General features: G+C 45.2%; 2 protein-coding genes across 3 annotated transcripts; both read left to right on the top strand.

Annotated features, from left to right (window-relative positions):
* Window positions 1–20,639: 20,639 nt before the first annotated feature.
* Atp6v1g1 (ATPase H+ transporting V1 subunit G1) lies at window positions 20,640–28,213 on the top strand. The gene is made up of 3 exons (XM_020186806.2): window positions 20,640–20,818; window positions 24,546–24,646; window positions 27,421–28,213. Exons 1-3 carry the CDS (start codon window positions 20,737–20,739, stop codon window positions 27,592–27,594), a joined length of 357 nt encoding a protein of 118 aa, XP_020042395.1. The 5' UTR covers window positions 20,640–20,736; the 3' UTR covers window positions 27,595–28,213.
* A 7,015-nt stretch (window positions 28,214–35,228) lies between these two features.
* Window positions 35,229–68,480, top strand: Tmem268 (transmembrane protein 268). 2 transcript variants are annotated; one of them, XM_074051174.1, is made up of 9 exons: window positions 35,229–35,314; window positions 39,163–39,353; window positions 41,642–41,751; window positions 43,250–43,357; window positions 44,895–45,044; window positions 49,004–49,114; window positions 50,009–50,089; window positions 50,937–51,116; window positions 53,913–68,480. In XM_074051174.1, the coding sequence occupies exons 2-9, from the start codon at window positions 39,245–39,247 to the stop codon at window positions 54,090–54,092; spliced, it is 1,029 nt and encodes a 342-aa protein (XP_073907275.1). In that variant the 5' UTR covers window positions 35,229–35,314; window positions 39,163–39,244; the 3' UTR covers window positions 54,093–68,480. The 2 variants fall into 2 exon arrangements, with proteins under 2 accessions (XP_073907275.1, XP_073907276.1); XM_074051175.1 differs by lacking the exon at window positions 35,229–35,314 and adding an exon at window positions 35,466–35,627.
* The last annotated feature ends 522 nt before the right edge of the window (window positions 68,481–69,002 follow it).

Raw genomic sequence — 69,002 nt, 5'->3', positions numbered from 1 at the left:
AACTCCCAAGCAGCCAGGACAGGGCAGTCTGTCCCCAATCAGTCATCACAACATGTCTGGGTACCATGATTGAGAGTGAGCTTAAAGGCTGACCCTAAGTAAGAATCCATCCAGTAACCTGTTCCACCCTGTCCAGCTTAGAAGCAGATTCTCGCCCTCATTTGAATGATAGTTCATTATTATGCACCTGGAGAAAGATTTGAAGCTACTGAATTGGGTGTCATTAAATCTTTCACTTCATTAGAAGGGCAACCAGAATAGATGTTTCATCTCCTTTGCTTAAACAACCAATGACATGTCCAAGTGCTAAGGTATTAAGACTAGTCTATGTGCTGAGGTGGAAATTTCCATAGGTCATCAGGGTAAGGTCAATCTACTTCATAGTCTACGTTTGTTCCTTGCATTGTGTTTTAGTTTTTCCATCAGTAAAGTAGGGGTGATCATGGTTGCCCAATAAGAGATAAGATGAGATCCTGTAAGTAGCTTTTTGGCATGAAGAAGATGCTCAATAAGTACTTTCCTATTTGGGAAGCCAAAATTCACCTCCCAAGTTGATCTTTCAAATAACTCCCAAGTTTTCCAAATGGGACAATAGATAATGAACTTGTTGACTCTGTATAAATCATGAGCAACTTTATTCTCTAGAAATGTTTCCATAGGCTTGTGACCAACAATCAGAAGGGTTTCTGCTCTTGTCCCTAACTTAGTGGTAAGATACCATCAATTCCTGTGACTACAATGTTCATCTGTTCCTAGAGGCAGAGAGATCAATCAAAAAATAATGAGAAATTAATGAGAGCTGTACATGAAGATGTGTGTGTACTACTGACTAACTCCTTGGAATAAAAATTCTAGAAATAGAATAATTGGTTAGCAGAGACTGCACATTTTAAAGGCTTTGTTCTAGAACATACTGTGCAATGGAACACAAGAAGTCACCAGCTGTGTGAGATTTCCCCTTTCCCCAAGTGTCCCTTTCCCCCAAAACCACATTAAAACCAAGCATTGCCATTTTCTTTATTTTTGCTAATATGAAACCTGATATTTGTAATGTCTAAGTTTTCATACTTTGTTGAATATTTTTCCTTGTATTTATGGGCAATTTGAGAGTTGCTTTTGTTGATGTGTTTAGTCTATTATTATATCTTTGCTCATGGTTTTATAAAAGATCTTTGTGGTGCTGCTGGACATGGTGGTACACGGATGTAACCCCAGCACTTGGGATGTTGAGGCAGGAAGATCAAGAGTTTGAGTCCAGCCTGGGCTATGTAGTAAGTTCAAGGTTAACCTGGGCTACAAAACGAAACAACAAAAAGTTTTGATGGTTTAACTGTATTAACACCTGTTTGGGAGTATTTTGTTGCTGTAGTATTTGACTTTTGAGGTTTATCCATCCAATAAATATGGCTTATAAAATATGGCTTATGATTGTAAACCATATGCCAGCCTCTGTGCCAGGTATTAACATCAGAAGAGAAAAAAGCCCAAGTCTCTGCCTTTTACAAGATCCTGGTCTAACAGGGAACAGATACAAAAACCAGTATCATCTACAGGTTGAGTACCTCTATTCTAAAATCCAAAATCTGCAATGCTCTGAAATCCAAAACTTTTTGAGCCCTAACACAACAGTACTTATCACATAGCATGAGTTAATGGGAGCAATCCCTAGTACTCAGGAGGCTGAGGCGGGAGGATCATAAGTTTGAGGCCAGCTTGGACTGCATCGGGACACCTCATCTCAAAAGGACAAAAAAAAAAAAAAGCAAAAAGGAAAATCATCTTATAGGAGGTGTGGCAAGTTATCCGTTCATTCATATATTCTTTTTGCTGCTTTAGTGCTCCAATACACAGTTGAGTAGTGACAGAGACCATATGGTTCACGAAGCCTAAAATACTTACTATCTGGTCCTTTACAGAAAAAAATTGCCAACCTTTCTCTAGCATGTTAGAAAGAGGTCCACAGAGAAGAAAAAAAAAGAAACAAAAACAAAAAACTTGGTCAAACAAAAATATCAGGATTCTCTAATCCCAGGTCTGTGCTATTTACATTATTCTACTAAGATCTACTAAACACTTATTGTATAGTAGTCTTGGAGCTACAAGTTTAAAGATGGTAGCAGTTACAGCTCTCTTTGAGGGTATAGAACCAGCAGAAAAGACAGGCAGACAAAGAAACAGCCATCTAGAAAAACCTATCATAGAGGCGAGCACAGCACACTCGCTGTGGGGTGGGAAGAGCTCCTGCGTGCCTTCCCAGCATCTGGATCCTTCTTCCTATAGATTTTCCTATAGACAGCCATCTTCATGTCAGCTTACGGTTGGGGTGATGTGGACCTCACCATTTGGCCCTAGGCCTGGCCACTGTGCTCCGTTCAGAGATGCACACGAGATTCCACTCTCAGATGCTTGCTGGATCTTCTAGGACAATGAGGAATTCTGTCCCTGGAGCAGCTAAGCTGGTTGACCTTCATCTTGGAGCCACTGGTGGTCACCACTGGGAGTACATAGGCAAGACAAAAACACACACCCCCTTAGAAACAAGTAGGAGACAGTCCTACAACACTGATACTGATCTGGCCCCTACAAGATCCCAGAAAAATTCTTACTTTCCTTGAGCCACCAGGAGTTGGGACTCTCATTCCTGCTAAACAACTCCAGCTAATATCCTTATATTCCTAGGCAACCAGTCACCAGCCCCTTTCTGAACCCTTGTCTCCCCCACCCCATTTCCTTGCCTGCCTCTAGCATCTGCATACTCTATCTAGGAATGCAAATTTGGAAACCAGTATTGCTAACTGCATGTTCGGAGAAGCCAGCCATGTTTGATAATGAATCTGTGCACAGTGTGAGCCATTCCGCACTCATTCAAAAACCCATTCAATGTTTTTCCCCATCGATAGTAAGTAGATTGCTGTTGGTATTGTGTCTGTCACCCGCTAAATGATGGTGATATTTCCACTCAGGCTCTTGATAGACTTGTAGCTCTGGAAATGATGCTTCTCCGAGGAGACTGATAACAGATGTCATGAGCTGAATGCACTCAGAACATCTGGAAGCAGGAGATCTGCTACCCTAGGAGAGCCTGCTGGAGTCAGAACCCCATTGCTTGTAGAGACTCTTGGTTTAAGAAAGCTTTTTTTTCTTTTTAAATCAAGGCCTGCCTCTGAAATTGGCATCTCAGTGTGGGTGGGGGAGGGGAAGCTGGGAAAAGGGAACTTAGCAGCACACTGGGTTGGCTCAGATATTGAATCTCCAACACCTGCTGCTTTCGAATTTTCTGGGGAGTTTTCTGGAAGTCCAATTCCAGTCTCCGTCCCCTGCAAGTTATCCATTCCCCAGTAGGCCTGGGGAATGCAATCCTCACTTACCAAGCTCTCCAGTTCTGAAGGTCAGCCACATTGCAGAATCATCACCATGAAATGCCCAGAGGCCAAAGTCCTTTTTCCTCTTCAGGAAGTTGTTCTGAACTTCTCCTCCCAGCCTCTTATGGTCCCTCAATGGAATCCTCCCTTGCTGTGGCCCATGTGGAGTCATCTTGGTTGGGAAACATTTTGTAAAGCTACCTAACTGGTGCAATCCTGTTGCCTTCCATTAAGGAAACCAACTGAGGACCATGGAGGCCAAATGAGTGTCCCAAGATCCCATGGTGTGCCAAGGGCTTAGCAACCAGGATACAACTCTGGAAGGCTGGATGGTGGAAGTTCTCTTGGGCTTGGGGTCTCACACCCTCTGAATCACAGGAGTGGGTGCTTTCCTGCAACTAGCTTACTCAGCCTCCTACCCCTAATGGATAGATGTTCTGTTAGCAGTCTTTTCTCTATCCTGGGATGTAGGAAGTTAGTGCCCCTCCCACATGCTATCATCTCTCAGCTATGCAGGGGCTGCTTGGAGTTTTAACATTGAATGGGTAGCTTGCTGGCTCTAGCATTTATAAATAAGTGTTCTTCCCCACCACCACCCGGCTGAGGTGACTGTTCTCTCTCCCCTGCCTACCTCAGGGCTTCATATACTTACTCGACCACTGACTCAGGCCTAGCTCTGTTCAGTCCAGTGTGTTGGCAAGAGTGAGTGATGGAGCCCGCACACCATTACTCAGGGGAATATGGTGATGAGTCACTACAAGAGGCTCCTTCTGCAGTCTGGCCACTGCGCTTCAGGCTGTGCCAGAAGACAGAGAATAATAATATCCTTTGGACTTCTCTCTTAAAAATAGAACAAGTGGAGTCTGCGGCTATGGGAGGAGAAGTCCTGAGAATCAGGTGTCCTGGGTCTCAGCCCAGCTGGAACGCAATTCACTGTAGGATGCTGGCTCCTGCGTTCACATCAGTCATTAGAGAGTTGGCCATGTGTGGAGGGGTTCCCAAATCTACTGGGGTTGCAGAACCTTTCAGAATGTGATATAAAACAAGGACACAACCTACTCAAAATTTATATACACATGGATGAAAATGTTCCCCACAGTTTTGGGGTTAATGAAACCTCCTGATAAGTCATGGGCCCCTAACAAAGAACTCCTGATTTAGAGGCTTTATTTGTTTAATAAGTCTATGAAATATTTTTCTTTCAAATTCCGCACTTTCCCCTCCATAAAACCAAACTTTTTTGTTGTTTTCATGTATTCATTAATCACTTATCAAATGCTATCTAGTTCTTGTGAAAGGTATAGCATTCCTGGAAGGGAAAAATGGAGGGGCCTCCACTTGGGGTGTTTGTAAGAAAGGCTCAGGCATCGGAGATGCAGATGATCAGCAAGGGGAGATAGACGGTCAAGGCTGTCCAACTTCAGAGTCCAATAGCTATTACTCACCGCTTCAGTCCTTGCTCTAGATTGTAGGGCACAGGTTTGGGATGTAGCTCAGTGGTAAAGTGCATGTTTAACATGTGGGAAGTCCTGAGTTCGATTCCCAGCATAATGCACACGTGTGCACGCGCACACACACACACACACACGCACACACACGATGGAAAATAATAAAACATAGTAGCATAGTCATTTACATGTTAAATATTTAAGAAATATATAAACACCACAATAAATATGGCACCTTATCTTGCAAAGGAACTGAATCTGCTTCAGGGTTGATGTGAGTGGGTGAAGTTGTGGAAGGAAGGTCATCTGAAATCACAAGGAGTGCTGTCACATCAGATGTACCTCAGAACACATGTGGAGAACGGAAGCCAATAGAAGTGTATTCATGTGTGCCCTTCCTGTGTTCCTACTGATGATGTTGAATTTTACTTAAGTCCTAGGATCCTGAAAGATAGCAATGGCTACCGAAACCCCCTCACCCTTCTCTGTTCCAGAAACCACTTACTGCAAAGAGCCAGGCCTCCCACGTGACAGATGAGACTTATAGATGCTCCTCTCTGTTAACCCCCACACAAGGCCAGGCACAGACCCTCCAAATTCTCTTCTTCGCTTCATAAATGATAAAGTGAGTTCCCCCCTCCCCAGTCAATCAGAACCAAAGCCTTGTTCATCAAATTCGGCTCAAGCCCCTCTTTTCCCAGGCTCCTGAACTTGGCCCACTCTCAACTTGAAGCAGTGTACACCTCCTTAAGGTGCCTCCTGAGAGGAGGCTGGAAAGCTCTGATCCACTCTGTCCCTCACACCAACCTTTCATCCTGCTTCCACACTCACTTCTTTCTAGTCTTGTTTTCCTTCTGTCTGTGGAGGAACAACTGTTTTTGCTAACCCTCCAGGTGCTTTTGAATCTGACTGTTGAAGCATTTGCCCTTTTGCAATCGTCTTTCTCTCCTCTACCCCATCCCACTTTGCAAAAATTGCGGGATAATTGCCAGGCTCTCAGTTATATACTAGATTATTTTGTTTGTTTTGGTTTGGGGGGTTTTGTTTTTTGTGACAGGGTCTCAGGATACAGCCCAGTCTGTCCTTGAAATCAGGATCCTCCTGCCTCAGCCTCTGAGTGCTGGGATTACAGATGTGCTAGTTCTTTTAAATTTATGGAAAAATATGTCAGATGAGTTTTTTTGTGGTGGTAGGGTTTGAACTCAGGGCCTTCACCTTGAGCCACTCCGCCAGCTCTTTTTTGTGATTGGTTTTTTCAAGATAGGGTCTCACAGAACTATTTGCCTGGGCTGGCTTTGAACCTGGATCCTCCTGATCTCTGTCTCCTGCGTAGCTAGGACTACAGGTGTGAGCCACTGGTGTTCTGCTTTTTAAAGATGAATTTTTTTGTTTGGCGGCACTGGGATTTGAACTCAGGGCCTCAGACTTGCTAGGCAGGCACTCTTACAGCTTGAGCCACTCCTCCAGCCCTTCAGGTGAGATTTGATGATATTCACGAAGCCTTCTACATTTCCACATTTTCAATCCTTGTCCAAGGCGTCCAGGAAAGCCCTCCTTCACAAGGCTCCTTCACCTAAGAATGGACTGCACAGTCATACGAATCACAGAAACACAAGATGAGAAGAGATTTAAAATCACTCAACCCAACACCTCCATGTTACAAAAAAGCAGTGTCACTGATCATGAAATCTTTTGAGAAAGATGTTCAGCCAGATTCAAATCTGATGCCCTCATGCCCAGTTCAGGACCTAGTACACCCAAGGGACTCAGGGTGAGCCTGCTGCACAGAATCAAAGTATATTACAAACATGCAGGGAGGTGGAACGAAGGACAGTGAGGCAGAAGAACTTGCTTGGTGGCCTCTTGAAAGGCACCAACTGGCCAGAGACAGTTCTTCCTTCTAAAGCTGACCAGAGTGGGGGGTGTGGGGGGAGGGGGCATAGCTCAGTGGTAGAGTATTTTCCTAGTATGCATGAGACCCTGGATTGTTCCCTAGCGCCACAAAAACAAACAAACAGAAAGCCAATCAATTACCCCCATTGTTCCACCCTCTAGATGTTTTCTAAACCATCAAAAATACAGAGGCAGCTTTGTGCTCAGGGAAGACTGATTGAGCCTTCTTCCCTTTTTCTGTTTGGTTGTTTTTGCCTGTATCACAGTTAGTGATGCAGATTATAGATGGCCAGACTACACACTCTAAATTGTGACTCCTTTGGGTTTTTTAAAATCTATCTGAGACCCAGACAGCACTGAGAAGTGCAAATATCTCAGCTTCATTAGGGGAAATTTATAGCTTGCTTAAGGTTGCCATGGTGACCAACAGTCAGGAACTATTTGTAGATGCTAGTACCTGTAGAAGACCTCAGGTGAGAGATGGAGTTGACATAACAGACTACGTATGTCCTGGGTTGCTTAGCACATGCTGCTTTATTTAATCCCAGGAGTTCTCATGAGGTGGCTAGAATACCGTTTAGAACCAAGGAAACTGAGGTTCAGAGGCTCCTAGCCATTTGTTGAGGACCACACAAAACTGATCTTGACTAAGGTCTGTCTGATCCTGATGCCTCTGTGAGTTGGACATTGTAAGATAGTGAGGAAGCTTAGGCTGACCCAGGTGGTAGGAGTACATAGCTAGGTGTCGTTGTACACATCTGTAATCCCAGCATTTGGGAGGTTGAAGCAGGAATTTTGTGAGTCATGACTGTAGTTAGCCTGGGTTAACTAGCTAGACTCTGTCTCATACAAAACAAAACAAAACCCTGCATGGTCACATATGCCTCCCCAGGGAAGTAGGGGTGGATCAGGAGAACACCAGTCTCCTACAAGATGTACCACCCTAGGGTCCAGCTCATCATTTACTCTTTGTCTAACCCATCACCATGCACAGAGTGTAGTCCTAGCCAGCCACAGGTGACCAGAACACCAAGGGTCACTTTTGTTCCAGCAGCTGAACCTGGTAGTAAGTATGGGTTCTCTTAGAAGCAGACTGGAAAGGAAGTATTTGAGCACAAGTTTTTATTTGGAAGATGCAGACAGAGAGGAAGGAGAGGGCAGATGTGACACAAGGAAGGAAATTACACTAGGGTTGTCACCATTTATCTAGTCTCATTCTCTATGGTTTCAGTTATCCATGGTCAACTGAGGTCTGAAAATATTAAATGGAAAGTTCCAAAAAGAAACAACTCATACATTTTAATTGCATGATGAATTCTCACATTGTCTCATTCCAGAATTAAGCAGATAGTACCTTGACCCTGGGTCACAGGGCTTACGTCATTCACCTCACTTCATCCTTCACATAGGCATTGTGTCATCTCACATCATCATGAGAAAAGGGTGAATATAGTAGAAGGAGATATTTTGAGAGACAGGGAGAGACAAAGACCACATTCACGTAATGTTTATTATAGTATTTTGTTATAATTGTTTGTCATTAATTTCTGTTAATCTCTTATTTTGCCTAATTTATAAATAGAACTTTATCATAGGTATGTATAAGAAACAAGGCAGAATACATATATAGGACTCACACTATTTGAGATTTCAGGTATCCATTAGGGGGCTTAAATGTATCTCCCACAGAGAAGACAGGTCTCCTGTATTGGGCCAGCTACCATAGCAGGCTACTGTAGTTTAATCTCCTGAGGGAAACACAGCACAAAACACATGCCTTGGAATTATCTCACCCCAAAGTGGAGGGAATGGAGATATTAATACACCAACCCCCTAGAGTCACTGGCTGAGGGCTACTCTCTGGGGATATTAAGCTTTGATCACTTTCATATTGCCCTAGATCTGGGAAGAGACACCTTCCTCAGTTCTGGGAAGAAACAGCCTTCTGGATGATGGATGCAGACACTGGCAGGTGGCAAAGAGCTGGAGCCCACTACAGGTCCCCTGGGTGGGGCAATGACAGCTCTTCTACCCCAGAATTGCAGGGTCCCATGAGCAAGGGTATGGTAACCTGTGTATAAGGATCTTCTTCATGAGTGGCTGCTTGAAGTAGTGGCAAACCCTGAGTATGATCTCGATTCTTCTGATATTTCAAAACAGAAAACCTTCTCTATTCACACTAGTCTTTGCTATCAAATGTATGTGGAATTCTTCTTCACATCAAGCAATTCTCCAACACTTTGGACACCAATGGGGTGTCTCATAATTCAGTGATGAGACTCAGTACCTGGGGTAAGTGGAGACTCCATAGGTGACAAGCTCTGTCCTATAATCCTGTCCCCTAATCCGATGCCAATAGCCAGTAGTGGGCCCCCAGGTTACCCCCACTCTTACCTGACATGGCTAATACTGTGCTTTGATTGAGTGTCCCCATAAGGTCCATGCATGAAGGCTTGGTTCTCAGGATGGCACTATTGACTGGTGTGTTGGAACCTCTGGGAGGTGGGACCTTGTGGGAGGTTCTTAGGTGACTGGGGGTTTGGCAGTGAGACCCAAGTCTTTTCCTCTTCCTCTCTTCTATTTCCTGGCTCATGATGTAAGCTATGTGGTCTGCCACCAATTTTCACAATGATATGCCACCTCACCGGAGACCCAAAGCAAAGACGCTATCTGATCTTGAACTGGAACCTCCAGAGCTGAGCTAAACAAACCTTTTCCCTTTCTGATTGTCTCCAGTATTTCACTGTAGTGACATGAGCTGACTAATACAGCTACTGATTGGGGATTCCGTGACTTCCTCAGGTTCAATAGTTTGCTGTGATAACTCACAGAACTCAGGGAAATACTTGCTTACATTTACCGGTGTATTGTAAAGGAAATGATAAGGGATTCAGATACACAGGCAGATGATGACGCATATAGGCAAGGTTTGGAAAGGTCCTGAGGGCATGAGTTCCTGCCCTTGAGGGGTGTGGAGCAGCACCTACATGTGAATGAGTTCACCAACTCAGAAGCTCTACAAACTCCAAATGTGAGGGATTTTTATGGAGGTTTGTACATGCAGGCACAATGGATTAACTCAATCTCTGGCTCCTATGCCAACCCCAAGGGATGGGAGGTGACATTTACAGTTCCAAGCTTCTATTCTGGGCTTAGTCTTTCTGATGGCCAGGCCCCATCCTGAAAACCATAGTCCCTTCACTGGGTTAGCATACAAAAGAGATACTGTAGTGTTCGTCCCAAGTTCATGTTCTGGTGTAGTCAGTGACTGAAGATGCTGGACCAAGAGTAAAGAGTTAAAGCAAGCACAAAGTTTATTGAAAAGATAGCACAGCACCCTGACAGGTGGAACTTAGTGAAAGAGCTAAGTTGAAGAACGGCTGAAGTTCAGGAGATGATAAGGGCATTAACTGGCTTAAGTCCAACTATTCTATATTTTTCATTGGTTGGCGCCTAGTCAACTTCTCATTAAATCTGATCACCTGTATGTCCCTCTGCTTATCAAACTGGACATTCTAGGAAGGTCTGGTCAACTTGTCCTATCTTGGAAGTTTGCTCAACTCATCCTGGCCTTTGGGCCCACTACCAACTTTGTGCAGCTGCATCTTGTTACTTTGGTGAGAGGCGTGTTATTTCTCTGAGAAACCTGTTGTTTCCCATGCCTCTTTAGATGTCTGCTTTTAAATTGCCTTTCTCATCCAAAACGGAATCACCTCTGTCATTGCTCCCCTTACAAAAGGGACTCATGATTTTGGAGACTGTAAGGGTCTTATATATGCTCAAGTCAGGAATCAGGATCCAAAATGAAATATTAGAATGAAAGTTGCTCCTAGGTCCTCTATCTTGGAATCAATTTACATATTTCCTATGACTTCATATGTAGACAATGGCCTCTCACTCTGTCTCAGTTCAGATCGCTATAGCAAAATACCTTAGACTGGAAAAATTTGTTTCTCACAGTTCTGGAAGCTGGGATGTCCAAGAATCAAGGTACCACCAGATTTGGTGTCAGATGAGGGTGCTCTGCTTCATAGATGGTACCTTATAAGTGCAGGAACAAGTGTCCTTGTGTGGCAGAAGAGATTGGGCCTCTATTATGGGGGCATTAATCCCATTTAGGAAGGCAGAGCCCTCATGGTAATCCCAAAGCCCCATCTTCTAATATCATCACCTTGGCACTTAGGTTTTAACATGTAAGTTTTGGAAGGATGCAAACATTCAGGTTAAAGCATAATCCTTCCACAGGTCCATATTGTTCTTCCAGCATATTCCTGTGATAATAACACTGCATTTTGTAACTGAATGCAGTGAATACTTCTCTTGGTGAGTGCAAAGTTGGTAACATAACCCGGAGATAAAGGAGGCACTGGTGGAATTCTAAATGCAATGCCTCCTTGAACAAAGACAGCAAGAGGCTTTCCCCGGGGGACTTACCCATATTCATGTAGAAAAGACTCTATATCACATGAGGTGGACATACTTCTTAGCACAGACAGTTCAAGGGCATATATCACATGTGTTTTTAAATGGCAGATGGGAATGCTTCTGGGCAGAGGAGTTAGTATTGTATTAAACAACAATTACTCTAGATCACTTAAAAAAAGTATTTGACTTGGTGATTTTGGCTGGTTCCTTGTAAGTTTCTGGAGGGCCTCATCTGAACCAACCAACCATCCAACCAACTATCATTCATCCAACCAACCAGCAAACCAACCAACCAACCAACCAAAGACTTTGAAGGAACAATAACAATCATTGAAAGTGGCAGCCCTCCTTCCAAACGTAATTGCCTTTAAAAGTACTTGCTTAGCCAGGAACCTGTGGCTTACACCTATAATCCTAGCTTCTCAAGAGGCAGAGATCAGGAGGATTGAGGTTTCAAGCCTGGGCAAATAGTTCATGAGATCCTATCTCAAAAACACCCCCCAAAAAAAGTCCTAGCGGAGTGGCTCAAGTGGTAGAGCTCCTGCCTAGCAAGTTTGAGGCCCTGACTTCAAATCCCAGTACCTCCAAAGGGAAAGTACTTCTTAGCAGTTAACATCTCATGCATTGTCTCATTGACTCCTTCATTCCTCCCTATAGGGTAGGCACTATAATTTTTAGTTTATGACTAAACTATGACTAAGATAGCAGAAATAATACTAGAATTAGAATAACTTTTTCCAAGGGATGTTGGAAGTACTCAATGAAAATTGTCCTGATGATAATTTACTTGGAAGGCAATATTATACTTCTTCTGGAAAGTTCCTTCATCCCACAATTTATTGCCTAACAAAGTGCTTTGCACAAAGAAAATGCTCAGCCAATGCTGTGTTCCACTGGATTGATTCCACCCTCACTAAATTGCACATAAGCGTCAAGGTCATATTTCCCAAACCAAGAAGTTCTGATCTATGAATTCGCTTATCTGAAAGATCTTGTCAAAGGTAAAGTGTGGGGACAATTAAGGAGATGATTCTTTTCAGGCTATTGCAATATGGAGAGTCATTCTGACAATCCAAGTATTGTGGCAAGGTGGTTTTGCCCTACAGGTTCACAGGAGGAGTAGGTGAGGGTCAGGTGGTGTGGTGTACAGTCGGACTGTTCTGCAATCAGTTGGCTGAATAGGAAATGTTAATCTGTGTGTTTGACTGGTTTCAGGAAGACAAACAATTCTAGTCTTAGCTAATGGCTAATGAGACAAGAACAGAATGTTGGAGGGTCTTTGTTTGACTTTGTCACAGACAGAAAGGCGGATGAGAACAGGTGGAAAGGTCTTCGTTTTAGGTAAGTCACTTCCAGGAACACAAAATGGTGGGGAAATTTTGGAAAAGAAAAGGTTGGAGGATTTCTTAACTATTGTTTTCCAGGAGCAGAAGGCTCAAGTCAAGTTCAACAGTGTCAGTCTCTTGAAAAAATATGAAAACTCAACTATATTTAACACATATTAAAACAAAGCAAAGCAAAGCAAAGCAAAAAGAAACAATACACACACACACACACACACACATACACACACACATGCCCCCTCCATTGGAGATGCAGCAATGGAAGGAAGGAAGGTAAAATACACATCTTTTCAAATGCATCCCTGTCATCTTCTGCTACCTTCCTGTTGCTTTTAAAATAAAGATCAAAGTCCCCTGCAAGGCCCCCAGGTCCCACCTGAGCTGGCCCCTGCCTGTCTCTCTGGCCTCATCTCAGAGCCCTCTACCCTTCTCTCAAGGCACTCCAGCTTCATTGCTCTTTCTGGAATATTCCATCTCCTCTTTTGCCTCAGGGCCCTTGCCCAAGTTGTCCTTTTTACCTCAAAAGTTCTCTACTCCTCCTGCTCTCAAACTCTGCTCCATATAGACTCATCAAGCTTGGCTGTCTATTCCCCTTCACTTTTTTAGTCTAGGTCAACAATCTTTTCCTTTAGAGCCATCAGTACCAATATAAATATACCATGTGAACCACACAGTCAATATTAAATTTTCCTACTGGTACATTAAAAAAAAAAAAAAGAGAGGCTGGAGGTATGGCTCAAGTGGTAAGAGTGTCTGCCTAGCCAGCACAAAGCCCTGAGTTCAAACTTCAGTACAGACAAAAAAAAAGAGGAAAGAGTAAAATTGATATTTTTGTTTTTCAACTTTTTCTTATTTTTAATAATGGTAAAATACACATAACAAAATTTACTATCCTGGTCATTTTGAACTGCACAGTTCAGTAACAGTAAGCACATTCACTCTGTTATAGAATGAATCTCCAGAACTTGTTCACCTTGTACGAACTGAAACTGAATAATAAATAACTTCCCATCCCTCTCTACCTCCAGCCCCTGGAAACCACCATGCTACTTCCTGTCTCTATGAGTTTGACTACTCATATAAGTGTAATCAAACAGTGTTTGTCCTTTTGTGACTGGCTATTTCACATAGCATAATGTCTTCAGGTTTTACCCATATTATAGCCCAGATCAAAATTTCCTTCCTTTTTAAGGTTGAATAATATTCTGCTGTAGGAAAATATCATTTTGTTTATTCATTCATCCACTGATGAACACTTGGGTGTTCCACTTTCAGGCTACTGTGAATAGTGTTTCTGTTTCTTGACCCAGGTCTGGGCTGTTCCCGACTTAAAAGCCAATATTGGTAGATAAGATTGTTGGGAAGGGACCAAGTTTATTCAAGGGCCAGCACCCTGAATGACAGAGGAGGCTATCATTCACAAAGTTCTAACCGGGGGAACTCAGAGGCACAAAGCTTTTATAGGGAGGAGGAGGAAGAGCAGGGGACAATGGATAGGAAGGCTACATGTGAGCGGGTTTCCAATATCCAGAGCCTGTGTCTCCTTTTCCCCTTATTCTCTATTTAGAATATCCCAATGGACCATGACCTCCTGGGGCTTGTTCCTGTATTTTCTTAAAACGGACACAGTACTTTTCTGCTTGTAAAATCTCATAGCAATTTGCATGTGTTATGGTAGTTGATACACAGAACTACAGCCTGAATGGGGGTGGACATATTCTGATGTTACCTAAAGGTTACCAGGTGTTTAGGGTTCTGTAAACCTAAAGAAAGATTATCTAGCAGTTAACATCCTAATTACTTTGGTGTAGCTTCTCTTTAGGTAAGCAAGTAGTGCTATGAGTGTAGCTGTTACAGGGTACTGGAAGCCCATGAGCCTTGACCAAGCTCACCTGGCTCTGAGCCCACTAGACACTAGTGGCAGCAGAGTTCCTGTCTACAGAGGTCCTGGGCTCATGGGCACCTCAGATATCAGCAGCCTCCCTGTGCTCAACCCCTGGGAGCTCTTCTAGAGGCAGAGCTCAGCTTCTCCCATCACGTCCAGACTTGGAGTGGGAGCGAGGGGCCTGAGTATAGCATTTAGGAGGGCGCCTCAGCTCCCCTAGTTTCTGTCTGGCCCCAACTCTCACCAGGCACTGCACCATTCCTGTGCCTCATGGAACTCCCCTCAGTCCTGGAGGCCTTCTAGAGACTCTTGGTCTCTGCCATGATGTCTATGTACCAAGATGGAAGTGGCACTTCAGATCAAGACAAATCAGCCCGGGTATTTTGAATATATAGAGGATCCGTGACTGTGATGTCAAGAAGATCCTTGGGCCCAGAGAAATGGGAGGGGAAGCCCAGTTGGTCCTCATGCTGTGACCTTGCAAATGAATTCTTTTTCTAGCCTGCTGGAGGTGGGCATTTGCTGTTTTATGGAGTCGACACCGCTGTGAATGTTCTCACCACATCATTTGGGTCACACAAAAGCATTTCTTTGGGTTTCCAGTCTAGCAGTGGAATTGCTGTTCAGTCTAGCAGTGGAATTGCTGTTCATAAGTTATTTCCTTCAGGGGAAGTTGCCTAGAGGCTTCTGAGGGTCTCTACCCAACACTCCCCCAGTCAGCATCCTGGTCAGAGATCAAGGACTGTGAAGCTTTTTAATGTTTACATGTCTGCTTTTGTGCCCCACGTGGTTTTAGTGTTCATTTCCCTGTTGATTGACAGGTTGGATATTCTCACGTGAACTGAACATCAGATGTTCTTGGGTCCTCTTTTTTTTTTAAATCCATTTCCTTCATTTGTCTGAATTTATTCTCCTGTCCTCTTGGCAATGGAAGTATCTTAGACATTTTCCCCATTTGTATTTGGTTTATGTTTATTGTTGTCTATTTTAGTGCTTTTCAAATTGCTTGTTAGAGACCTGTTTTGTTTTTCAATTACATCATTGGCAGACTTATGTTGTAAACATGGTAACATTATTACTAAAAATTAAATGACTTTTCAGGATTTAAAAAAAGGCATAGAGATAGGACGGGAAGTAACCTTAAGGAAGGGCAAAGGGAGGGGAGCAAAAGTAACTCTGCCAAGAACACTCTCCAATGGAGTGGTCACTATTACACTGCTATGCTTTCAAGTCTTTTAATTATAATACCCAGAAGTAAGACCGCTGGATCATAAGGTAATATAGGGTAATTCTGGGTTTTTTTGTATGTGTGCGGTTCTAGGAACTGAATTCAGGGCCTTGCATTTTCCAGGCAAGTACTCTATCACTTGAGCCATGCCACTAGTCCCTAATTCTGTTTTTAATTTTTTGAAAAACTGCCTTACTGTTTTTCATAGTGACTGCATCATTTATATTCCTGCCAACAAAGATGTGTTAGTTACTTTTCTCGTCACTGTGACAAAACACCTGACATAAACAACTTAAAGGAGGAAGGATTTATGTCAGAGGCTACAGTCCATGATTGCTTGGCCTCAGTGGTTGGGCAGAGCATCATGGCTACAGGCGCATGAGGGAGAATAGCTTCTTTACCTCATGGTGGATGAGAACCAGAGAGAGATCAAGAGAGGGGAGGGACAAGGCAACAAGTATAACCATCAAGGCACTACCACAGATGCACTTCCTCCAGCTAGGCCTTACCTCCTCAAGTTTCCAGAACCTCCCCAACTAGTGTCACCCATCGGGGACCAAGCATTCCCACACAAACCTGAGGGGGACATGTCATACTCAAACTTGAACACTTGCTAACACTTGTTATTTGCTATTTCTTTTCTTTTTTTTGTTAGTAGCCAAACTAATGAGTATAAAATGGCAAAATTAATTTCGTAAGGTATTTAGTCCAATATGCCCAAAGTATTATCAGATCTACCTGAAATCAATAAAAATTATTAATTAAACATTTTAGTTTTTTGTATGAAGTTTTTGAAATGTGCATGATCTTATACTTAGAGAACAAGGACTCTAAGAATAAGGCCTAGCTACACTTCAAGTGCACAACAGCTGTATATGGCTAGTGAGTCCCACACTGGACAGCCCAATGATAGCGCATTTAGCATTTACGTTTACCACACATTCAGTGGTAGGCATTTCTGATTGACTTCTATTTCTCATGGACTCCAAACTTCAAGAGGACAGGGAATGGGTCTGTTTTGCTCACATGATAGCACCTGGCTAAAAGCTGGCACATACCAGATGCTCGACACAGGCTTTTAAATAACTGAATGAGTGGAAATGTTACTGTTAATACACCTTTACTCATGACTTTGTCTAGACTTCCTTGTAGTTAATTTCTAGGAAGAATTTGCAATTCTTAGTTTCTGTGATTACTTTCCAAGCATGCCCCTCTGCTTCTGGAACAGTACAGGAGCAAATGTTTCCCAGGTCAATCCTGGATCTTTAACTGCGAAGAGACCGAAATAGCAAACAGATAGCATTGTAGTGATGCACACAGCTAGCTGTATCGGCTCATTGAAGGCCAGATATTATCTATTACTTTTTTCATTACTGTGACAAAGCATCTGAGAAAACAACTTAAAAGGAGGGAGTATTTATTGTGGATCACAATTTCAGAGTTTTTAGTCCACGGTGAGATGACTCTTGTTTCTGGCCCTTGGTAAGGCAGAATGTCATGGCAAAAGGGCTTGGCGGACCAAAGCTGTTTACCTCATGGTAGCCGGAAGCCAAAGAGAGGGACAAAATACTGTTGAAAGTCACACCCCCTACTTCATCAAGCCAGGCCCTACTCACCTGAAATTTTCAGCATCTCCTCAAATTGTACCACTCACTGAGACCAAGCCTTTAACACAGGAGCCTGTGGGGGACACTTCACATACAAACCATAGCGCTCTCGAACACTGGCAAAATTAGGTCATATAATCTTAGTCTCTTTGAAATTATTTTTAGATTAAATCAAGGGAGAAGAAGGGTTTGCTATTAATCCTAAACATTTCGATGTGGAAAATTTTAAAATTGCTAACTTAAGAGGAGGCCAGTAAGCTGTCTCTGAGGAGGCTCCCTCTGTGGGGGAGGCAGTTAATTCTTTCAGGAGTTTCTCATGGGATGAGTCAGGCCTCAACCAGGATTTTGTCACAGGACAACTGCTGGGTCTCAAGGAATCCTTGTATAAATTAGAAAAGGTGCTCCTTGTGAGGAGAATAGGTGGACCCTGGGCTGGATTTTAGTAGAACTGCCTTCTTGTAAAGTGAACAACCTGTTCACAATGTATACTAGTGCAGCAGAGGCTCTGGAAGCTGTCAGTTAGTCTGATATTAATTTCTAATAACCAAATACACTAGCTTGTTTTTGGTTATATAAATAAAGGCAAAAGGCCCATTTTTTTTTTGTTGTTGTTGTTAAGAAACCACTACCACAGGGACCAGATATTTATGTTTTTATGAGTTGTGAGCACATTCTAAGCTAATTTCATGTATTAAATGATTTAATTCTCTTTACAAACCTTATACTATTATTCACCTCATTTTTCACATATGAACAGTCAGAGCTCAGAGAGGTTAAGTAATTGCTCAATATTTCCCAGCAAGTGAAGTACTGGGCTGGGATGATGAACTAGGCCATCTACTCTTTTAGTTTCCCTGGGTTCCTGCTGAGCTTGGACCTGTGAAGGGCACCCTTGAGTGTGCACATCCTTATCTTCGCTACAGCTGGTACATTCCTAGGTCAGAGGAATGAGGCCTGGGATCCACCTTGTGCCCCTGAAATTACTCTGAGCCTTTGCTCAAGATTTCAAGGCTTCTCTCATAGGGCAATTGCTTCACCCACATTTCCTAGTTACTGTGGATGCCTCCTCAGGGAACCCAAGTTCTGACAGGAGATACCCATGTAGATTGTCAGACAACCTAAACCAGTCTGGATTTCAGAGATGGGATTGTCTGGTATTTCTCTCTTTACACAGGGAACTTTTGAAATTCTTCCAGCAAAAGAATTCTGGAATTTGTAGATATTTAGATACTCTGAGGAGATGTGCTGTTAGACGATCCCGACTGTGAAGGCTTTTGTTAAGTGTAAGAGCAGATTTGTAAATCAAACAATTCCCGACTGGCCAGATAGAAACAACAGCTTCCGTTTGCTGCCTCTTACTACAAATTAGAAACTGCAAGGTTTTCACATCCAACTTCGCCATCTCTCATTTTAAAATAAAAACTTTGATGAAATATAATTCACATACCATACTGTTCACTCTTTGAAAGTGTACAACTCAGGGTTTTTTTTTTTTTTTTTGGTATATTTGCAAGGATGTACCACCGGCACTACTATCTAATTTTGGAACATTTCTGTTAACCTAAAAAGAAAATGCCATACTGGTGAGCAGTCATTTCCCATTCCCTCCCCTCCCCAGTTCTGTTTAATCACTAATCTATTTTCTGTCTTATATAGATTTGCCTAATTTGGATATTTCACACACATCATCTGCATAGGTATTTTTTGAGACAGAGACTTACTATGCTACCTAGGTTGTTTTCGAACTTGTGGGCTCAAATGATCTTCCCGCCTCACCTTCCCAAATAGCTGGGACTGTAAGAACACACTGTACCTGGCTTGGACATTTCATAGAGAAGGAACTGTCCTGCATGTGGCCTTTTGTGCTTAGGTTTTTTTTTTTTTTTTTTTCCCCACTTAGTAATATGTTACCAAGGTTCACTCATTTTGTAACTTGTTTCACTACTTTATTCCATTTTATCACTGAATACTTTTCTATTGTATGGATAAGCCTATTTTATTGGTTCACTTATCAGTAGTTGGACATGTATGTGGTTCCAGTTTTTGGCTACTATCATCTCTTTTAGTCTCCAACTCACCCCTAGAAGTGTGTCCTCCACTAACTTTAAAATGAAGTGTTCTCTCAGAATGTCAAAATTTACAAATCCTCTCCAAGAAATCATTGTAGGTAAGAATCCCAGAGACTGGTAGAGTCCTGGTTCTCTTACCAGCTAAGAAGAGGAATTCTGAATTGCAGCCCCCTTTCTAACCTCAATCATATGAAAATATCCTGAGATACAAATTCACCCTCCTCCTTGAGATATTTCTAGCAAAATATTCTGGCATTATCTTATGTTCTCAGCATTTGATAAACTCTAGGAGGTCTCCTGGTCCTTACCCACCAAAGTCCTGCCAAAGGGCACCGCTGGTCAGAGGAGCACAGTTTGCAGCCGACTAGATTCAAGTCAATAGGGTTATGACTTCGGGCAAGTTACTTAAGCTGCTGAGCACAACAAGGGGATTGGACTATGAGCACATGATAAAAGCGAGAGCACACAAGGGAGGGGTGAGGATAGGTAAGACACCTAAAAAATTAGTGAGCATTTGTTGCCCTTAATGCAGAGAAACTAAAGCAGATACCTCAAAAGCAACTGAGGCCAATAGGAAAAGGAGACCAGGAACTAGAGAAAAGGTTAGATTAAAAAGAATTAACCTAGAAGGTAACACCCACGCACAGGAAATCAATGTGAGTCAACTCCCTGTATAGCTATCCTTATCTCAACCAGCAAAACCCCTTGTTCCTTCCTATTATTGCTTATACTCTCTCTACAACAAAATTAGAGATAAGGGCAAAATAGTTTCTGCTGGGTATTGAGGGGGGGGAGCGGGAGGGGGTGGAGTGGGTGGTAAGGGAGGGGGTGGGGGCAGGGGGGAGAAATAAACCAAGCCTTGTATGCACATATGAATAATAAAAGAAAAATGAAAAAAAAAATAAATAAAAAAAAAAAAAAAAAAAAAAACTTAAGCTGCTGGGCTTGTTTGGTCATTATAAAATGGGATTACCATCTCACAGTGCTTCGAGCTTTCTGGGAGGCTGAGCACAGTGTCTGTCACATTGCAAACAGCAACCACTGGCTCTCCTCCACACCCACTTCCTGAGACTGGAACCCAAGCGTAGATTTGGTCCTTTCTCTATGAACCTTAACGTGACTAAAAAGTGAGGAATCAGGGGAATAATCACGTGGCAGGGTAGCTACAGGACCCAACGAGTAAAGGGGCAACCACGCGGCTATCGCCACTTGGGCGTGGCAATGAGTGAAGATCGGGCGGGCACATTCTGCGCAGGCGCAAGCGAGGCACTTCGCTCTTCCCTCCTCAGCCCGCCCAGTTCCGCAGGAGTCACAGGGCTTCGAAACGGTCAGCTGACGTGACGCATCGCGGGTCACGTGACAGAGGGGCGGGGCACCGGTGCAGCGCAGGCGCAGATCGCGGGCGGCGGGTCAGCTGACCTGAGCGGCCAGAGCGCCGACTTGGGCCTCTTGCTTGGGTCCTGAGTTGCCGCAACTATGGCTAGCCAGTCACAGGGGATCCAGCAGCTGCTGCAGGCCGAGAAGCGGGCCGCCGAAAAGGTGTCCGAGGCCCGCAAGCGTGAGTTCGGGAGGGCGGCGCGAGACTGAGGAAGGCTGCTAGGCCAAGAGGCCCGAAAACCCGCCCCGTCCAGGGGATTCCTGCTGTGGCCCCTGCGTGTTTCGAAGCTGTCTGGGACTGAGGCTCTGGAAGGCTGGCGGGTCGCCTGGAAGCCTCGAGATGGGGTAGCAAATTGGAGGTGTAGCCAGTACTGGATTTGCGTCCTTTTTGGGGTCTGGGAGGAGCGTGGAAGGGGCTCCTGCAAATGGAACGCTTTTGTCTTTGTCCCTTTCCGAGGCCCCAGCTCATTGACAAGCCACCAGCCAAGGTCGTTCAGCGTCCAAACTTGGGATCTTTTCCTCTTCCTCTCTCATTCTCTAGGTTTAGTCATTCGCCAAGGCTTGTGGATCTGTTGACTTTTTTTCCGTCTCTTCCTCCAGCATCGTAATCCATGAGAACTTCCCTGATGCTGCTGTAGTAGGCTGTCGCAGCCTGATTTGTTGATTCCTTATATTAAAAAAAAAAATGGCGACTAATAAGTGCCCGTACAGCACTGGGTCCATTTTCCTTATGGTTATCCATGTTCTCCTGCCGGAAGCAGATGCTGGGTGATTGTAAGTGAGTGGAAGGCTGGAGTTGAGAGGTGCAAGGTTGCTGAGGAGTTTTAACAGGTGGGTCTAGGTAGACTGAGGCGTGGAAGAAACCAGTCCTAGTCGTCTGCAGTCCGGTCTCAGTGTAGTCAGTCATCCGCGTAAAATGAAAGCAAGACTTCCCTACCGCCTTTGTAGTCAACACACGATTCGTGCCAGCAGAATAAACCTCACGTTTCTTTTTTTTTTTTTTTTTTCCCGGTACTGGAGATTGAACCCAGGGCCTCGCTCTACCACTTCAGCCACGCCCCAGCTCTCGTCTCAGTTTCCTTAATAGGTTAGAGGAAGCTCATTTTATCGGACCTTTTGCATTCTTGCCTAAATGTCACTTTGGGGTACACTCCTCCAGCTGTTCTGAATCATTGTGATTGCTCAAAGGCATCTTCATTTCATTTTACCCACAAGCCTTTGCATACTGTTTCCTAACTTAATTTGTCCAGTTTTCCCATCTGCTGAGAAAGATGTTTCTTCTCCTGTTTTAGAGATGGGAAAATGAAGTTCAGAGAGAAGTGATTTGTCCAGACCGCAGGAAACAGCATAGGTGAAGTTTAGAGGCCTCCTTTACTGTGTAAGGGTGTTTCTCCTTAGTATTAGACTCATATATCCCATATCCAAGTAGATTTCAAACATGTCTCTCCTTGGAGTTGTAATATTCTTATTTCCTAGGAAGAGCTTTCTTTGAAGGTGTGGGGGTTGGGAAGAAATCTTTTCTTTCTGCCTGGTGACTAGAAAGTTCTGTGTTCTTTACAGAGTATTTCCAATCATGCCCTTGATGCAGTATTTCCAGAATGACTTCTCAGTCTGTCCAGTGATGACCCATCAGCAGCAGCAGTTGTATCTGTTGGGAAGGACATGAGACTATTTGGGGGAAGTGCAGGAACAAATACTTCGGCTATACATGGTTTATACCTTTTTCTACCCTGTCAAGGCAGGTGTAGGGTCTTGAATATCTCAGTTATTTGCTGAATGAATTTGTTTTTAACTCATATTTATGGCTAATATATATTTCAGGATGATCAATAGTTGGGAACAGAAGTATTCAAAAGAGCTATAATTTGAAAAAAAAGTCTTGATCTGTAATTATGGTTGGCTTTTTAAAGTTAAGTATGATGTGATAAAATGGTCAAGTCCAAATTTTTCATGAAATCATTGCTTTGAACCTTAGTATTTAAAAAAAAAGGTGTTGTAGTGGTGTTTTTAACTGGAGTTTTACAAAAACACTGGTTCACATTTATATGGCCCAAGAAAAACAAGACTTAAAAGACATGTGGGCTGGGTGCTGGTGACTCTCACCTGTAATCCTAGGTACTCATGAGGCAGAGATCAGGAGGATCACAAGCCTGGGCAAATAGCTCAAAAAAAAAGCCATCACGAAAAACAGCTGGTGGAGGCTCAAAGTTTAGGCCTCAAATTCAAAGCCTGGTATGCAAATCTTGAAAACCAAAATGATAAAGGATTATGGGAGATGAGGGTGTAGCTCAGTGGTAGACTGCTTTCCTAATATGTACATTCCCAAGTGCTGCAATACCACACACACACACACAGTTTCTTGTTCAAATATTTTTGATTTTCAGAAAAGCCTATCAAAATCTAACTTTGAAGAGATTTGCCAAAAGGCAGAGATGTTATTATTTGAAAGTCATTAATTCAGGGAGTAGTTGGAGTTGGGAGTGATGATGGTGAAATTATGTGGAACTCTACTGCATAATGTTTGGGTTGTGAATGTTGATAGGTTGTTGGTTTGGAAAAGATCTTTGGCTTTTTAATCTGGCCCAAGTAGCTGATGGCAAGGGGATAGTTTGTGAAGGATTGGGGTACAGCAATAGTACTTAACTACAGTAGTGTAGTTAAGTATAGACTTGGGGAAATAGCATTGAGGTGTTTGGAGAGACTCACGGCTTTAGACTAATGGAGTGTTAATGTCATGGGGTCATTACAGCTTCAAAATTCTGTTCTTAATCAGAGTGGAAGGTTAAATTCAATTTCATCAGCTTGGGTGGAATTGGCTCTGGACAACTGATGTACAGTGATCTGTATCAAAGCTTAGTTTTAGATATAGGATGTCTTTTGCTGTGAAATAAATACATAGGTTGATCATCTAGGGCTTCCTAAACAATTTTTATTGTGCAAAGGAATTTCACCAGAGTATTTCATGCAAACATACATTGTACTTTGATCATATTACCCCTCTATTGCACTCTCTTTGCCCTGTTCCTCTCCCCCCATTTTTAAAGAGTTTTGAGTGGGTTTCATTATGCCATTTTCATACATACACACTGCACTAAGATACTATTCACTCCATCATTCTTTTTCCTTCTCTTCCATAATTAGGTTCATATTTTTGTATACACACACACAGACTTTTTACTCCCTTTGACTATCCAAGAGATTTGGTGAGCACATTCAAAGTGAAGAGTATGGGTTGACTGGACTTGTGGTCTGTTTTCATACAGACTTTGGCAGCCTAGAGATTTTTTTCCAGTTGTGTGTAAGCTGCTGTCTTCTGGAAACCAGAACCCCTGTTTCTCCTCACCTCTAAGCTGCTTGCTCTTCTGCTCCCTGTTGAGCATTCTTCCCAGTCACTACTGGCATGGTGTTTACTTGCCAGTACTGTTTCATTAGTTATGTTTTAAGTTGACATCCCTTGGGAGCACATTAGCTTCCTTACCAAGCCCTAAGCAGATCTCTACTTGTCATCAGAGCTCTGCTTAGGAAGAGTTCCCAGATGGCTTGTGTCACCTATCTTATGTTGGTTCTTTATAGTTGAGATTAAGAGAATATTCTCTCACGTTCCACAACATTTCCATAATTTTTCTGCGCTGTAGTTATGGAAGGCGTTGTATGTGTGTGTGGTGTACAGGAGATTGAACTCAGGGTCTTGCAGGCATGTGCTGTGCTGCTGAGCTGAGCTGAGCTACAGGAAGGCACTCCTGTTTACTAATGTCCTTTTGGCCTGTAGCGGGCAGAGACCTGTACTCTTAGCTATGAATTCCCTTTTTTGTGTCCATATCTCTTGGAAGTGTGTCTTAAATCTTTTTTCTTTGTATTCTACTTGTCTTTTAACCACTCCCTGATGTAGCTCTCTCCTTTGAAAACAGGAAAGAACCGGAGGCTGAAGCAGGCTAAAGAAGAAGCCCAGGCTGAAATTGAACAGTACCGCCTGCAGAGGGAGAAAGAGTTCAAGGCCAAGGAAGCTGCGGTGGGCTCCTGTTACTTTTCACTATTGAAATGTAATGGAGGGGAGTGGTTCACAGAATATCTAGCGTGGCTCAGGGCTCCTGTTACTTTTCACTATTGAAATGTAATGGAGGGGAGTGGTTCACAGAATATCTAGCATGGCTCAGGGCTCCTGTTACTTTTCACTATTGAAATGTAATGGAGGGGAGTGGTTCACAGAATATCTAGCATGGCTCAGAGATTCTGGTTGAGTGTGGAAAACTTGGTCATTGTGTATGGTGGGGCTTGAACCCCAGGCTTCCCATGCTACCACTGAGCTACACTCCAGCCCCTGGTTGTTTTGTTGGATGCTCGGCTGATTTTCTTAGGATGGGCAGTTTTATTTTTTACTAACAACAAACCCTAGTCTTCATTTATGTAGTTCTCTAACAATCTATTAAACAGTTAATATGTGCTAGGTACTATGCTAGATGCCAGGGGACCAGCTGTGAGCAGAAATAGATCCTGCCTTCAGAATGGTCCTTGTCCTTCTGGAGCTTAATTTACAGTCTGAGAGATTCAGTAATAAATTACAAGTCATGCAGACAACTGCTGTGATAGTCATAAATACAAATAAGATGGAGCCCCCACCTCAGTGAAGTATACAGAGATATTTACCATCAGTGTGGACTATTATGATGCATAAAATAGGGGAACAAAAACAGATCAGGAACACAAAGGATGCAGGGAAAATTATAGACAGGGGAAAGATGGGAGGAGAGCATCATGAAGAAAGGAAACATCAGGTGTGGTGATATGTGTCTGTAATCCCAGCAATCCCAGCATCCTGGAGGTGGAGGCAAGAGGATCCTGAGTTTGAGGCCAACCTGGACCACATAGCAAGACCCTGTACCAAAATAAAGGAAGTGAGGGAGGGACAACAGAATACACAATTCAAACTGGTTTATAGTTTATTGACCTATATAAAAACCCAAGTGAAGGAATTGAGTTTATCTTGATCCAGGAGTTTAAATAACGTCCTCAGGACTCTTTTATCTTTCTGCTCTGCCTTTGGCTTTGTGTGTTCTTCTCAAGTTCTACATTGTGGCCTCCAGTGGTTTTCAAGCACATGCCCTTCTAGGCCCAAGTCCAGTGTTTGTAGTCATTAAGTAAACCAAAGTTGTGACCATCTTTGCTTGGTCTGATTACAGAGCTGTTTTAAAATGGGCAGCCATCTTATGTCTGTGTTTTTACCCCCTTGTGATGCAGTTGGAGACGGAGATGGAGATGGTACAGTGCTGCACTATAAAGCACAGGCGCCATATTTTTCTAGCACTGTCCCATGGTAGCCTCTGGTTTTGAGACAACTTACTGGAATTTGGCATATGATTCATATTCAGGAGACAGAGGTAGTGGTGGGTTTTCTTCCCTGTCTTGTGTTGGGGTTTTGAAAATAGAAGTTAGCAACTGAACTATTAAGAAATGCTCCAGGATATTCCTCTATTATGAAGAATAGTATAAAGAACCCAAAGTCTGAATTCAGAAGACTTGAGTTTGAATCTTTGCATGTTCCCTTACCCTTTGAGTCAAGGTTTCCTTATCTGTAAAAAGTGGAGTGGTAACCTTCCCATAGGTTGTTGTGAGGAGGAGTAAGTAAATGCACAGTGCTTTGAAAACTAGTGTGTTACACAAATATGAAAGGGATGTTGTTACTACACTCACAGTACACACACGAACATAAAATGGGGCAAGAGCAGGTTCGACGATGAAAAAGATCCATATGATGTCTTCCAGAACCTGATTGGTCAAGTTCTGATACAGTGGCTGTTAACAAAAGAGCCAGCCCAGCTGTGAAGACTGGGAGGTAAATAGAAATTCATGAACCAATGTGTTAGATAAGACATGCATACAGTAAAAAATGAGGCAATAAAAAGAATAGCAATGAAAAACTGGATTCCCTCTCACCCAGACTTGCAGTCCTCATCAGAGCCAGTCACTGTTACTTTTTTAAAAATGTATTCTGAAATTCCTTGTATGTTCCTTTTAGATTGCATCTATCTTTACTATTATTTTTTTATTTTTAATAGTACTGGGGTTGAACTCAGAGCCTGGTGCTTGCTCAGCAGATGCTCTACCATTTGAGCCACTCCACCAGACCATGATTTTTTTTTTAAGTTTGTTGTTTTGTTTTTGAGACAGGGTTTCACTGTTTAGCCCAGGCTGGCCTTAAATGCATCATCCTCTTGTCTCAGCCTCCCAAGTGCTGGGATTATAGGCATGTACCACCGCACCTGGCTTTTTAGTACCATATATTTTCCCACTTCTAAACCACAACAAAAAAAATATAAATACTAAACCACACTGACACTGTTCTGTATCTTTCCCTTTCCCTATAAACTGAGTATTTTACAGTTCATTTCATATTGCTGAACAGTATTATCTTGTATAGAAGCTTCATAGTTTGATTGACCAGTCTTTAGTGAGCTCTGTGTATGTGTTTGTGTGTTGTGTAGTGGCAGTGCTGCTGCTGCTGCTGCTGGGGATTAAACTAAGAAAATCTCCAGCCCTTTTGTTCTGCTGGGGTCCATCTCTTCCCCCAACTGTGCTCCTCCGCCCCCCCCCCCACTAGGGCAAGCAGTTCTACTTCAGCCTCCCAAGTAACTGGGATTGTGATTTGTACCAGGGTGACCTACAACTGACTGGTTGTGCTATTGATGAGCCTTGATTTCTTCACAAGTCACAAGTTGCTTGCTGAATGTTCCTGCCCAGTCAGAGCATCTTGTTGATATTCCCTGTGTCTTTGCTTCTCCACTCCAGGCACTGGGATCTCATGGCAGTTGCAGCACGGAGGTGGAGAAGGAGACCCAGGAGAAGATGACTATCCTCCAGACCTACTTCCGGCAGAATAGGGATGAAGTCCTGGATAACCTCTTGGCCTTCGTGTGTGACATCCGGCCAGAAATCCATGAAAACTACCGCATAAATGGATAGAGCAAGAGCGAAGTGCTTGTTCTGTGGGCTGGCGTGGGAGATGCCTGCATGGAGTATGGAGCACTAGCAAAGCTGCAGTTCTGGTCTTAGGAAAGGCATTAAATTATTTCTGTATGCTATAATAGGTCCCTTTACTTTTTGCAGAGTAGATTCTTTGTACAAACTTGGTTCTTACCCAAAAGTTTCCTCTTTTTACCTCATGTTTCTTAGAGATTTAATGAGATACGTTGTTTGTCTTCTTATGCTTTTTAGCTCAGGCAACATGAGTCAATGTGGATTTTTTTCTTTCTTAGATCTTATAGGAACAAAAAAAAGAAAAATAATTCTTTGAAGAAAGAAAGGGATTAAATAATTTTTTTCCCTTATACTTTCTTAAAGGTCAGGGGCTTTATCTATGAAAAAGTAGTAAATAGTTGTTTGTACCTTGTACTCAGCAGCAGCTAGCCTTAAAGTAGTTCATTCTGGCTAAGTGTTAAAATAATGAATGCTAGTATACTTATTTGGGCTGCTGTTAGCTTATCTTAATCAAAATTACTAGATGATAGTATTAAGAACTTACTGTATGTTATTTGGTGTACTGATACTCATTTTAAAAGTAAAGATTCTGTCATGCATTTGACCCCTCGGGTTCATCCTTTTTGATAATTCAAAGTCTACTTTGATCCAGATGTTTTGTAAAATTTCACTTAGGAATTCAACACATGTATCACATTTGCATCTATAATTAGAAAATGTGCAAGGTATGCCTTTTAACAGGAAGAAAATTGTTTGTGATTTCACCCTGTAACTATGTTTGAAAAGTGATAAGCAACTAAGGAGTCTTTGGTTTGCCTGTTTTCTACAGCACCTTCTATTGGGGAGCCAATTGGGCAAGTTACAAGCAGTTTTCCTTCCTGTTGGTCAGGAAATGTGCAGAATATCTACAGTAACTTCACACTATGGCCTCTATAGGATGGTGGTTGCAGGACAGTTTCTGGTGGGTAGAAACAGTTGGAAGAGATCATTAGGGGATTTCCTTGCTTGTTCTGAAATAATGTGAGACAAGTAGATGGTTTTTATTAAAAATCTTATTTATATGCCTCAAGGATGGTTTGAACTTAGGCCACTTCTGTCTACTTACTGTTCCTGTTCTGTTTTTTTTTTTAAATAGTTGAAGGCCTAACAAGTGTTTACTATCCAAGGCTTTCCCTTGTACTGTGCAAACATAGCAGGCTTGCCACTCCACTGAAACTGCTTGTTAGGCCCAACAGTGGTGTCCAGATTGAGAAATGCATGCTCTTGTACTTGACCTTCAGGACTGTGTTGACAGTGTTGATCACTCCTTCCTTGGCCCAGTTTCTTTACTTTCATTATGCAGTGCTGTGTTGCCTGCTTCTCAGTGTTTCTCACTGTTCCTCATCATTTCAAGGTTTTGTTCTTGGTCTGCTCTACATTTTCTTGGTGAGACAACCTTCATCTCATCACTTTAAATATCAGTCAAATTGAAGACCACCCATCTCCCACCCATCTCTCCTGAACTATGGTTGTCAAATTGCTTATTTGCTATTTTGACCTGTACATCTAGTAAACTTCTCTATGACATGTCCCAAATGGGATCCAGTTTAGGTAAAGCTTTATGTTTGGTATAACTAAGTGTAGCAGTTTCCCCACCTTTACACCTGGGAAAACTGCCAATACAAATTTTCTAAACTGGAGGAACATGAAGTAACACTTATGTTCATTGGGTTAGAAGTGTATGTGACTGGTGTTGGGCAGTGCTTGGTAAGCACTCTACCACTGAGCTATAGCCCTAGTCCCATACCTGTTATTTTTAACATTCTTGCTCCAGTATGTTTACCCTAATTAATAGAGTTATGTGTATGTGTCTGCCTGACAGAGCCAAGCAGCTCTGTGTTGCTTGTCATAGAAGCCAATGGAGGGGGAAGTATTTCAAAAGGTATGATCAGAGGTCAGTTGAAAGGACAAAGTAAGATATTGGAAAGAAAGGGTCTGGTGATTTGGGGAGAGGTACCTAAATGGTTTAAAGAATGAGCATAAAATAAATGGAGACAAAGATCTGTCTGTGGAGAAGAGAGAGGGAGCAGGTGGTTCAAAGGCAGTGATAACATTTAAATGCTGGAGGGTAAGGGAATAGAGAAAGTTGAGAAGGGTGTTCTGGGAAGATCTCAGGGATCTGAAGGCCTGGAGATCTTGTGGTCCTTGAGAGCAGAGATGGATTCACTCTGGTCTTGACATGTGCCAAACTGGATCCCAAACAATCAATCTTGGTTGTTCTTAGGGTACTCAGGTCCCTCCTAGGGCAGTTGAATCAATCTTGGGATTGGACCAGCACTAAGGTTTCCTAAAAGCTCCTTTGAGAATTTCTAAGGGAAAGGGCTTTCATTATGATGTACCTTGAGAAATTAGCATCTGCGTAAGACTGTTAGTCCACCAGACGTGGCTGCAAGGCAGGTGCATTGGTTCTGGTAAAGAATGGACTGGAGACACACATGCAGAGCAGTGTGGGTGAGAGAGAGAGAGAGAGAGAAGAGAGAGAGAGCCCATTTGAGCATAAAAGGAGAGAGGATGTATGCATACCTGTACTTAAATAAGCAGAGTATATATGGAAGAGAAACAATGATCATCTCAGAGAGATGGTCTGGGCTTTTATGGGAAGGCTTTTTTGGGGGGGAAGGAGGTGGTACATTTAATCCATTATGGGGCTGCTTAGCCTTGTCCCTTGTCTACCAACTAGATTCCCCTTCAGTTGTGGCAATGAAAAATGTCACCAGACATTGCCAAATGTCCCCTGGGTGCCAAAACTATCCCCAGATTAGAACTGTCCTAGAGCAGTAAGAAAAGAATTATTAAAAATACATTAAAGTACCACATATGGTACCTGGAACATTTTAGAGACTCAGCAAATAGAACAAAGATCCATTTCTTGCAAGTTTCATGTAAGTAGGGTGACTTCAGGGCAGCCTGAAGTAAATCAGATTCAGTCTACTTCTGCCTTGTGGCTGTACCAGCTCAGCTCAGTTGCTGTGATTGCAGAAGAAAAAGTTGACAACCACCAATTCCTGTGGTGGTCTTCAGTCCTAAAATGATGCATGACATTTCTTAGTCCATTGACCAGTACAGGTACATGACCTAACCTGTGAGGGAGGTAGAGAAGTAAGGGGAACCATGGGTAGGTAGTCTTGAGTAAAAAAAAAAGTTTGTGCTACAATTGCCAACAGTAACTTTCTCCCACATTTCTAAACTGATGATCTTCAAGGATACCGCCAACGTTGGCTGTTATAGGCATAGAAATAGCATTCCATTTGGTGCCATAGCTCAGACCTACTCAGGATCTCTGATGGAAGCCATAAAATAGTGTAGAGTAAGGCATTATGTAACCTGTGGGTAATTATGCAAATTTCCTGAATAGCCACTCCCACTTTATGGATTGGAGGAACTTGTGAAAGATGAAGAAACTTAGAAGCCCCACATGTAATCTCTGTAGGCATCTAGTGAGGAACGCTCATTCTGTTTCGAGCACTCCATATACAGTGGCCCTGAATAATCCCACCTCCATGGTGAGAAAGCTGAGGCTTAGAGGATGTTCAAGATTACAGCAAGGAAGTAACAAACTGAAGTCTGTTTCCTGACTCTCAAGCCTGCCCATCCCTATCATTCCTCCTTAAATTCACACTTGACCCAGGAGCTAGTCAGTGGCATTAGGCATTTTAAAAGCCAGAGGTTGAGGTTGACTCCTGGCAAACCACTGGTCAAATGCTTTAATAGATTGTGCCTAGCCTGCCTATTTGCACAGGAAGGAGGGGAAAAACAAATCTAGAACCTGCTTGTGTGGAAACTTTTTCAGTAATTTCAGAGTCACTGAAGTGGTGAGACATCAGTTGACAGGAGAAAAACGCAATGACATCTGCCAGATTGTCCCTGAAGGAGAAAAAAACGCACATCCTTTCCAACAGACAGTGTTGGTTGACTTCTGGTGCCATCAGTCTTGTTGAGTGGAAGACGATCATGTCAAGAAATACAGAATTAGTTGCAGGCCTGGCTCAGCCAGGCCCAGGTTAGAGGAATGCCATGAAGGCAGAGCATGATAGGTTTTTGCTCACAGGCTCAGGTACTCTGACTTGACTACTTGAAAATAACTTACAGTGGGAAGAGTGGCAGCATGCTAGAAACAGGTGGCAGCAGTTGCAGATAGGATCAGGAGAGAAGCTGGGTCCATGGTTCAAAGTGCATGATGGGCTGCCTGCTATCATCCCTGGTGGTTTTAAATAGGAGAAGACTGAACAGTGAAAAGGCTGATTACCTTAAACTGCCCTCTACACTCCTTCCCCCAGCCAGATGGAGTTCTTCTGGACTGGCTCCATTTTTTCCCTTTGTGCCTGTCCCTGGCATTTATTTTCTGTACATAACCATGGAAATGAGTCCCTGGGTAGATTGTTGGCCTTCCTGACAGAAATTCAGAGCAATTTTGCTGGTTTTGTCTGATTTTTCTGACAATGTTTTTCTGGCCAGGTTTCAAACTAAGTTTCTAAGAAAGTTTAGGAAGTCAGTGAATGTGTAACTGGCAAACCAGTTCTAAAAGCCAACATCTAATTTTTGATTTTAGCCTTTTCACTTACCCAGAGGTTCTGACTTCCTCCCATTACCATCTGCTGCAACATGTTAAGGTTCTGCCAGGCTGGAAAGAAGTTCGTGGTGTATTTCATCCAGGTTGCCAAATGTATTGCAGCCGGCCTTCAGACATTGGTCTGTAACCCTTGCAAACAGGACAGATGGAGCAGCTACTGAGAGGCTTTGGTTGGGATTTGTGGTTATTTGGCTTGTCGTTGAGGCCTTGAATGACTTTGTTCCTATCTTCACTACCTCAGAGGGATGTAACAAATCCTCAGAGGGTGCTGGGCACCTATGAGCATGGGAAGATACAGCCCTGGGCCTCAAAACCTTGTTTTCTTTGGGGGAGGAGAGTTGGAAAACGACCATACTTTGTGATAGGTGTGTGGCATAAGTTACACAAGGAAACCAGTAAGAATGGGGACTGACCTCCACCCGAGACAGGAAAGGGTTCCCAGCATAAGGGTCCTGTCAGCTGAGACCCAAGAATGAAGTTGTTACTGAATCTGGGTTACCGTGTAAGAGACCAGAAAGTGCTCAATATTGTCAGAGAAAGAATTCAAGGACAGACACAGAAGAGACTTTAGCAGGAATAGATGTATTAATGCAAAGCAAAAGTACAGTGAACATACACTCTCAAGATGGAGGACAGTGGGCAGGCTGGAGAGTCCCTGAAGCTCCCAAGATCTTAAACTTTAATTGGGGCCTGCAGACATGGAGGTGGCCATTTCTGGAAAATGGTTGATGTGTCATTAACTCCTCCCATGTGTTGGATTGGAGTTTTTGGCCTTGGATGGTTAGACAAGGGCTGTGCTGCTGTTTCCTCAGGCTGTGGATCAGCAAGACCCTGCTGTATGTGTGTCACGAGTTGTCCAATTAACGTCAGCAGGCCAAGATGTGATTTTTTTTTTTAAATCAATATCTAAACCATAGTTCTCAGTCATCAGGTTTCTTAACTTCCTGTCCCTATGTTAAGGTGATGAGGGGGATGGGGTTTGGGGATAGCCTTCCAGATGGGAGAGGGAGTAGCAAACCACTGAGAACTGGAAGTGAGAAAGAACATGGGGCAGAGGAGGAACTGAGAGAAGCTCTGTATTCATAGAACTTAGGGTTTTTAGGAGCTGAGTGAGGGTGGAGGGTGGCTAAGGTTGCCACAAAGGCCCTTGAGAATCCATCAAGTTATCCCTACTGAAGTCAGCTTTCCATCAGACTTGACTGGATTTTACTGCCCTTTCTCCACTCTACATGGAGTCCCCACTCCTCAAGGGCATAGTGTTAGGACTGCCACTGCAGAAGTTTCAGAGATGCAAATGCACGGTGCCTTGCCATCCAAAAATGTGCCTCACTTTACACTACGCACATCTCACCTGAGCAGGCGTTATCATCCCCCTTTCATAATTCGTAAAGGAAGGGGTTGAATCTCAGTAAATTTAGCTGTCCAACCTCACATGCAAGTAGTTAGTACAGCTTGGTTGGCCAGCTCCAAGGCCCCTGTCTTCCCTGTCTCTAGGAAACTGATGTGTTGACAGGTGAATCATGCCAGAGGATGAAGAGTGAAGGCCGACTGGCAGAGAGGGCAGGAAGACTATCTGACTTCACAGAGAGGTAGGGTTTAGAGAGGTGGGGGCCAGGTCACAACTTCTTGCAGGATCCCTTTCAGTATCCTATCAGCATTTTGTAAAGCTCCTACATTCCTTGGGTCTTTCGCTCTTTTTTTTTTTTTTAAAGCAAACTGGGCACTACATAGGGATCTTACATGTATTACTCACTCTTGCCCAGTACAATGTATAATGCCTTACACTGAACACGTACCCAATGTGGATTTGCTAATAAAATGAATTCACTTAATTTCTAGTGGCCCTCTGCCTTGGTCCCCACTTACCCCATAAATGAGGGTTTCCAATTCCTGCTCGCTGCCTCCAGGCACTTTGCCTCTGGGCTGGCTGAGCATGCTGCCAGCTGGGCCCTGTGGTCTGAAAGTCCCTCAACAATTTGGGAGTAATTATTGAAATTAAAAATGTGTGCAAGTTCACTGTAGAAATGCAGGTGTGTTGTATATACAGTAGCAGTGACCATGAATGTCCCAGCACTGCAGGAGTGGGAACCTCCTATGCATCCACCAAGAGAGAGGGGCCAGGAAAGTGAATGCTCTTTCTACGGTGTACGGAAGTTTATGAACCACTTAAAGGGAAATGAGGCAGAGTGGAGTGTTCTGCAGGAGATGAATACCCAGATACTTTGTTGAATGAAAAAGCAGGGTCCCCAAAAGAATAGTCGGCTCACCTTTGCATAAACGTATCCCCCACCCCCGTGTGTCCTAAAGGAAAATACACAAGGTTCGTGCTTTCTTGGGGGAAGGGGAACGTAAATTTCCACTGCAGACCCCTCATAGGTAATGAGTGATGATGGTGGTGGCCAGCATGCAGTGAGCAGGTGTGATGTGTCTGGTGGTTTCGAACATTTCACTCTGATGAGCTCATTAAATCTTCACACAACCCCCTGGCATAGTTATAATTAATGATTTTTGAAAAAAAAAAAAAAGACACGAGTTTAAATAATTTACCGAATACGAAATAAGCAGTGGAGAGAGAGACCTGGATTGGATGGAGCTCAGGTAATCTGATCTCCAAACAGATGCTCTTACAACACAGCGTACAGAGCGCCCAAGTCCCGGAGAGACTTCTGTTCTGAATATTGCTTCATCCACCGGGTCCCGTGATTGCATGTCCCCCGGGAGTGGACCTCACCAGGGCGCCGCTGCTTTACAGCGGGGCGGGGACGTGCCCCAGGTCCCGGCTGCCCCCGCAGAGCCCCAGACCCGATGCACGTGGCCCGCGGGGCGCGGAGGCCCTTCCGGCGTCCCGGGGGAGCCGGGCTGATGAAATGCTGCGGGCCGGGGAGAAGCGTTCCCTCCCGGTCCGAGCCGAACCCGGAGGGCGGCTCCTGCCGGTGCGGGGACGGCGGGGGCCAGCCGGGTCGGGGGCGGGCCCGGAGGGCGGTGCCACGCGCTGGAGGCGGGCGGGCGAGCGGCGCCCGGAGGCTGCGGCGCGGAGGGCTGCAGCGCTCCGGATCTTCCGCGTCCCCGGGCGGCGGCGGAGGCGGCGGTGCGGCGGTGAGTGCGGCGCGGGACCGTGCGCGCGCCCGCGGTCGCAGTGGTGTCGCGCGGTGCCGGCGCTGCGGGGCCGCCGGGCGCCTCGGCCAGGGCCTGCGTTCGCGCCGCGAGGGCCCCGGTGGCCCGGTGGGCGGCGCGACGCTGCTCCGGGGGGAGAGCTGCGCGCTGCGCGGCCGGGGATTCCGCGGCCTGGAGGGCTGGGTGATTTCTGGGGTGAAGGAGGTGCCCCCGTCCCCCATCCCTCAGGCGGCGGACCTGGACAAGACCTGGGGGCAGAGACGGGGCAGTCACAGCTGCCCAAGGCTAAGGCCAGGTACGCTATCCCCGGCCTGAAGGAGCCGGGTTTCGCTGCTGGCCCGCCCCGGGACCCGCTCTTGACCTTGGGTAGTTGACTTTCTCTTCTGGGTCTTCATTTCCACGGCTGTGAAAGGAGGAGTTTGGACATTTGACTCTCCAGGCTTTCCCACCCCCACACTTCCTGTGGTCTCCTGTCGGTTTTCCAGGTCGGCTCACCAGCCGCAATCCCACTGAGGAAAACCAGTTCCGTGAGGCGTTGTTGGGGAGGCTGGCAGAGATGGAGCCCCCCAGGGAGTTGAGCCTGTGCAAGGCTGAGGACCGGGGGGCTGGGTAAACGTGGGATCCCCAAAGGGATCTCAGAAGCCAGACTGTAACCAGGTAGGGCGGTCTCTGCAGGCTCCATCCCGCCACCCTCGTGCCTGACTCCAAGGCGCCTGGGACTGGAACTGGGTTCAGTAGGGCTGGGGGTCCTGGACACAGGGTGGGTGATGGTCAGGGTCTGCCCTTGGCCTGCACCCTGCTTGCCTCTGGTCTGAACTCATTCCTACTCTCACCTCCACTTTTGCCAAGCCAGGGCGCCTCCTCCCCTCTAGAAAGCCTGAAGGACCCTTTTCCTGTCCCAAGGTGCTCGCTTTTATGTCTTGTTTGGTCTTTGATAATTTTCTTTCTGCTTTTGTCTTTCCCTCAGATGATGATCCCCAACAGGGAGGCCTGGTCAGGGACTTCAGATTTTATTTCCAGTTTTATAGGCTGGGCTTGACCCTAGAATGTTCTCAGGGGATGTCTGTGTAGTAGAGAACGATGACAGTGATTGCTCTTTTTCCCAGTGCTGTTTGTATGAATTACATGTGCAAACGCTAAACCTCAGGGCAATCCAAAATTACCATCACTATCTCCATTTCCACTTAGACAAACAGAAGTTCAGGAACTTGCTGGAGGTCACACAGGTGGGAAGTGGTAGGACCGGACAGGTTACTTTTAGCCACCACACAGAACAGCCTGAGGTGAATGAATGAAATCTGCTAATTGGGACTTTGTGAGCAGCTGATGGGACCAACTAGAGTCTGTGATTTCTACCCCAAGACAATGCCTCATTGTGTGATTTTGCAACTAATGGGGCCATTCTGTGCAGCCTGGAAGGAGACCTCTGACCTCTGCAACTCCAGCTGGTGGTGGTCGACCCTCTTCACCCTGGGCCCCCCAGGCCTTTGTGATCTACTAGGACAGCTTTTCTGGCTGCAGGCTGGAAAGCTGACAGTTCCTGGGGGTTCTAGCTGTCTCTGGGGCCTAGCAGGTGGTCACATGAAGTAGAGAAGGGTTTCAGTGCAGGGCACAACTTTGTGGCTGTTTTTGTTGCTTTCAAGCCTCTTGTGGATACAGGGTAAGAAGGAGGAAGGAAAACATAAGATTGACGTAAATACTCTGCTGGGGCCAGGTCCTGGCTAGCTGGGGAGAAGACCTTGCCTTCCTAGCAGCGAGCATTTTAGTCTGACTAGAACTTTTTTCTAGATCACTGCTGGAAAATGAAGTGTGTTTTGACCCATTCTTTTTAAAGGTTTCAGCTTGGAGACAGCCAGACAAGGTCCAGAGGTATGAGGACATGGAAATGATGGGTGTGGAGTCAGAGCTAGACAGCTTAGGCTGGGGATGGCAGGGTCCTCAGCTAGCCACCCAGCTTCGGGCAGGTCATTTCATACCTTTGATGGTCACATTTCTCCCCTGTGAAACAGGAAAACCATACTGAAGCAAGGGACCTGCAGTGAGCAGAGCACTAGACCTTAAGCTTGCATCTCCTGTTTTATCCTCACAGCTGCCGAGGGAGGCAGGCTACCCCATTTAGAGACGGGAGCAGCAAGGTTCAGGCGGGGTGCCTTGGCAGCCAATGTCACAGTAAGCCCAGGCTTTCTGGTTCCGAAGTCTTCAGTCTTTTCATAATATTGAACTGATTTCTGGTCTTAGAGCCTAGTTCAGGGTGAGTGTGTGATAATTGTTAATTAAAAGCTTATCTGGTATATATTGTTCGTTGGGAGAGGGGATGTCCAAGGAACCTTCTAGAGGTTAAAGTCAGGGCCAGCTTCAACTCAGGGCCCCCACTTAGAAAGGTTCCCATATGTTCTGCTATTACCATCTGAGAATTCATCATAATTTCTGAATGAGAGTCCCCACATTTTCATTTTGCAGTGTGCCCCACAAATCAGATAGCTGGTCCTGTTTAAAGTATGGGGAGAAGTGGACAGTGATGAGGACGTGAGGAACAGGATCCCCCTGTGCAGAACATGGTCAGTGAAGATGTGTCCTGGGCCAGCATGGAAGCAAGCAGATGTGTGCCAACTGGATACTTCATGTCTTCCCCAGTATCATTGGCCAGGGTAGCAAAAGAAGCTTCTATAAGTAGGTCTTCACCAAGACATTTGTAGGGCTGGTTTGTCATCCCTGGGCACTTCGGCATGATTTTCAGGTTCGTGTGTATGGACTAGCCAAAGCAGGTGGCACAGAGATTCACTTTTTCAACAAGGAAATACCCACAAAGGGACCCCTGCTTTTGCTGATGCAAGTGGCTAAGGGTGACATCCACTGTGCCTCTCAGGGACCTGGCCCTGGAGGCTCTGGAAGCGTCTCCAAGATCTTTTAGAAGCAAATGCCAAGAAGGCGCAAATTACTATCTTCCCTCCTTAGAGCTATAACTATTTGACAGTGTTTCCATGTTCACATTGTTCACATTGGCTACCTGGAAGCTCAAAAGTAAATTTATAGTGTAGGCACAGCAACTGTGTCAGATCTCAAAAGAGCACTAAGAGCGATTTGTTTTCAGTAGCTAATAGTCATGGAAGGTGTCCTTTGTCCCAGATGCTGCTGTATGTCCTTTACATGTGGCATCTATCGATTCTTTGACTCTGTGGGGAAGGTTCCTTGCTTGAAGAGCTGAAACTCCAAGATTAAACCGCTTGCTCAAGTTTCTGTAACTGGGAGGGGGTGGGGCTGGCATTTCACCTAGTTAATCTCACTGTAGAGGGCATGTTCTTGAACACAGAGCTCCACTGCCTCTGCTGGGGAGCCTGATTACCTGAATAGCTGGGTATTTTTGCCTTCATGGTTGCCAATTCCTGTTCTTTTGTAATTTGTGTTTCTCATCCCCTGATTTTTTCCCCCTGTGTATTTTACAATGACTTGCGGGAAGCTGTGTGAGAGCCTGGGTATGTATGCAAGCTCCTGTAATGTAGCTGCTGACTTGTGCCTGTTTATCTGGAGCATCCTCAGTATGTGACATGTGAGATCTGGTCAGCTTCTGAGTGACATGTGGGTTCCTGGTGTGGCTGAGCTGGAAAGGACCCAAGACAGAAGGGAAGTTCTCAGCTGAGGTCTGGGGAGGTTTTAGTTCTTCCTCTTTCTTCCTCTGAGAAATTTCCTGAGCATGATGAGAAAGACTAAAGTTAGTGTAAAGACCCTGGTGGCCGTCCTTGGCCTTTGGTGACTTAGGCCTAAGAGTGCTCCAGAAAGCCTGGGGTGCTGCGGCCCAGGCCTGAAGCTCCTTTATGTGCTATTTTTCAAAGGGCAGTGAAGCTGAGCCTGCTGCTCCAGCCAGCATGAACCACAGTTCCAGGAAAGGAAGTAGAAGCCAGCTGGCTCCTTGTCATGGCCTGTGAGCCACAGATGGACCCCGGTGGGGCTGCTAGCCCACTGCCCACCTCCTCTCCTGGCTGGGGCGCTCTGCCTGGTGGGAGCCCTCCTGGGTGGGGGCAAGGTAAGAAGGTGATGACCCTTCACCCTCCCCTTCTCGCTCTGCCCCATGCTGCAGTGGGCTCATGTGGCCTGACTGGCTACAGTTAGAAAAGGACACTGAGGGTCCTTTAGATAAAGGTGGGTGACTTTGGAATTCATTTCCAGGCCACTTGCTGTCATTTCTACCCTGTTCTCTCTATGGCCACTTCCTGTTGTCACTCTCTGTTTCCCAGCTGTTCTCTCCTCCATGCTTCTCACACATCCTTTCTCTCTGTGGCATCCAGAGACATCCTTTTCAAGTGCACACCAGCCCTGTCACTTTCTGCTTTAGTGTCTCCCACTGAACTTGGCATGAAGATCTGTCATTCACCAGCTTTCAAGGCCTGTATTAATGGCTTCTGGGGTTCTTTGTGCTTTGCCATGCTGTTCTGCCTCTGGGCCTTTGTATGTGCTGCCCCTTCTGCCTGTTTTGTTTTTTCCCTGTTGCCTTTCTCCTGCTTAATTTCACCTTATCCTTCAGAACTCAGTTCAGATATCCCTTCTATAAGAAACTTGTGATGACTCAGCCTAAGTCAGGACCCTCTGTACTTATCCCAGTCTGGAATAATTATCTGATTAATAAATGCTAAGTGTTCAGCCACCCCCCCTCCCCGCTGTACTGTAAGCTCCAGGACGACAGGGCTTTGTGCTGTCTTCTTCATCTTGTATGTCAGGGTCGAGCCCAGGCCTGGCCCACATTAGATGCCCAGTAAGCATTGGGTCGAATGAACAGTGGAAGAGTGGCTGTGTATAGAAGGTGGACCCAGCACTTTGAACTGTAGGAGATCCACAGGAACGTGGCTTGGTTACTTAGAGGGTTTGAAACTTCACTGCTTAAAAGCAGATTGTTTTATTGCTGCAGTTACTAGGAAAGCAATTTATACATTTATGCATACAGCCTAGAATGAAATGGAATGAAATTTTCCTTTAAGATTTTAAAGATGTTGCTCTGCTGATTTTTGGCAAGCCATTTCTTGCTCCTCTGTAGGAAATTGCTGTGTCCTGCACATATGAGCGTGCGCACACACACACATACACACACACACGCATTCTTCTTTGGTAGCTTTTCTTAGCATAGGTGTAAAAACAAGTACTTGTCAGTGGAGGACTTGCTGCTCTCATTTTCAGGAACAGATGAGAGATCGTATTGCCAGGAATCCTGGAGCTCTTTGTTCTGAAGGCTAACAAAGACAGTGAAAGGTCTCTGAAGCTCAGGCAAACACTGTGTAGAGAGCCTGATGGGGATGTTCAGAGCCTTCATCCCGGAGCCCAGATTCCTGTGGGGATTTCATGCTGTGCTGCAAGGTGGAGGGCCCGTCTAAGACCCGCCTTGCCCACCCTATGGCTGCACCTTCCTGCTCTGCTTTCCCTCTGTCACTTGCTTTCCCTGTCAACCCTGGGCAAGTTCCTTCACTTTTCAGAGGCTCTGCTTCCTTTTCCGTGTGAATGGCACCTGTGTTTGGGGCTCATAGATGAGTCAATGAAACCTGACTGGAGCCTCAGCCCATGGCCTGGGGCATGGTAAGGGCTCAATACCTAGGACCTGAACTCAGAGCCTACCCTAGCAGATGCTCTGCCACTTGAGCCATATCCCTAGTGCTTTTACTTTTCAGTTTGTTTTTCAGACAGGGTATCGTGCTTTTTGCCAGGGTCAGCCTTGGATCTTAATCTCCTACTTCTGCCTCCCACATAACTGGATTCCAGGCATGTACCACCATGCTTGGTCCTCAGTACCTGTTCTTTTTGACTGCTTTCATTTTCTTCTGTCTAGTTTTTTTTTTTGCATATTCCTGTTTAATCTTGTAATTTTATCTTTTTATAATTTTATGAAGCTTACCTGAGGTCCTTTCTGCAACAAGGTGTGGGAGTGTAAAAACAAACAAAAATAAATCTGGGTTGTTTTATTACTACTTTTGAGTTCTGACCAGCTTGCTTTTAAGTTGCAACAATAGGGGCAGTAATTGTGTGTCTATTTTGTGCTAAGCATGTCTGTTTATAAACCGAATTATTTATAAAGTCCTTTGCAGTGACTGAGATGATCCTCTAGGTGAGGAAACAGGTACAAGTTTAAGTTTATACTCTTAGTGAGAGGCTCAGCTACAGTTTGATCCCCAAACTATCTTACTTGTCTTTCCTTCACATCCCTTTGCTTCCCATGTAGCTGGGATTACAGGCGTGAGCCACCATGCTTGGCCCTTGGGAGAGGGCAGAATACAAAGCTCTTTTTGGTGAGATGTAGAACTTAGAATTTTATGGAATCCTTGCTTGCAGAGCTGCACAATGGCCAGGTCCTCACAGTCCTCCGCATCGATAATACCTGTGCACCTATCTCCTTTGATCTGGGAGCCGCAGAAGAGCAGCTTCAGGCCTGGGGCCTTCAGGTAAGTGCTGACAGTATTGAGTCCTTGGCACTTTCTCTTCTGTCCACCCACCTATCCATCGATGCTTTCATCCTGTTACTCACTAAATAGTTATTAAACACTTACTCTGCTGGCTGTGGTCAGGTACATAGGGAAGGTGTGTGAGAGCTGACCTGTTTTCCCAGTGAGTTCATGAAGCCATGTGTTTTGGGGTGCCCACTGTGTGCAGGGGTGACCAGGATGCAGGGCAGGTGCTCAGGCTGGTCACAGAGCCCAGTGGGGAGCTGGACATGTGTTGGACAGATCAGGAGAGCAGGACGTGAGTGCCACAGAGGAGGAATGCCCCAGGTACTGAACACGTTCACAGGAGAAGATGATAAACTTGCCTACGGTGGGCCACACAGGAGCTGACCTTGGTGTAAGATCTGGAAGGCTAAAGAGGAGTGCGCTGGGCGGGCAGGAGGAAGGGCATGGTAGGGAGGAATCAAGGAATGTTCGCAGGAATGCACTGCATCCTGAAACAGGACCTTCAAGTGTCAGTGAATCTAGACACTCGCTTCATAGAGCCCTGTCTGGATTCCACTCCAGTTCCGCTGCTCACTGCTGTGTGACTTTGGGGAGGTAATTTAACCTCTCTGAACCTCAGTGTCATCACCTACAAATGATGGGGGTGGGGAATTCATCACAATGGGGAACAAGTGCTGATGATCATACCCTGAAGATTTTGGAGATTTTAGCATTCACTGCTTTAACACTGAAATGTGGCCAGGTGTGGTGGTGCAGCTGTAACCCCAGCACTCCAGAGGCTGGGGCTGGTGTTTGAGGCCAACCTGGGCTACATAGTGAGACCCTGTCTCATTTTAAAAAAAAGCATTTTCATTTAGAGTGATATTTTGTCAGCATTGAAGGAAAACTTTCCAGACGGACAGCACCAGCCCTTCTCAGCAAGCTGGCGTCATCCTTCCAGCCTTTGTACAAAGAAACACCTTTCTGAAAAAGACTGGGTTTCCTTACTGCCACACAGTGCACATGCTGTTGTGCCATGTTCCTCCATACCTTTTTTTTTTTTTTTTTGGTGGTACTAGGGTTTGAACTCAGGGCTTCATGCTTGCAAGACATGTACCCTACCACTTGAGCCACTCGGCCAGCCCCTCCATACCATTTTTAATCAGGAGGGAAACTGAGTCTCGGAGGAGTGGGGATAATTTGTGCCAGGTTACACAGCAAAGTGGTAGGGCTGCTTTGGTTCAGGGCCTATGTGTGCTGCAGTGCACTGACTCTTAGGCCGTGGGGATCCCTCTGTAGGATGCCCTGCTGGACCTCAGCTGTCATCTCCCCTGTGATTTCTACCTAGTGCCCCGAGCTCTGAGCTCTGCCCTCTGGGGCCACCCTGAATGTGCCCACTCTCCCTCCCATGGGATGATCATGTGAATTGGGAGTGACCTGTTAGCTGGCAGGGAGGAGGCGGGGAGTGGTTCTCCCCTGGCCGGTTGATCTCTTTCCCTGGGTGACTGCGCAGGTCCCTGCTGACCAGTACAGGAGCCTCGCTGAGAGCGCCCTCCTGGAGCCCCAGGTGAGGAGGTACATCATCTACAACTCCAGGCCTGTGCGGCTGGCCTTTGCTGTGGTAAGCACCCTGCTCGCCCCATGGTATTGCCGAATGCAGTGTTGTGTCCTGGGGAGGATGAGGGTTTTGGGGCTAGCTGCCCAGCTGTCTGGGGAAGAGCGATGCCACACGGACTTGTATTTGGTGTAGAAGGAAATCTGGGAGAGTCATGGCAAGGCTCCCATGTGAAGGATGAATGTCAGGGTTTAATGGTGGCCGAAGCTTGGGGCTGTGAATCTGCAGACCCACCAGGTGCTGGACTCCATATCTGCCCTTGGCCAGGACTTTTCTCCTTTCTGGAACTTGGTTTCCCTTCTGTTCACAGTAGGTCTGTTTCAGCTCTAGTCATGTATACATGTATGTAGATATATGTATACACGTGTGTCCATGTAAACATGCATCTGTGCCTACATATTTACACACATGAACACATACATATATGGCAGAGCAGCCTTTGAACCCAGGTGGTCTGGCTCCTGCCCCTTCTCTTTTAGCCACTCTGACTGTAACCAGAGTTCTAGACCAGAGGCCCCACTCCAGGGTTTCTTGTGTGAGGTCCCTCCACTTGCCCCAATACTCCAAATAAAGAGATGAGCAGTGGTGAGGGCAGAGAAAGGAGATTTATTGCACAGCATGGGCACACCGAGGGAAAAGGCACAGGAAGCATCTCAGCCATCTGCAGTGTAGATGTGTGTTTTAGGTTTAAGTGGAGGAAGAACTGGGGCGAGGGGTGAGGTATGGTCTAGCTGATTACCATCTCTGGGTGGGCAGGTGGCTTATGGTCACATTGGAAAGTCATTGTGACGGGGGTAGTTTTGACTCTTGTCACAGGCTGTTTATCCAGTAGTCCTGTCATTCCTGGATTCTAAGGTGGCTGCAAGATGACTGTAGAGAGAATGGCTCAGAGCAAAGACAGATACAAAATGGAGGCAGGGCTGCCAAGTTTTTTATGCTGCTTTTAGTTACCCTTTGTTCCTTAGTGCTTTTTAGCAAAAGCAGCCTCTAAAAATCTATTATATGACTTCCTGATTCTCTGTATGTGACCATGCTTAAATGGCACAGCTGATGCCCATCTCCCACTCCTGGGGAGAAGGGAAAGGATAGGACCAGCATTTATTATTCTTTCTCTAACAACTGCTGGACTGTGACATGTGTTACCTTGTTAACCATTAGCAACCCTGTGAAGTGGGCATTAATATCCCCATTTTACAGGTGGGGAGACTGAGGCACAGAGAGGTGTCAATCGTTGTTCAAGCTATACCGCAAAGGAAAGATCAGTGTGGGCTTCCTATTCAATCTTCTCACTCAGGAGCCCCCTGCCTTTTTCTGTTTTATTCAAAATCTGAGTAAAGAAGGGTTAATAGTGGCTACTAACCCATTCTTGACATTCACCTATAAGCAAGGAACATGTGTTCACTCCTGCAGGCCCAGCATTGGTGAGGACTCTTCTTGGCCCTGGAAACCGTTTGAGACCTATGGGGATTGCCAGGAGGGTTTTTAGGGGTCCCATTGAGTAGAGCTGATGTTTCTGACTGTGCTCTTTTCCTGGCTTCTGCAGGTGTTCTATGTGGTGGTGTGGGCCAATATCTACTCCACTAGCCAGTTGTTTGCCCTGGGCAGCCACTGGGCAGGTGTGCTGCTTGTAACCCTGGCTGCGGTGAGCCTGACCTTGACTCTCGTGCTCGTCTTTGAGAGGCACCAGAGGAAGGTGAGATGTCTGGAAGCCCCTGTTCCTTCCCTCCAGAGTTGCTGGTCAGGCCTGAGATGCCCAAGTCAGGCTCTTCTCTCACCTGCTTCAAAGAATCCCTCCAAGCCTGGCGTGGTTGTCTACACCTGTAATCATAGTTACTTGGGAGGCCAGAGGCAGGAGTATTGTGAGTTCCAGGCCAGCCCAGGCATAGTGAGACCCTGTCTGAAAAACAAAATACAAACAAAAGGACTGGAGGCATGGCCCAAGTGGTAGAGCCCTTGCCTAGAATGCATGAGGCCCTAAGTTCAATCCCCAGTACCACCAAAAAAAAAAAAAAAAAAAGAATGCCTTCAACCATAAAAATTCACACTAACTCATATGCCCAGTGACTAAAAGAAATGAAATCACATACATGATTCTGTTTTTTTAGTTTTTAAAGACAGAGTTTCATTATGTAGCTTAAGTGGCCTGGAACTCAAGATCTTCTCTGGCAGCTTCCTGAATGCTGAGACTACAGGCATGTGCTGCCTGACTTGCTTTCTTTTTTTCTCCATTCAGAAAGAGAAAAGGTTTTCTTCGCCTCACAATTTTAGAGGTTTCAGGCCATGATCACTGGACACTGTTGCATGGGGCCTGGGAGGTGACAGCATATTGTGGCTGGAGCAAAGCCCTTTTACCTCCTGGCCAGGAAGCAAAAGAGAGCCCTTTATTTTTCTTACCTCATTCCTGTGCATTGCCTTTGCTGGCAGTGGACTGCTTTAGGAGCTAGCCAGTATTCTTGGAGCACTTTAATGAACTGAGCCCTCTCCCTTCCTCCCCTCCTCTCCTGTGAGGGCCTGAGGGTGAGGGATGGGGGAGGTGCCCATTATTTCTTCTTATGGTGCTTTGTGGACAGCCTGCCATGTTTAACACCAGCAGCAACCTTTGCGGCAGACAGTGGGTGGTTAGGTTGAGGTCACTTCTCCTGGATCTCACTGTCAGTGAGAGCTGGGGTCCAGAGCTGAGCCCTTGGATTCTTGATCACATTCAGAGAAGAGATGGATTCGCCCAGCTTCCTGTAAAGTCTGATTGCATTGTGTTTCAATGTCTATCTTTTGTTGTGGACTGAGCATTTTCTACGCACTCATTCAGTGCCCTGTGGACTCTGGGTAGAGGCTATTACATTCAGTTTACAGATGGGGGACCTGAGGCTCAGAAAGCCTCCAGGCCTTGCTGCTGATAGGTGGTAGAATTGGAATTCAAGACCAGGAGGCTTGGCTTCTAAGTCATGTCCTCAGTCAGAACCTACTGAATCTCTGTGAGATTCTGGGGCTATGGTAACAAATTACCATAAATTTAGTGGCTTAAAATGGTCCAAATTTATTACCTTCCAGTCCTGTAGTTAGGAGTCCAAGGTGGGCCTCACTGGGCCAGCATTGAGATGTCAGCAGGGCGACATCCTTCCAGAGGCTCCAGGGGGTGTCTGCTTCCTGGTCTCTTCAGCTGTTAGTGGTGGTGCACCTTCCTTGGCTCACTGCCTCTTCCCATCTTCAAGGCTAGCAATGGCCGGCGACGTCTTTCTCACACCTTTTCCAGCGAATTCTTCTTCCTCTCTTCCAATTTGAAGGACCCATGTGGTTACGTTGGCCCTCCCCTGGATAATCTGAGAGCATCTTTTATTTTAAGGTCAGTTGAGCAGGAACATTAATTCCATCTTGCCCTTTAATTCCCCTTTGCATGCAGCAGCTCACTCATGGCTTCTGGGCAGTCATGTCTTTGGGAGTGTTATTTTGCCTAGCACACAATGCCATCTTTGCACTGCCTGTCCCTCTGTAACCTTGGGCACAGTGTAATATCCACAGCAGACATTTGTTCCTATCTGAATCCAAGAGGACGGTTGGGTATCAGGAAAGGTAGTCATGGTTTGGGGTTCGCCTACATTCACAGGGACAAATAGGAACTTTATGGGTTGCTTGGTCTGAAAGGATCTTTGTTGGGCTTTGCCACCATGCTCCTAAGATAATGCCACTGTTGGGCTCTAACAAATAAATTGAGCCATGAGCCAGTCGCTGCTGCAGCAGGAAACTTCTCTTGGGAAGAGGAAAAAGCAAAGTGATCTGCTTTAGCAGGAGCTGGAAGTCCCGCACCTGGCAGGTGCTCCTGGTGTGGATGTAATTCATGCAGGTTGGAAGATGCTGCCGGGCTGTGTGCCCTGTGCCTTGTGCTTAGCGCCTGCGCCTAACAACACTTTATATGGAGACAGGACACCTCTGCCATGGGTAATTATGCGGTCTGGGCTAAGTTAGGGTTTAACCTCTCAGGGCCTCAGTTTCCTCATCTTTCAAATGAAATCATAACTGTAGCTCTACCATAGAGTCATTGTGAGAATTAAGTGACTCACTACATGAAAAATGCTTAATAGTATTTAGGATACAATAAACGTTAAACGTTCAATGAGTATTAACTGTTACTCACTTCGTTTGCCAGCAAAGAAAAGCTCAGAGAGGTTAAGTAACTAGTCTATAGCCACACAACTCTCCTCGGGTCTTCTTTTGGATCTCAGCTCATGGACCTCTAGCTCGTGGGATTTCTTATCGCTCAGGACCACACAGATTCCTTTTTGACCATTGTTACTCTCACTGTCAGTACGTGTTTTGTGGATCAGTAGCCTTTCTGAAGATCAGAAAGTTCACGGAGTCAAGCAAAACCCTGCCTTGTATCCTCTGCAGAGCAGAGCACATTGCTATGGAAGTTCCCAAAATACTCATTCATGGCCAGTGTGGCGTGGTGAGAAATACAGCGTTTTAATGCAGTGTTTGTTCCACAGTGACATTCTGGCTGCCATGCATCGAGTGTCCATCCTGAGTGTTCCACTGGATTAACTCATTTTGTCCTTGTTATAACCTGTAAGGCAGTGATATTGTCATTTCTGGTTTGGGTTGAGGAGGTGGAGGCAGAAATGTTAAGTGAGCTACCTAGGCTCTCATGGGCAGTGGAGGCAGAGACAGGAATGGAACTGTCAGTGAATGGGTTTCTGAAAGGATGGACAACCTTACCAGAGTTCTAGGCAAAACAAAATGTGATCATCCCATGGTTTTCATAGCAGTAATTCCTGGAAAGTTCACGTGTTAAACCCATCTACAACATCTACATGAAAATGGAGTGAGGGTGGCATGTCAGAGTCGTAAGCAGATTTTCCACCCACATTAATGCCCAGTGGGGCTCTGGGAGACAGATCCTCAAGAGCAGAATCATCTCTCATAGGCGATGCCCTCAGTGGGAGTGTGTGTTAGCACCCCAGCCTTTCTCTACTGTGTGCCAACATGATCTGTCCCACACCTGACCACCCAGAGAGCCTCCTCACACTTCCCATTTGAGGCTTTGTTGTTGAGTGAGCTGCTGTCTTCTGACTATATCTGAAGGTCCCTTGGGAGTCTCTTTTCAAACCAGCACTTTGGTCCTGCTGCCCTTCCTCTGCCTTGACTGATGTGGCCAGGAGCAGAAGAAAGAAGCCCCTTCTGAGAGCCAGTCACTGTGCCCCTTAGAGACAGAGCTGGAGGTTACTCCAGTGGCTGCTCAGACCATCTGTCTCTTGCTTCCCACAGACATCTATTACCTTTTGACTTCATCCCAGTCCTGGGTTAGGGACTTCAAATACAATCTCATTGGAATCTCCCCTTGTTCCCGGGAGGCAAGGATGTTCTTTATCCTTATGAGACAATGGAAGACAAGAAGACTCAGGGAAGGGACATAGCTTGTGCAGGCTGCACAACCAGGAAGTAGTAGCAGAGGTGGACTTCAGGCCAGACTCTCTAACTCTTGAGTTTACTATCCCCAAAATCCTGTTTTGTAGGGGAGGATGTGGAGGAGTCTGGAGGGTGAGGATTGCTCACCCTCCAGACTTTTCTTTGTAAGGGAGGGATGGTATGCAGTACCCAGGGGACAGGAGCTCCCTGGCATTATGGAGGTTGGCCACAGATCTGGTACTTGTCTTATAGGCCAACACTAATACGGATCTAAGGCTGGCGGCTGCCAATGGAGCCCTCCTGAGACATCGGGTGCTGCTGGGGTTGACAGACACGATGGAAGGATGCCAGAGTGTGATCCAGGTACTGTGTCTCAGAATGGCCTCCCCCTATGGCCTACTTCTGATCTGGGATTCTGCTGCTGATGGCTGTTGGTGGCCCTTCCCTCCTCCCTGCTCCATGTCTTCCTTAGACGCCTGCTCTGTGCTGAACCCTCTGGTGGGCATGGAAGGTTTCGAGGTCTCTGCAGGGTCCCTGTTGAATAGGAGCTCAGAGGCCTGTGAGGATGACAAGCACATTGTCAGACAGTCACAGTAGCCTTGCTAGTCCTACAGCAAAAGGGTGGCCTGGCAAGGCAGTACTTTCGAGGGGCTGTGAGGAGCTCACAAGGGCCACAGGGAAGTGACAGAGGAAGAGAAGAGGCTTGAGAGGCAGGTTGGATGCTAAAGTTTTGTATGCCTGGCTTAGGTATTTTCTTTGTCCTCAAGGCAGTGGGGAGTTCTTTAAGTGACATGTTCAAAGTCACATGGTAGGTTAGGACACTGCTGGGGCTAGAGCTCCTGATGTATTGGCTGCATCTCCAGTGGAGATGCAGAATCTCCTTCACCTGCTTGTATCTCCCCACTCTGGCCCCCTGCTCTGGAGGAACCCAGTAGACAGCAGTGAGCACATGCAGGGGACCTGTAAGAAACTCCTCATCACAGGCCTGTTCATCTTGCAGATGATTCTTTAGAGCCCTATGTGCCAGACACTGTTGTAGGGGCTGAAGCTGCAGCAGAAACCTCACAAGTCCCTGTTTTGTGGAGCTGATCACTCCTGAGATCAGGGCATCTTTCTGTCTGTGTCTGGAACCTAAACAGGTGGACACATTAGGATAGTCCTCAGAAGTCTGGCCTTGGTTGAAGAGCAAGGGGTGGAAGAAAGACTCAGGGTTAGGAGTTGCTAAATCACTGTGGCACTGACTGATTCTCTCCACAGCTCTGGTTTGTCTACTTTGACCTGGAGAATTGTGTGCAGTTTTTGTCTGACTGTGTTCAAGAGATGAAGACTAGCCAAGAGGTAAGTTGTCTTAAGGGAAAAAATGAAATAAACCAAGAGGCCAAATTTTATACATTGTATCACATCAGTGTTGGAAAATGTCTAAGATAAAGTTGCTTGAAAGGAAGAATACCCACATGGAATCAGTGCTTGCTTTTGCCTCAGGAATAATGGCTATTTTTCTGCTTCCTTTTAACTAATCACATCTTCCACATTTCCCATGGTGAGTATGTATTTCTTCATACTGATAATCATATTTAATAAGCTCTGGCAGATCCAAAGATATCATATGTTTACATGACTTTCACTTGTTCTAAGTGCCTTTCTATCATTTGTTCAGAAAGCCAGAGAGATCTTGCTGGTTCTACCAAGGAGGAAGCAGGCTCTGAGACCTGTCCTCTGACTGTGGTCATGGTCATTGGCTGCTTGGTGATGCCCAGGTGTAGAGGCCAGGTCCCTGGCTCCTAGCCCTGGGCTCCTTCCCTAGGATCACTTCTTCCTGGGCCATGACACTGCAGATGGTCCTGAAGTCAGGATATGGTACCACCCTGATCCTGGCTCATTAGCTCCCGTGTGTCCGTGGGCAAGGCCCTCAATCCCCAGTTTGTTTGTCTGCAACATGTAGATAAAGACACCCCATCCCAGGCTGCTTGGAGAAGCAAATGCAAGCATAGAGGGAAAGTCTTTCAGACACTCTTAAGGAGATGACATGCTGTCGCCAGTATGGCTCAGTCCAGATTCTTCTGAGGTCAGCATCTGGGTCTGCAGCTGGATCCTCCCTCTGCCATATCTGCAGCTCAGGCAGTCAACAGGCTCCCAGATCCTCCCTGATTTAGAACACACCAAGCCCCCTCTGTTTCCTTTGCAGTCCTTGCTGAGAAGCAGATTGAGCCAGTTATGTGTTGTCATGGAGACGGGGGTGAGTCCCCTGGTGGAGGGGCCTGAAGACATGGAGGATACTCCTCTCCTGCCCAGCAGCCCTGATCCTCAGGAGAGACCACTTATGCAGACCGAGCTCTACCAGCTCATCCCAGAAGCTGAGCCAGAGGTAATGGGTGTCACTGCAGTCAGGCCGGCCCTCCCTCAAGTGCACAGACAGGAAGTCTGTGTGGCGGCATCTCCCAAGCTAGAGACCATTGAAAACTTGTAGCTCAAGTCTATCTTTCATTCTTTTTGTCCAGTCCAACACTTTTTTATTTTTTGTTTATTTTTGAGCCAGGGTCTCACTATGTAGCCTTGAACTTGCAATCCTCCTGCCTCAGTCTCCTAAGTGGTGGCATTGCAAGTGGTGCCACCATGCCTGACTTTACCCCAACACTTTTAAAAGTAGTTTATTGGAATCACTTGTTATTTCCTGGGGTTTTCTTTGGTTGATTTTTAAAAATACCTTGGCTATCCTTTGAAACAGGGTTTCACTATGTAGCTCTCATTGTCCTCCTGCCTCAGCTTCCTGAGTGCTAGGTTGGCTATCCTTTTTGATAGTGACATTGGAGGAGAGTGAGTTGTTTGTTAATTGTATTATTGTTTACCTCACCAGTAATGATGAATATTTGATCTTTAAAAATCTATTTATAGCTGGGCTCCAGTGGCTCACACCTATAATCCTAGCTACTCAGGAGGTAGAGATCAGGAGGATTGAGGTTTGAAGCCAGCCTGGTTAAATAATTCTAGAGACCCTAGCTTGGAAAAAAACCATCACAGAAAAAGGGCTGGTCGAGTGACTCGAGGTGTAAGCCCTGAGTTCAAACCCCACTGCCAAAAAAAAAAAAAAAATCTATAGATCAATCAATTCATCATCTGTTCCTCTATCCAGCCGTCATCCATTCATCTACTTAAATTGCAGTTGATGTTTGGATGTGATATGATTCTTGGAATTCTGTGAAATTCTAGATCCTCCAGTCCTAGGGTCCTGTTGGGTCCTCCCACCCAAATTGTGTTGGACCTTGTTCACTGCTGCTAGACCAGAAATCTGGTAATGGTTTATAGCTGCTGCTATTTTCTTCAAACCATGAGTACAGACCCACTGATAGGGTGACAAGCAGCAAGGTGACATTTTGACCTCAGGAGACATTTGGAACTTGAGGAGATGACTTTCATTTTGTTTTTAGCCAAGGGCTTTGGAGAGTCAAGGTCCAAACCAGCTTATAGTTTCCTCTTTTGTGCTGGTGGAGAGTGGGAGGCCCCCCAGTAGGACTATTTAAGAGACAATGATGAATGTATTAATCTCTTCACTTGCATTTATTGACATTATTTTTAAAGAGCAGAAAAGATGTATAAGATCATGTATTTTTTTGTGGCAGGCATGTCTGGGTTTGTGCAAAAGCCCATTAAGTATGGACCTTTTAAATCATTTTTTCAAATTCATTCAAACCCATAGTAATACAATTTCCTGTCATGAATATCAAGTGTATGTGTGTGCATGCTTTTAAAGTAGCTGCCATTATAACAGCTAGGGAAAATACAACCACTGGCCAGATTTCTGTATGGGCCAGACCATCCTGTTCAGTAAGAGTCCGGAGTCTGTGAAAGACAGGGAGAAAAGTGGAATGGCCTGTTACATTTTTATAGATTTTTGTCCTGTATAAAATTCTTTAGCATGCCCTCTGAGGTTGAGTTACTTTCATTTCTTTGATGGTCAACAGGTCAGCTGACTTGCTCAAGTTGAAGCGGGAATGAATGTGGCAAAGTCAAGTGCAGAAGCCAGCCCTGCTGATTCTTGATAGACAAGTTTTCTTGCTAAAGTTCTCTACTTCTTACGTGATTGATTTTAGACTAAATTGGTGAGAAGATCAATCTGAGTTAGTGAGTAGGAGACTATTTGAAATTTTCAATATTTTCTGGCACAAAGGACAGCTCAATATAAAAACCAGTCTGAGGAACCATGGGGAGTTTGCTTTTTTGAGTAATGATGATGATATTGATAACATTTATTGAGCACTAGGCACTGGGCTAAATGCCCCTCAGTCCTCACCTCACCACCACAGTAGATGCTTCTGTCTCTGGTAAGGACATAGCCTCAGCCAGAGGAAGTGACCTGGAATACCTTCCTGGCCTTTTTGATTTGAAAACCTTCTTAGAGCTAGCATATCTACAGATATAAACAGTCTTGATGTAACCCACGCCTAATTTTTTACATTTAGAGTGGACACAAGTGTTGCAAAAGACCTTGTGAGGAATATAAGCGTTTGCCTTGTCATCCCAGTTGTGGATGAGTGAGTGGCTCCTTAGGGACCATGTGTGTTCAGAGCAATTCTCTCACTTTATGCTTCCTCATAACTGGGATGACAGGTGCTTGGCCACCACACCAGCTTTTTATTGGTTGAGATGGAGTCTTGCAAATTTTTTGCCCAGGCTGGCCTTAAACTATAATCCTCTTCACTTCCATCTCCTAAATAGGTTAAGATTGCACTGTACCCATCATCCAATTTTTTTAAATTCTTTTTTTCCCTTTTATATTTTTCATTTTGGCAAAATACACATAATATAAATTACTATTTTTGGGTATATGTTCAGCGATATCAAGTACATTCACATTGCTGGGTAACCATCACCAACATCATCTCCAGAACATTCTTGCCATCCCATACTCAAACTCCACACCTATTAAACACTTAACTTCTCATCTCTTCTCCCCTCAGCCAGCCAGACCACCACTCTACTTTCTGTCTCTATGAATTTACTACTTTGAGTACTTCGTAGAAGTGATGTATTTTTCCTTTATTGATAAATTCATTTTTAAAAAGTTTTTTGAGACAGAGTCACACATTGTGGAGGCTTGTGCTTAAGCTCCACTGCCCTCAAGGTGCTTCCTGCCGTCCTTACTCTGCTTCCCTGCCTCTTCCAGGAAATGGCCTGGCAGCTGCTGGCAGTGTTTGGTGGCTACTATACCCGGCTTCTGGTGACCTCCCAGCTCCCCCAGGCAGTGGAGACGCGACACATGGACTCTGCAAGGCTTCCATGCCCCTGCCAGCTCATAGAAGCCCACATACTGGGCACAGGGTGCTGCCCATTCCTGGCAAGGTGACCCAGGGACAAAGCCATTCATTCATCTTTCTCCAAGACTGAGAAGTGGGGAGACCTCAGGAGCCTGGGACTGCCAGTGGCCAGCCCAGGAGAGGAGAGCAGTGTTGGAGTGCATTCCTAAGAGTGTCAGTCGTGTCAGCCACAGGGATGTTGTGCTTACACACAAGTGTAAGTGTCTTGTTGGCATCACATGCTGGCTGCATCACGTGCTGGCTCACCCCTGGCCTCTGGAGCTGGTGGTTGCTGAGCTGGTCCCAGCCCAGCTACTTTCTGGGCCTCTTGGACCTGTAGCATGGATGAGGGACCACTCCCATCCCCCATTCCCTCCAGAGACCAGGAGATGTAGAGGACCCCACAGGGCAAATCTGTGCTCAAAGCCTGGTCTCAGACAATGCTCCTGTGCCAGGCACTCATGTCACATGGGGATGAAGCTCAGCGACGATGCTGCCCTTCATGCGCAGTCTCTGATCTGAGTTGTACAACTGCCTTTCCAGTGTGAAGAAGAGAAGCAGAGTCTCAGAATTTCCTCCGTTCTTAGGTTTTTCTGTCCCATGTTTTATGAGCAGCAGTGGCACAGGGGCTTGTTGTCTGCTAGACAGCTACAGAACACAGGAAGACAGGAGGCAGAAGGAGACCAAGGGGAGATAACCATAACTGAGGAGTTGGAAAGGTGGGTCCTGTGTGACTCAAAGACTGGTTTTGTTGAAGACATGCATGCCTGTGGTTATAGTTTTAGGCTGAGGCTTAGAACAGTGGTCGAGGTTTCTGACACTAACCTTGTCCTGGGATGAAGTCACTCTTGGAATTCTGTGAAGAGCTCAGAGACATCCATGTGTTCTGTTTCCAAAAGAGTTTGAAGACCTATTGTTGCACAGGCCCACATCCAAAAACCCTGGCCTGGCATCTGAAGGCTTCCTGCTTCCAAGACCCAGCCTTCATCTGGAATTTTGCTTCATCTCACACAAAACGCCATTATAAGTGGAAATTCTTTCCTGAACTGACATACCTGTTCTGTCTGTTGCTCAGGCTCTCATTCATGCTTCAAAGCCCAGCTTTGTATCCCTCCTTCAGGAAGTTTTCAATACACTCAGCTCCGCTGTTTTCTGCCTCTTTTAAATTCTTGATATAGCTGCTACCTGTACTGGTGTTTTAGGTTATTAATTCTGTTTTCCTGTGTACATGCTGTTTTTCTAGCTAGATTGTAAACTCCTCAAGATCAAAGGCTGCACCTTACACTTTTTGTGCATGGTCTAAACCTGTGGCTAGGCGCTTTGCCATCTCTACAACAGCTTTGACAAATTGTTTCCCAAATGCAGTTGAATGATGGGACCTGGGTCGTGATGGACTGGGTTCTGGTCTTGATCTTCCACTTCTAGCTGTGTAACTTGTGACAAGTTTATTTCTTTGGCTGGTCTTCCATTTGCCTGTCTACACGATGGGGGGATTGGATGATTCTTAAGGGCTCTTTCAGGCCAAAGTTGTGATAATTTCCAGCTGATTCTACTGTTTTCCCTTTATCTGCATTCAGAAAAACCTCCCAATCTCTGCCCCAACCGAGGTGGCCAGGGCTTAGAGAGAAGCCTGATCTAGTTAACAGGAGATCTGGATTCTTGTCCCAGATCTGCTGCTTCCTGGCTTTGTGTGACCTTGACTAAGTCCCTTACTCTTTCTGAGTGTCAGTTTACTCCTTTATAAAGTGGTCTGCTGAACCTGAAATGTTATAATGTAGGTGACTTGCCACATATGAAACAAACCTGACTATTTCTTTCTCTGTGCCAGGGAAGAGGAGCCCCTGGAAATTGCCACTGTAAGCATCTCTAGCCAAGTCTGAGGGCAGCTTTGCTCAATGAAATTATTCACCAAGGCACTCACTGTCTTTCTGACCTGACAAAGGAATTGTCAATATGCATGTGATCAAGAGAAGCCTGTGTTTATCACCCAATCATAAAACCCTATTAAGCTGAATAGCAGAATAAAAAATGTGTTTGTAAAATAACAGAATAACAGTTTTTCAATTTTAAGATCTACTTACAGAAGCCAGAGGCCTTGGTGTGGTCTTTCTATTTCTTCCCCTAGAACTTCTGATGGTCTCACCTGGTGGGTGGGCCACATGGGATGAGTACACTGTACATTTCTCTGTGTCCATAAAACCCCTATGATCTCATCATGGGGCTCCCATCTGTTTCACGAGGTTGCTGTGAGGATCTGACACCTGATGCGCCTAGATCTTAAGGCTCTGTGTCATTTGGAGGCAGGTGAGGGTGGATATGGTGTGACATTGTAACGTGGAAGTAAAGACCACGCGCATTGCTTGGATTCTATAGTCACAGTTACTCAAATCCAAGTTCTGCTGCTTGGGAGCAGTGTCCTTTCTGGGTCTCAGTCTTCATCGGTAGAATGTGGAGAGGTGAGGATTGATACAAAAAAGTGTTCAGTGCTTGCAGCTTTGAGTTAGAAGCTTGAGTAAGAATTCAATATGCTGTTGTTTTTCTTTAAAAAAAATTCTCATTGTTTTGTACACAGTAGATACCGATTTATATTTTTGTTATCTGTGTTAGACTCAGTTACTCCAGCCCCATGGGGTATTTTGTTTGTTTTTGCCATGGCTGGGATTCAAACTCAGGGCTTCATACTTGCAAAGCAGGTGCTCTGCTACTCATTTTGCCCTGGTTATTTTGGAGCTGGGGGTCTTGTGAACTGTTTGCCAGGGCTGATCTTTAACCACCATCCTTCTGATCTCAGCCTCCCAAATAGGATTACAGGTGTGAGCCACTGGTGCCTGGCTGATCCATGGGGTATTTTTATATGAATATAGTAGGGAGGTTGGGAGCAAGCTGGAGACTCTGGGCCAGATACTCCCCTTTTCTATGCCTCCTGCACCTCCATTTCCTCATCTGTTAGGACGGAGTGTAATAATAAGCAGGGGTGGGGGACTGGTGGAGGTGCTGCTGCACAAAGACTAAGGCTTGTATGTCCATAGCAAGGGTTCAACCAACACGGCTTTAAAATTTAATATATTTTTTGCAGTGCTAGTGATTGAACCTTGGGCCTTCTGCCTGCTAGGCAAATATCACTGAGCTACATCTTTAGCCCTCAGTGGCAGATTTTATTCTGTAACTGCTTCATGCTGCTTTCTACCTGTGTCTGTAAGCACAAGCTTTTAACTTTGTTGTTCGAATCTGTATCCCTACTGGTTTCTGGTTGTTTGTTCTACCTCTAACTCAGAGAGGAAAATCTCCCAGCTAGGATTATGCGTTTTCTGTTTCTCCTTTTAGTCCTGACAACTTTTTTTTTTGCATAATTAAAAAAGTTGAAATAAAATTCATAAAGTGTACAGGTTGCTGGTTTTTAGTGTATACATGAGGTTCATAACTATCACTATATTTAATTGCAGAATATTTTCACCTTCCTTCAAAAAGAACTCCCAAACTCCTCTACCCTTACAGCAGTCACTCCCCAGTTCCCCTTCTCCTCAGACCCTGAATTTTCCCATTCTGGACATTGCATATAAATGGAAATATATCCGGTGTGACCTTTCATGTCTGGCTTTTGTCACAGAGCATAATGTCATGGGGTTCATCTGTAGTGTGTAAATATAAGAACTTCATTTCTTTTTATGGCTAAATATTATTCCATTGTATTTTGTCCATTAACCAATTGGATTGTTTGTACTTCCTGGCTTTTATGAATAATGCTGTAATGAATGGTTGTGTGCAGGTTTTTATGGATGTGTATTTTATAATAGTGTATGTTTTATTTATGAAAAATGTTATTAGCATATATTAATTGTACAAAGGGGTTTCACTGTGGTGTTTCCATACAATGCATATTTGCATATAATATACTTTGGTCAGATTCACCCCATCTGTCTTACCCTTTCTTAGTCCTCTGTCTCCTCCCCTTTTAAGAGGCGTTAGTGGGTTTCATTATGTATAATAGCACATATTTTATATTTGTTTTTGGCAAGGTTTGCTCTGTTGTCACATGCATATAAATTTAGGATTGTTGTAACTTCCTGATGAATCAACCCTTTTATCTTTGTAAAATTTTCCCTTTATCTGTAGAAGAATTTTTGCCTTAAGATTTATTTTATCTGATTAGATTTCTTTTTTTACTCTCTGTTTTTCATATGCTTTAAAAGAAGTTGAAATTGAGAGGAAGCTACGGAGATTTCCTACATATACTTCCTGCCCTGACATGTCCATGGCTTTTCCCATCATCACATTCCCCTCCACAGTGGTGGGTTTGTCAGATCTGATGAACCTTCACGTACACATTATAGTCATCCAGAGTCTGTGGTTTACATTAGGGCTCACTCTTGCTGCTGTACAGCCCATGGTTTTGGACAAATGTGTAATGACATGTTTCCCTATTGTAGTGTCACAGAGTGTTTTCACTGCCCTAAAAAAATCCTTGACACCATTTACTCATTCCTTTCATTTCCCTGCACCCTGACCCTGGCTATCACTGATCTTGTGACTGTCTGCACAGTTTTACCTTTTCTGGAATGTCATGGTTAGACTCACACAGTATGGGGTCTTTCCAGATTGGCTTCTTTCTCCTAGTAATGTGCATTTAAAGTTCTTCATGCCTTTGTGTGGCTCAGTAACTCATTTGTTTTTAGCACAATATTCCACTGTGGATGTGCCACAGTTCACGCATGCACCTTCTAAAGGACATCTTGGTTGCCGCCAAGTTTTGGCAATTAGGAAAAAAGTTATGTGAACATCCATGTGTGATTCTCACTTTTTGCCTACACAGGAACATGATGTATATAAGGGTATGTTTAGTTTTGTAAGAAATTAGCAAATCATACTGTCTTCCACAGTGGATAAACCATTTTGCATTTCCACTAGCAATGAATGATAATTTATTATCCTACATCCTTGTCAACATTTGCTATTATCAGTGTTACCTGAATTTTGCCCGTTCTGATAGGTATATAGTAATATCTCATTCTTTTTTAAAATAGGGTCTCACTGTGTCACCCAAGCTGGCCTGTAACCCATCGTCCTCCTGTCTTAACCTTCTCGGTACTAGGATTATAGGTGTACTTCACCATACCTAGCAGTATCTCATTTCCATGCCTTCTAAGTTGTCAAAGCGATTTTCTTTTATGTGCAAAGTCCCTGGTGTTTCTGTTGCAGGAAGCAGGTCCAAGACAAATGGGACATGGCATTTACTGGGGAAGGAAGGTGAGGCCTTGGCATGGGACATGCTGAGGAATGTGTCCACTCACCATTGGGCAGAGGGTGGTCCAGGGATGCAGTGCATTGGCAGTGGAAGAGGGCCCTGGACCAGACAGGCCCAAGGAAGTAGACTATCTTTCACTAGTGGGAAGTAGTGCTGCAATGTAGAAAACTGATAACTTCACACACATGGTGAGCCCCTCTGTTTACTTCCACTTCCAGGCCATAGATAGTTCTTGTATTTCTTCCTGCAAAATATTTCTAACCTCTTGTGTGTGTGTGTGTGTGTGTGTGTGTGTGTGTAGCAGTATCTCACTGACTTTGAGTTTGCAATCCTCCTCTGGGAGGAGTGCTAGGATTACAGGTATACACCACCATGCCTGGTTCCCCCTCCTTTTAGAATGGCCATTTAGATGTCACCCACAGTAAAATGATCCCTGTTGCCGACCTATCCTCAACACCCCAAGAGCCTCATTCACCAGTCTTCTCCATGTGTGGTCACATTCCCTGAGAAGCACACTGTAACCTGGGCCCCTTGCCTAGCCTCGCCCTGCTGCTGTAGCTTGGGTCTCTATCACTGTCTGTACTGCCTAAGGCAGCCTCTTCTTCTCTCTGTCAGTTAGGGTCTAATCAGAATATCAAAGTGATGGCCTCCTGCCTGAAGTGGAAGCCACTTGGGGTCTCCTGCAGGTGACTGAGCGGAAGCAGCACTAGATGGCCATCCTGGCCGTCCACTGCACGACTCAGCTGCTGTTGCAGAGTTCTGACCACCGCCTTGCTGTTCGCTGGTGCCCTGAGCACAGTCGAGTCGCACAGTGGGTGAGCAGAATTGTGCCCTCTGGCTCTAGATGTCCACTACATTACATCTACATCAACAGCTGCCTCTTACACCACACAGCTCTCCTAGGCACGTTCTTGTTAGATTGTGACTGAAATGTTTCAAAATGATAAGGCCACAGGTTTTGTTACCGTATTATAATGTACAGGGAGTACAGTTATGTGTTTACCATATATCTTAATTAGTTCACCCCCTCCATCTTTCTCCTTTCTCTCCCCTCCTCCCCTTCTTCAATTTCAACAGGTTCTATGTTCAGAAGAGGAATGGGGTAGGAGGGAGAATGATGGAGGGGATGGACCAATTCAGAGCATAATGTATATGTGGAAATGTCACAATGAAACCCCTGGATAGCTATCATATACTAACAAATGTTTTTTTAATAAATGTAGGAGGGTAAAACAGGTCCTGTCTGGGGGTGGAAAATAGTGGGAGGGGGAGGACATAAAGGGTGAATATGGTGGAAATATTTTGTATTCATCTAAGACCACATTTCTTACAAAAGATGCCAGATCAACTTGCTGCACACTTGTGGGACTCTCGGCAGTAGGTTGGGAAGGGGCAAAGAAAGGGGACACGATCTCTGATGCAATCAAAGACTTTAATTGAAGGCAGCCCCCCCAGCCCTGGCTGTTCAGGAGCTGGAGTGTCTCCTGGGGGTGGACAGGGATGGCTCAGACCTCTTCTCCTCCTGCAAGGGAGTTTCTGAATCAGTCTTCATGACTCCTGACCACAGCTTTCTTTCTCATGGAGACACTCCAGCTGCTGCACAGCTCAGAGCCTGCGTGGCGCTGCAACTAGAAGGCTCAGGGTTGACGAAGATTGCGCGCTTTGACCATTGCATAGTTGTTGGTGGGGTGATGTGGGTGTCTCTTTTGCAAACCATTTGGGCGAGTATCCAGATTCAGAGCTGAAAGAAGGAAGGAAAAAACTTACCTTTGGTAAAGGCTTTGAGTGATGTAATAAGCAGTCTTAGTTATATTCCGCTCTGGTATTCCTCAAATCATTCATGGTTTAAAAAAATTTTTTTTTTCTGAAGCAGGAGGCTCTGAGTTCAACCCCTAGTCCCAACAAAAATAAAGCCCTACAAATTCTGCTTGTTTGAACTAAGAATGGCCCCAAACTCTGTAAAACAATTGAGATTTGAGAGTTTACTGTTATCTGAGCCTAACCTAGTTGATCCTGACTAATGCACAGTTTTCATGTGTGGAGTTCCTTCTTTGTGGGCTGTGTTATAGGCACTAAACACACATTACCTCATTCCTTCATCTCAACAGTCTGCACAATAGGTAATGTATTATTATCTCCATTTTGCTGAGAAAGGAGGAGAGTCCTTACATGCTCAAGCTTGTGAGTAGACGAGGCAGAATTTAAATTGCTCTGAAGGACCAAAGTCAGTAATCCTAATACCACCCAATAAGTAATATTTAATAACACAGTCTTGAGTCTGTTTTGTTACAGGTTTTGGTAACTATTCTTCACTCCCCCAAAAGGCTAAAGTAAATCTGAGGGTGTCATAGGAGGTGGTGGCTGGGAGATGGGAACGTAGTTCATGTGTCCTTGCCAGTGGTCCCGTACCACACCTGTACCTACGGAAAGACCGTGGATGCTGCTCTTGATACAGTCTTGGTCCATGAGAGCCAGTCATGCTGGAAGACCTCTCACTGCCTTTGCAGCAGCAACAGAAAATCTTGGATGCCATGTTTTGGTGGCTTTGGGAAGAGGAAAGGGTATTGAGCACCTGGCTGTACAGCCCCACTACCAGAAGCCCATTGTTGTGTTTAAGCTGTGGGTCACACAGGACCCTACTGTTAAACCTCCTGTATCTCCCTGACAAGTCCAGGCTCATGTGCCCAGGCCTGTCTCTCTGAGTACTTCCTCCACTGTCCAATGCTCTCCAATCCTGTGGGAAGGCCTGGGAGCCTGTACTCTGCCAATCTTTTCCCATAGGGCACCACCATGAGTCTGCAGGTCTTGGAGGTCCTGCAGCTGTCTGGGCAAGGCTGTCTGCTGAATGAACCTAAGACTATGGCTGAGAAATGATTGTCCCTTTTTTGCAGCAGCCGAACATCAGCACGTGCAGTGGCACACAGGGACATACTTGTGTCTCAGAGTCAGATTTGCCTGCTGCTTTGGGAAGACTTGCAGTCTGTTTGAGCCTCCCTTGCCTGTCTGGAAAACAGGAAGAGAAGTACATACTGGAGAGAAAACATATCTGTCCGTGAACCTGTCCCTGAGATGGCAGATGCTCCAAAGTGCCCCCTCTGCTCAATCTTTCCATCCCCCTCCTTTCAGTGGCTCCAGTTTATTCCACCTGGGCCCAGCTCCCTGCAAGCACGATCAGGAGATTCAGCCTTGCCCGCTCATGGCCTGGCCTGGCTGCTAACTTGCTGTGTGACTTTAAGTTGGCCCATGCCTGTCTCAGGACCTAGGCCCCTTACCTGAAATGGAGGATGGAGGCGGTTGGGCTCCTGCCTGCTGATGACCCAAGATTGTAAGTCCATCTTAGCCCAACCTCCTCTCTGTCTTCCAGGTCCTTCTGGCCATCTCCCGCTCTTGCCTCCCCCTTTTTTTTTTCCTGGTGAAACATTTTTACCACTACTGAAATTTTATTCCAAGTAAATTTACAAAGCCATAATCTACATCTGTGTCCAATGTAGGCTGTAATAAAATTCATTGGTTTTCTCCAGTAATGAAAAAACTGTGGTAAAAGCATCGAGCACTATATATTAGACTTTACATTCCTGTGAAAATATTGATGCTGAGGCATTTTAATTTATGATCTATAATAATGGTCCTCAAGTGGCCCAATTTGCTGTGAAAACTGTCGGTGTTTCTCAATTGTGTAGGCAGTAACGTCAGTCCACAGATTATACAGGCTGCTGACTTTCTTTTGTTAGCATACGTTAATAGTACAAAGGGGTTTCATTGTGATAATTCCATATCTTTGTGCAGTGTACTTTGAACAAGTTCACTCCTTCTGTTACATTTGCTTTACCCCCTGCTTCCTCCTGCTTCTCAGACAGCTTGTACTGGGGTTCGTTAGAACCCCCTATATATGTTCTCATATATATGTACTTTGATTCTCTTTGCCTCCAGGACTCTCTCTTTCCCCCTCCTCTATCCCACTGATTGCCCCCTGCCAGACAGTCCCTTTACACTCATGTCCCATTATTATTTCAGGTCTAGATACTGCATGAGAGAAAACCTGCAATATTCGGCTTTTTGAGTTTGCCTTATTTCTATCAACACGATGACTCTCTAGTTCCATCCATTTTCCTGCAAATGACATAATCCCACTCTTCTTTACGGCTGAATAATACTCCACTGTGTGCATGGACTACATTTTCTTTATCCGTTCATTGGTTGTTGGGGTCATAGGCTGATTCCACAGTTTAGCTATTGTGAATAGTGCTACTGTGAGAAATAGGTGTGCAGGTATCTCTCCTGTGTGTTGATTTACACTCCTTTGACTATATGCTGGGAGTTATATTTGCTCCCCTTTCTTTATGGCCAAAGACCACTCTGGAACTTTCCATTATGGTGGCTGAATGTCAATCATAGCATATTGGGTCTCATCCATGGACACTGGCTTCCCACCCACCGCTCCAGCCTCTTTCTCAGCCCTCATCAGCTCTGTCCTCCATTATTACAACACCCCACTGGTCTACCACCAGTTTGGAGCACTGTGAGAAAGCTCCCATGGCTGAAGAGCAGTGAGTGAGCCAGGAGTGAGTGAGTTTATTTGCCTATGAAAAAAAAATCTATAATTTTATTTATTTATTTATTTTTTTGAGATAATGTCTCGCTATGTAGCCCAGGCCAGTCTCAAACTTGTGGTCCTCCTGCCTCAACCTCCTGAGTTGCTGGGATTACAAGTGGGAACAATCATATGCAGTTAAAATCTATAATTAAAAATATGTTCAGTGTATATAGTAAATACTTTATATCTGCATCGTGGATTCGACCATGTATCAAAAATATTTGAAAAAAGTTGTATCTGTAATGAACATATACAGATGTTTTTTGCTATATTTCCTAAATAATACAGCATAACAACTATTTATGTAGCATTTACATTAGGTATTATAAGTAACCTAGAGATGATTTAAAATATAGGGGAGGATATGAAAATACTATGCCATTTTTTCAAAGGGACTTGAGCATCCATGGGTTTTTGGTATCCAAGGGGATCTTGGAACCAATCCCTCATGGGTGCCTGGTGACAACTTTATTTATTGGGGATACTTGTACCAGGTACTATGTGAGGTGTGAAGGATCCCATAGTGAACACGAGTGACAGATTCTTGCTCTAGGAGACAGGGATGAGTCCAGGTCACCTTTGGATCCCAGCACCCAGCACAGGGCTGTGCACAGAGTAGGTGTCTGCTCCACATTTGTTGACTGAGTGCACTAGCCTATCTGATCGTTGGACAACACTTTGCTCAACCCATCCCCCCACTCTCCCTTTCATGAGCAGGGTTTTTTTTTTTATAACTCCCTACTTACAGAATAGCCAAGAACATCCTCACTCAAGACTTCCTTGTTTCCTGGTGACTTCAGTCTTAGATGCTAGTGGGTGGAGGAACAGTCAAGGTGTCAAGGACACTGGCATTCACTGAGCATATGGGGCAAGTCCTCTGACATCTATGAACTCTTTGCTCTTTCATGTCCGCTGCATGATGCAGGAAGGACAATGTCCCACTTTTTCAGATGGAAGGAATTAGTCTCAGAAAGGTGACTTTCCAGGTGTCACTGCCAAGAGGAACAGCTGGGATTTTAGTGCTTTTTTTTTTTTTTCAGTACTAGGGATGAATGCCAGTGCCTGGCTCTTGCTAGGCAAGTGCTAGCACTGAGCACTCCCATCCTGCCTTAGTAATCTAGTTCAGTCTGAAGCCAGAGCTTCAGCTGTCCATGGCCCCCACAGGCTCTGAGGTGCCTTGTCCTCTGACAGTTGGTGGTAGGGGGTTTTAAAAAGCTTAGCAGTGAGGTATCACAATTAAAAGCACACATTTTCTACTTAAGTGGACTTGGAATCCTAGTTTCTGCTACACTTGTCTGTGGAATTTGGACCAGTTTTAGCTGCTTGAAGCTCAGCTTATCTATCTGTACAATGGGAATAGTAAAACTTACTTCAGAATGCTGTTGTTACATAAAGATGTAAGGCACCTAGCATGGTGTCTTGTACAGAGAGTACTTAGTAACACAAAGAATGGTGACATAAGTGACATGTGGATGTTTCTTGCACTACTAGTGCCCTCCTCTAGATGGAGGCAAGAGCCAAAGAAAAGGCCCTTGGATTGTTCCCAGTGGGTCTCTAGTGACCCCACAGCACACTGAATGGAACAAGCAAGGTCAATGATGTCAAGCAGAAAGGCTTCTGGAGCTAGGGGAGCCCTTTGGGGACATTCAGCATGGGTGGGGATAGGAGGACCCAGAGAGAAACAGTGGGGTCAAGGCCAAAGAGGGGTATATATCTGCAAGTGAACAGGTGTCCAGGAGTGTGGGGACCTTATGCCTTTTAGGGAGAAAGATGCCCCGCCTGCTCTTAGTTGTCACCTTTGAGCCTCACTCACCTGCAGCTGGCAGAGTGGACAGGAGGCTGTCTATGATGTCACAGAACCAGGAACCAGGGAATGTTGGATGTGGGGGCCCTGGGCTGGACCATGAAGTGGGGGAGAAGGGAGGCTGTCTGCTGACCCTCTCTGCAGCAGTTCATCCTGCTGTCCCCCATGTCTGTCAGGTTGGGTGGAGCAGTCCTGCCCATGTATCTCCTATCATTCCTGAATTAGTAGGCTAGTCAGGGCATGTTCTCATGAGGGCGAGAGGGCAGAGGCAAGACATGAAAGTCTCTAAAAGACATTTTAGTCTAAGTCCTGGCTAGTGTATGAACTACTAAATTTTCACTGGCCCACTGAACTGCCAGACAGAGCCCAAGGGGGAGGAAAGTGCACCAGACCCAAGACGACATGGCAAAGGAAGGCAAGGGATTGGGGGCCAGTGCCTCACAGTGTCGCAGGTTGATAGCATTGCTGTTCTCACTTTACAGATGGTGAAAGTGAGGCCCAGAGTAAGAGGCTGAGGTGCTGTGAAGGTTTAGAGTTGACAATTAAATTGCTTCACAAGGAGGTCGTACCAATGTGGTTCCTTTTCCACTAAGGAGAATGTTGGTGTATGGCCTGTGGCCACTGCCTCCTCCTATCTTTGCCTCTGTGATTTGGTGGCAGACACCTGCCCCAGAGTTGAGCAGAAGATTCTCACATGTGATTAGGTTGGGCCTGTCTAGATAATTGGGATTATCTCTATGTCAAGGTCACTGATGAGCAACTTTCATCTTCTCTGCACCTTAATTGTCTTTTAACAATATAACAAGTTCACAGGAGTAAGGAAGGAGAAGGAAGACACATTTTTGAATGAAGAGGTATTATACAGCCTATTTGTATCAAGAACATAAAAGAATGAAATAAACCAGCACCCTGTGGGTCACACCTATAATCCTAGCTACTCAGGAGGCAGAGATCAGGAGGATCAAGATGCGAGGCCAGCCTGGGCAAATAGTTTGTGAGACCCCATCTTGAAAATAACCAACACAAAAAAGGTGATGGAGTGGTTCAAGTGGTAGAACACCTGCCTAGCTAGTATGACGCCCCAAGTTCAAACCCCAGTATCACCAAAAAAAAAAAAAAATCAAGAAAAAGAACAAAGTAACCAAATGTATGCTTAAGATTAGGCCAGAAATCACTAGGCTATAAAAGAAATAGGTTTAATCGTCAAATGTTTTTTTGAAAAAAAAAATAGATTGGAGAAAGCTGGTGGCTGGGGTTCAAACCCAGGGCCGTAACTTGTCTAGTGGCTAGACAAGTTCTCTGCCACTAAGCCGACCCCAGCCCCTTCACTAAGTGTCTGAACTACCCACAATAGGGTCTTTCTACATCGTGCACCTCCTGATGTCATGCACGGAGGAGGACACAGTACCATCTCTGGGGTATCTGGTCCCAAGTGAGAAACTTGAATGTGACTAAAAGGAACCATCAGCTAAATCCAAACTGTGGGACAGTTCTGCCTGGACTCTTCAGAATGTGAAGCTCATGAAAAGCAAAGCATGCTTCTAGATTAAATTTGACTAGCGGGACCTGACAACTACATGCAATTCATGATCTCCGTTCAGGTCCTGAGTGAGACCAAAAAAGGAGCAGTGAGCAAGGCTCGGGTGGCTCAAACCTGTAATCCTAGCTATTTAGGAGTCTGAGATTTAAAGGATTGTGGTTTGAGGTCAGCTCTGGGCAATAGTTCTTGAGACCCCATCACTAAAATAACCAGAGCAAAGTGAACTAGAGGTGTGGGTGAAGCAGTAGAGTACCTGTTTTGTAAGCATGAAGCCCTGAGTTCAAACCCCAGCCCCACCAGAAAAAAAAAAAAGTACTGATGAGACATTTTGGGACAATTGGTGAAATTTGGCTAGTATTTGTATCAATGTTGAATTTGTTGCTTTTGATGATTGCATTGTGGTCACATAAGAGGGCATATCCTTGCTTTTAGGAAATACACATTGAAGTATTTAGGGGCCAAGGAGCATCATGACCCACTCAGGTCATTCAGGAAAAAACAGAAGGGAGAGATAAAAAAAATGAAAAAGCAAATAGGGGAAAATGTAAACCATTGGTGAATCTCTGTAATAGGTAAGTGAGAGTTCTTTGTACTATTGCAACTTACCTGTAAGTTTGAAGTGACTTTAAAAACTATTCAAACAGCTAAACTTTTTCTTTTAGATTAGTTAGATGTGACAGTATATTTAGAAATGATTTGTAAGAGACACTCCCTGGTAAGGGGAAGGGGCAAAGAGAGGGGACACGATCTCTGATGCAATCAAAGACTTTAATTGAAGGCAGCCCCCCCAGCCCTGGCTGTTCAGGAGCTGGAGTGTCTCCTGGGGGTGGACAGGGATGGCTCAGACCTCTTCTCCTCCTGCAAGGGAGTTTCGGAATCAGTCTTCATGACTCCTGACCACAGCTTTCTTTCTCATGGAGACACTCCAGCCGCTGCACAGCTCAGAGCCCGCGTGGCGCTGCAACTAGAAGGCTCAGGGCCTCCCAATGAGACAGGGCTGGAAGGGCCAGTGCTCCTGGCGGTATCGGCTTAGTTTCCTCTTGTGAAATCCTCTTTGGGAAGTGTATATATCCATATCTGAAAGAAGGAAGGGAATAATTATGCTGGGTGAAGAAGGCCTTTGAGCTGAACTTGGTTGGATAAACTGTTCTGGTTGTCTGTGTCCCTCTCTGATTGGTCCTCAGATTCATGAGGTCCTAAGAGCTCAGGCAGACCTCACCCTAGGGTCTTCTTGCCATCGATCGGCCATTGTACTACCGTGGTGGAGTTAGTGACGGTCAAGTGTCTTGCAAAGTGCAGTGGCATGGGAAGTAGGAGACTAGGGCCCATCCTGGCTTGGGCACTAATGTTATCCCTGGGGGGCTTGTGGAAGGTCCCTTCCCCTCTGTGGGGCTCAGCCCTACTAGGGGTGAGGAAGGGGAGGGGTGGGTGAACTAGAGGGGCCTAGATTTGGTGCCCAGCAATGTTACTGCATTTCTTCTTCCTGGTTTGTACCATTGTCCTAGATGTTGGGCATCTGCCTTGCCATGATCCAGAGACATGTTATCCCCGTGGAATTATGCGCCTTCCACAAGCACTTTCTGACATTGTTTACTTGATGTGCAATGAATAGCTGGATAAGTTTGGGGGACAGAGCAGTAGGGAGCAAAATGATATGGGCTGTGTGCTCCTGGAAATTAATGTCTAGCAGCCCAGGAGGACAGGGAGCAGTCACACAAAATGCACACACAGATGACAGCAGGAGCGCTCAGGAGAAGGCACGGTCGTGGGCGTGCCCTCT

The sequence above is a fragment of the Castor canadensis genome, chromosome 13 (genome assembly GCF_047511655.1).
Source record: "Castor canadensis chromosome 13, mCasCan1.hap1v2, whole genome shotgun sequence".
In the NCBI taxonomy this organism is placed as follows: domain Eukaryota; kingdom Metazoa; phylum Chordata; class Mammalia; order Rodentia; family Castoridae; genus Castor; species Castor canadensis.
This window is presented reverse-complemented; position numbering and strand designations above follow the sequence as displayed.

What these genes read in the sequence shown, in the direction of transcription:
- Atp6v1g1 (XM_020186806.2), top strand. Translation starts at nt 20,737, where the DNA reads ATGGCTAGCCAGTCACAGGGGATCCAGCAGCTGCTGCAGGCCGAGAAG. An exon ending in GGTGTCCGAGGCCCGCAAGC is followed by an intron (nt 20,819 to 24,545) that starts GTGAGTTCGGGA and finishes CTTTGAAAACAG; the next exon opens with GAAAGAACCGGAGGCTGAAG. An exon ending in TCAAGGCCAAGGAAGCTGCG is followed by an intron (nt 24,647 to 27,420) that starts GTGGGCTCCTGT and finishes TCTCCACTCCAG; the next exon opens with GCACTGGGATCTCATGGCAG.
- Tmem268 (XM_074051174.1), top strand. Translation starts at nt 39,245, where the DNA reads ATGGCCTGTGAGCCACAGATGGACCCCGGTGGGGCTGCTAGCCCACTG. An exon ending in TTGAGAGGCACCAGAGGAAG is followed by an intron (nt 45,045 to 49,003) that starts GTGAGATGTCTG and finishes CTTGTCTTATAG; the next exon opens with GCCAACACTAATACGGATCT. An exon ending in TCCCAGAAGCTGAGCCAGAG is followed by an intron (nt 51,117 to 53,912) that starts GTAATGGGTGTC and finishes TGCCTCTTCCAG; the next exon opens with GAAATGGCCTGGCAGCTGCT.